The 72089-nt window shown below is 37.7% G+C and overlaps 2 protein-coding genes and 1 long non-coding RNA gene across 7 annotated transcripts; 1 reads left to right on the plus strand and 2 right to left on the minus strand.

The window, feature by feature from the left end:
* Positions 1 to 2833: 2833 nt before the first annotated feature.
* On the plus strand, positions 2834 to 9548 carry TPS5 (trehalose phosphatase/synthase 5). 4 transcript variants are annotated; one of them, XM_021948335.2, is made up of 4 exons: positions 2834 to 3080; positions 3710 to 5782; positions 7078 to 7351; positions 8797 to 9548. In XM_021948335.2, the coding sequence occupies exons 2-4, from the start codon at positions 3798 to 3800 to the stop codon at positions 9112 to 9114; spliced, it is 2577 nt and encodes an 858-aa protein (XP_021804027.1). In that variant the 5' UTR covers positions 2834 to 3080; positions 3710 to 3797; the 3' UTR covers positions 9115 to 9548. The 4 variants fall into 4 exon arrangements, with proteins under 4 accessions (XP_021804027.1, XP_021804007.1, XP_088109234.1 ...); XM_021948315.2 differs by having other exon boundaries at positions 3713 to 5782; XM_088253108.1 differs by lacking the exon at positions 2834 to 3080 and adding an exon at positions 3092 to 3360.
* Positions 9549 to 10081: 533 nt separating this feature from the next.
* Positions 10082 to 13320, minus strand: LOC110748223 (purine permease 21-like). The gene is made up of 2 exons (XM_021948237.2): positions 13002 to 13320; positions 10082 to 11446 (listed from the first exon to the last, which is right to left on the minus strand). The coding sequence occupies exons 1-2, from the start codon at positions 13039 to 13041 to the stop codon at positions 10317 to 10319; spliced, it is 1170 nt and encodes a 389-aa protein (XP_021803929.1). The 5' UTR covers positions 13042 to 13320; the 3' UTR covers positions 10082 to 10316.
* A 23196-nt stretch (positions 13321 to 36516) lies between these two features.
* On the minus strand, positions 36517 to 41015 carry LOC110755829 (uncharacterized). Of its 2 annotated transcripts, none has more exons than XR_015835814.1 (7): positions 40802 to 41015; positions 40471 to 40549; positions 37962 to 38028; positions 37616 to 37667; positions 37420 to 37509; positions 37020 to 37243; positions 36517 to 36718 (listed from the first exon to the last, which is right to left on the minus strand). It is a non-coding gene; the product is annotated as an uncharacterized LOC110755829 (long non-coding RNA). The 2 variants fall into 2 exon arrangements; XR_015835813.1 differs by having other exon boundaries at positions 37170 to 37243; positions 40802 to 41009.
* Between the last annotated feature and the right edge of the window lie 31074 nt (positions 41016 to 72089).

The raw sequence follows: 72089 nt of genomic DNA on the forward strand, positions 1-72089 counted from the left end.
TTGTCTCTCTTGCTTGGGAGCCCCCTACTATTGGCTGCTTCAAATTGAATGTGGATGGGTCTCGGAAAAGCTCTAATGGAAGTATTGGAGCTGGAGGTGTGATCCGAAACTCCGTTGGGGATTGGATCACAGGTTTCACAGTCAACCTGGGCAAGGGACAGATATTAGACGCAGAGCTATGGGGTTTGTTTTTTGGCCTCAAACTGGCAACAGAGAGAGGTATCCCTAACCTTGTGGTTGAAATGGACTCTGCTACTGCAGTTCAGCTCCTCCATAGATCTGGGTCACCTGACTTCCATCCTCTTGCTGGAGTAACCTCTGACTGCAGAAAGTTTATAAATCAACTTGGAAACTGTGGTGTGAACCATGTCTACCGTGAGCAAAATTGCGTGGCTGATAGGCTAGCCCAGGCAAGCTTCAACCGGGATCTGGGCATTTGGCCCCTTGACTCTGCTCCAGATTGGATCGGCACCTTACTAGCTGAGGATGCGATGGGGACCTCTAGGCCCCGCTGGCTTTGCTTGGATCTTAGTTAGTTTTGTTTCTTTTGCTGGGGCCCTGCCCCCCTTACTCACCAAAAAAAAAAAAGTACTGCAGGGTATATATACTGAGAAGTCCCACTGGGCGTGCCAAATTGTTAACCCGTTTCTGTTTGTTTCCTATGATGGTAGGGTAAAGTTCCCCATTAATTCGAAGACCATGGTTTGGTCAGCAAATTAACTTTCTTTATGTGTCGAGCGTGCCACTGTTAGCAATTTTTGATTCTAATAGACTTGGGAATAAGAATAGCTTGCGCCCCAAGCTATTGACTTTGATCAAACGATTGTGAATTTGGGTGAGGAATATCTCCCAAGTAAGTTCTTTTCTATGCCTTAGATTGGTAAGGACTTCATACTTTTTCTCAACATAAAACTGGTAGTTCTGGCCAGAATAAATGATAACGATTGAACTGATTTCAGGCAGAACTTCTTTTTACAAGACTCAAAAAGGGAAAACTGACTATACAAAGATAGGAAGAGGACTGTGTTTCCATTTCTGTCTGGGTAGTTGCCTTTGTCCTGGGCTGGACTGGGTGTGCCTGTGCTGGACTGGACTTCAAACAACTTCAACTGATGGGTTTTGGCTGCAAATCGATACCAAAGCTTGAGTTTGGCAGAGCTTCAATCTATTTCAAGCCCTGGAAGGCTTTTGGATGGGCAGAACTGGGATTTCTCCAGTCTAAAAGGGGCAGAAGTGGCTGGACTTGAGCTGGGGGTGTACTGTAGTACCTGTGCTGCTTAGTCAGGATTCTTCATAAATTTGTTGAGTTTTTCATATTTGAAAATACTCAAACTCTGCTAGTCTTGGCTTTTGCTGAACCAAATTTGTAACGAGAGAAATCTCGTTATTGTTGACTTATGAACTGGGATTCAACTCAGAAGTAGTGGTCTAATTGCCTCTGTTGGGAGAAAACAAGATGATTCTGCAAGCTTGTTGGAAAGCTTTTGGAGTACTTCAGACTCTGAGTCTGTTGGAACTTTGTTTTGGGATTCTGCGATCAAGTGACCATTTGAGTGTTTGTCTTTTGACTGAATTTTGGGTTGTTTTTGGTTGATTGTCTTTTTTCTATTCACCCCCTCTTATATATATGAAATGTTCTTTGAGAGTGGGCGGCAAGTAATCAAAAAATCTTTTTAATTTTTAATTAAAATAAACAGGGGTTCCATCCATTTTCTGGCAAGAAAACACTCAATGATTAGTTTTCTGAGGTGACTGCTTCTGCATTTTTGATGGGGCGCCATGCTTGTTCTTCCATTTTACCTGCTTCTGCAAGAATCTGGAATTTTGAGATAGCTAGTTCTCAGCTTTCGAACAGCTCCCTGTTTCCCGCTTATCTCTCTTTTCATAAAAGCAGAGTCTGTTTATCCTTGAAAATGGCGTTCCTAAAAAATATCCAGATTATCTTTAGATAAACTAAGCGGAATTTGATCTCCTGGCAGCAAAGCCACTTCTGCGTTGTTCTTCTTTTTGCCTGCTCCTGTTCAAACTTTATCTCGAGCCGATTTCATTGACTTTTCTAAGTCAGGGTCACGTGGGTATCTTTCTTTTTAATCCAAACCGTCAAGCCCATTTCTTCTTTCGGCTGTTTTGGCTTCTATTGCGGCCCAGTTTTCCTAACGTCTTTTGGGCCACGTGATATTGGCTTGTTTGCTTTGCTTAATGGACTGGACGTGCTGATGGGCTAAAATCGTTTCAAGCGGCCCAGGAAGTGATGTGGGCTCTTTGCTTTTGGTTTTGGCGTGTCAAATTTGGGCCCAAACAGAAATTAATAGTCCCGATCTCTTGGACCACAGGAGTTCAAGAGATTGTGGTCACCCACCGTTGGATATTAATCCAATGGTTCAAAAAAATTTCTTAAAATGAGTGCAAGAGAGAGTGAACCGTTGAATTTACATCCAATAGTGAATGACCACAACCCCTGTAGTTCAAAAGATCGGAACTGATGAAACTAAATACAAAAAAGTGGTTAGGTGCCGCCAAGGTTTGCAATACAAATAGAAAAAGAAAAAGAAAAAGAAAAAGAAAAAGAAAAAGAAAAAGAAAAAACTAATATAATACGACAAAACTTGAAATGGCCAATCTTATGTTCGTGAATACAAAGCTCAGAGTCTATTATACTCCCAAGTCTCCTGAGCTAACTTTCCTCTCCCTGAAGTTGAGTTAAAATCCTGACCAAAAAATAAAAGAAAAGAAAAGAAAAACTAACCATAGTTGAGCAATGCTAGAGAAAGACTGTTTTATGTTGATCATGTCATCACTCATCACTCACACAAAGCTAGTGAGAGAGAGAGAGGGAGAGAGTGAGGAGAGAGAGAGAGTGAGAATCCAATTCTTCGTATAAAGACATCTGATGTGTTTTGTTGTCGGACGTAAAAGGAAATGGTGGTCTGAATAAATTTCTTTTTTTAACATATTGAAAGTGAAAGAAGTGGCCTTTTTCTCCAAATGCAAATTGTCACAAGAGAGTTTAAAAGAGAGAATCTTTGGTGTCTCAGTTAGCACCGTCGGCTCTTCCTCTAATATCTGACTCCAAGGCAAAGGTGGGTTTTCTTACTCCACTCTGAAATGATTGTTTAAAGCCTCCTTTTTGGTACTTCTGTTCACTTTTCCATTTGGGTTTTGAGTGGTGCTGCTGTGCCTTTTCTTCACTTGCTTAGTTGACTCTTTCTCTGTCAAGATTATTTTTTTACTTTGATAAATGGAACATGGGTTGAATATGCATTTTGTTTTTTTACGCTACTTTGATGGATTTTGCCCGTGTAGATAAACTCTTTTGAAGATTCTTATTTTTCTGGGTTGCTGCTTTACTGGACTCTGAAGGTAAATTACTTGAAAGTGCTAGATGTAATTTCTTCGGATTTAGCTTCTGGGTGACTCCAAATCTGTTGGTAGATTCTTAATTTTTCTGCGTTTGTTCAGAGTAGCTTTTGAGTGTCCAGATTTTAGTATTTGGCTATTTGTTACATTTAAATGTTCTTGTTCTGCATCATCTGGATGTCTGTTGAGAGGAAAGCTAAAGTAGTTTTCTGCTAAATTTTCTTTGTTTGTAAAGCATCTCTCTGTGTTGTAAGGGCTTGTATGCAGCTTTAGTGGGTTTTTGTTAACAATTTCATTTTCAATGAGATTTCAACTATTTCTTGCTTTCTGTGTTCTGATTATATTTGTTCAGCAGGAATTCTTTGTAGAAGTTGACTGAGACAAATCAACATAATCCTCTTTCACCTCCAAGTTAACCAAAATTTCGCAATTCGTCCACAATGGTTTCAAGGTCGTATTCCAACTTACTTGACCTTACTTCTGGTGATTCCCCAACTTTTGGCCGTGAGAAAAAGAGGTTCCCCCGAGTGGCAACTGTTGCTGGAGTATTGTCTGAGCTTGATGATGATAACAGTAATAGTGTTGGATCTGATGCTCCATCGTCCATTGCTCAAGAACGGATGATCATAGTGGGAAATCAGCTTCCAATTCGAGCCCATCGAAGAGACGATGGGGAGTGGTACTTTAGCTGGGATGAGGATTCGCTTCTTTTGCAACTCAAAGATGGCCTTGGAGAAGATGTAGAAGTAGTCTATATTGGTTGTCTTAAAGAAGAAATTGACCCGAGTGAGCAAGATGATGTAGCCCAAACTTTGCTTGATACTTTCAAATGTGTCCCGGCATTTCTCCCTCCTGAACTTTTTAGTAAATTTTATCATGGTTTCTGTAAACAACATTTGTGGCCTTTATTTCATTACATGCTTCCTCTATCACCAGATCTTGGTGGCAGGTTTGATCGGTCTCTATGGCAAGCTTATGTTTCTGTGAACAAGATATTTGCAGATAAAGTAATGGAAGTGATTAGCCCCGATGATGATTTTGTGTGGGTTCATGATTACCATTTGATGGTTTTGCCAACATTTTTGAGGAAGAGGTTTAATAGGTTGAAGCTTGGATTCTTTCTCCACAGTCCATTCCCTTCATCTGAGATATACCGGACACTTCCTGTAAGAGATGAGCTTCTAAGAGCACTTTTGAATTCTGACCTTATTGGCTTCCATACTTTTGATTATGCTAGGCACTTCCTATCTTGTTGTAGTAGAATGCTTGGCCTCTCATATCAGTCTAAGCGAGGATACATTGGGCTTGAGTATTATGGTCGGACTGTAAGCATTAAGATTCTTCCTGTTGGGATACACATACGCCAGCTGCAATGTGTGTTGAATCTTCCAGAGACTGAATCAAAAGTTGCTGAGTTGAAAGATCAGTTTAGGGGGCAAACTGTTTTGCTTGGGGTTGATGACATGGACATCTTTAAGGGAATTAGTTTGAAACTTTTGGCCATGGAACAGTTACTTATACAGCATCCTGATAAGAGGGGTAGGGTTGTTTTGGTTCAAATTGCTAACCCTGCAAGAGGCCGGGGGAAAGATGTCCGGGAGGTCCAGGTAGAAACTGATGCCACAGTGAAGAGGATCAATGAGACTTTTGGAAGGGAAGGATACAATCCCGTGGTCTTGATTGATACCCCACTTCAGTTTTATGAGCGAATTGCTTATTATGTAATTGCTGAGTGTTGTCTTGTTACAGCAGTGAGGGATGGGATGAATCTTATACCCTATGAGTATATAATATGCCGCCAAGGAAATGAGAAGCTAGATGAGACTTTAGGACTAAACCCAACAGCCCCCAAGAAAAGCATGCTAGTGGTATCTGAGTTTATTGGGTGCTCTCCATCACTAAGCGGAGCAATTAGAGTTAACCCGTGGAACATTGATGCTGTTGCTGAAGCTATGGACTCTGCCCTTATGGTCCCTGAGGCAGAAAAACAGTTGCGGCACGAGAAGCATTATAGGTATGTTACTACACATGATGTTGCATATTGGGCGCGTAGCTTCTTGCAGGATCTTGAAAGGGCATGTAGGGACCATATGAGGAGGAGGTGCTGGGGAATTGGTTTTGGGTTAGGATTCAGGGTGATTGCTTTGGATCCAAATTTCAGAAAGCTCTCAGTTGAACATATTGTTTCAGCTTATAAGAGGACCAAAAATCGAGCAATTCTTTTGGATTATGATGGTGCTATGATGCTGCCGGGTTCGATTATTACCACTCCTAATACAGAGGCTGTTGGAATCTTGAACAATTTGTGCAATGATCCAAGGAACGTTGTCTTTCTTGTTAGTGGGAAAGACAGAAAGACTTTAACTGAATGGTTTTCTTCTTGTGCAAAGCTCGGGATCGCAGCAGAGCATGGTTATTTTGTGAGGTACGTTCCTCTTTGTTGTTGTTATTGCCCCTACTCCCCCCTTGCTTCCCCATTAAGGGGCTCTATGGCCTTGCACATGTTGTTCCTTTTGAGTACAAGCCATAGTCTAAACTAGAGGGGATAAACATGTTGTTCCTTGTTATAAATGAGACATAGACAAGGTACGAAAAGAAAGGGGAAGAAGAAAAAGAGCGTAAGATGGAAAAAAAGATGAAAAAGAGAAAAAAAGGCACTCACTTACTAATATAGCTCACCCTTTAGATATTTTTTCCTTTCTTTCTGGTTGACTGCCTATGCCAGTTGTTAGGGCTGTCCTGTACACTTATGCATGCAACCTTAGTTAGTCATCTTCTATCAGAAACTAAGTTCTGGTTGTTGACTTGGACAAGTTCAAAAAAGGTAAAGAAGTGGAGCAGAAAATATAAACTTGTTTATAGTGTACTCTCCATTTTGTTTGACTATTCTTAAAACATCAGTGAAACATTTTCCCAGTATGTAACCGTTGGTAGCTTTCTCCTTGCAAAATGGAATTATTAATTACTGTAAGCATATTGATATTGAACTAGGCTTGGATCTGGCTCATTTTTTTTTCCAAAAGGGACCGGCAAGTCCTGTTTCTAGTTGTACGAAGAACTGATGAACTGTGCAATCTCACTTGTTTAGTTTTCTAACAGCTTCTGTAGACAATTAAAATTTAGATTTCAAATGATAAATAAGTGTCTTGCACAAAATAGAAGGGTGAAAAAGGAACACGTTAAATTAGGATAGCTATTGCATGTGTTGAATTATTTACCTAAAATAGGAAAAGAACCCTAGTTCGACGGGTTCAATTTACATGATATCCAGATACCCCTTAAAACTGGAACATGAAAATTTCTAATTATTATATGACAGTTGATAAAACTATAATCTTTATGGTACAGAGATCGACAGTGGAGCCCAATTGATTCATTCTCACATGCTTTCTTGGCTTATCATGCTCTGCTCTCAATAATAGACTTGTGCTGCTTTCTATGCTGAATTTATTTATTTTTATTTTTTCGGAATGCAAATGGTAGTCAATTCGGCATTTCTTCTGCCTCCAGTACTAACTGTTAGGCCTTTCTTCTTGCTTTTGTGAAGAGTACTAAAGTGCAACCTTCAGAATCAGTAATTGACCCAAAAAAAAAAAATTGTCACAGTATCCAACATTGTGATGCAGTTTCTTTTTGTAGAGTTTTGAAAGGAGAAACATGTCTGAATATTCATTTGTCTATTTGGGGTGTGATTTAAGTTTAGTGCTATCTTCTTTTCAGGTCAAATCATAATGCCGAATGGGAAACTTGTGTCTCCATTCCAGATTTTGATTGGAAACAGATTGCTGAACCAGTAATGCAGTTATACACTGAAACAACTGATGGTTCTACGATAGAGACCAAAGAAAGTGCTCTTGTTTGGAATTACCAATATGCGGATCCGGATTTTGGCTTCTGTCAGGCTAAGGAGCTTCTGGATCACCTGGAAAGTGTTCTTGCCAACGAGCCAGTTTCTGTCAAGAGTGGCCAGCACATTGTCGAAGTTAAACCTCAGGTTAGTGGCTCTTTTTCTCCTTTCCACTGCCAACTTTAGAGACATTCCTAACTTTAGGAACAGATATAAATTAAATGAGTTCTTGCTATCCATTGCCATTGTCTTGGCTTCTGTGGCGTTTAACATGTTCTAAGTAATCCAGAACGTTTAGGGCTAGCTTTTTATGGCAAACACTAAGTACAAAAAAGTTAAGCCCTGTCACATATCTTATCCTAGAAGAAATCCCAATGTGCAAATAATTATGTTCTGTAGGGACCTGCATTACCTATAAGAAATTAAACATTTCAAGGAAAAGGCACCTATTTTTTTATATATCGTATATACGAGAGGTACCCAATCAATGTGTGACTATGCTAACACTCCCTCTCAGCGCCAGCACTGGAGACATTCCGCTCTCTTCCTCCAAACAGGGTAGGAGATACAAACCGTTGCTTGTAGTATACCTGTGCTTTGTTACCATGTTAAGCCTATGGTTACAATTCATCCTTAAAAACCGGCTTTCAAGGAAAGGCTGCTCATGTGTTTATACATGGCATATCCCAAAAGGTACTAAAGCGATGTGGGACTATGCTAACACTCTCCGCCAGTGTCATGATGGGAAACACTGGGTGTAACATAGTTTCATAGCAGGTGTACCATACGGATGGGTCAAGTTAGTATTTCTTGCCCTACGTGGGGTGGAGAACAATGTGTCTCCAACCCCGGTGCTGAAGGGGAGTGTTACTAAGGTCACACATCCCCTAGATATCTTTTGGGATATGTAATGTTTAAACACATGGCCGCCCTTTGGAAAGAAATGCATGGCCACCCTTTGCTTTCCCTTAGAACCAATTTTAAGGATGAGTTCTACCCCATTTAACATGTCGAACAAATTTGAGAGAGCATCAACTAACCTAAGCCAATTGAGTTGGTAGAATTCAAGAGGATTCAAATGGTATTATTGAGCATAACCTGAAGAAGGTGGCAATTTGAGAAATAAATGCTCTTAAACCTCCATAGTCGTCGAGCTTTATTTGACTGTTGAGGAGGAAAACCTATCTTTGGTTCTTCAGGTTTTCCCACATTAGGTTTTTCATTCATCTCAAGGAAGAAAATGTCTCATGGTGATTCTCATTTATTGGACTGTTTAGAATTGAAAAAACTTATTATTAGGCTCATCATGATTCATGACTGCTTAAATAATAAAATTTAAATAAGGTTGATTGTGCAGTTCAGTGATTGGTCTAGTATGGATATTGAATTTTCTGTTCACTCTTTATGATTCCCCTATATATTTTAGGGGTCACTATGTTGTTTGTGATATTTGCTTTTAAGATTTTGAAGCATGAAAAAAAAAAATTATGCAAACTCTTTCTGAGCTTGTGAATTTGTGATAATATTTATCTTTCACGCTGAAGCTTATCCCCAATATTAAAAGTTTCACTTGTTGTCTTACCATTCCATAGGGTGTCAACAAAGGCCTTGTAGCGGAACGTCTCCTCTTAACAAAGAAACAGAAAACAATGCTTCCAGATTTTGTTCTCTGTATTGGAGATGACAGGTCTGATGAAGACATGTTCGAGGTAATAATGAGTGCAAGGGACTCTCTCTCCCCGGTGGCTGAAGTGTTTGCTTGCACTGTCGGCCAGAAACCCAGTAAGGCCAAGTACTACTTGGAAGACACAACTGAGATTCTTAGAATGTTACAGGGCCTTGCCAATGCTTCGGAGAAGGCAGCCAAAAGTGCTCCACAACCTTCTCAAAGAGTGGTTATTTTAGAATAAATAGAGTATTCATTGAAACCTCCACCAGGCCTGGGGTTCTTTTCATGAGCATAGGCGATATTGGTTCGGTGTGGTTGGAATTATGGAGGGGTCTTTCTTAAGCATCAGATAAACTTAAGCAATAGATATACATAATCTTATTTGACTGTTTTTGCAAAGCTTATGCATTGAGCTGCTAAATTGTAACATTTGCTCATGTCTCGCTGTGGCCTTGTTTACTTGGTGTGTTTCTGACTCTTTCACAGTTGAATGTGCTGCCTTTTCGTCCAAAAAAAAATGTGCTGCCTTTTCGTATGCCACCCGAGATCTTTGCCAGGTAAATCAGCCACACCTCAATGAGTAATTTGGGAGGGCCCTTCTTACAGAGGGTAGGCTCACTTTTGGGGTTGTAAATGGAACTCTTTGGAAACATATATAAAATGGTTCCTTCCACAGCCCATGGTGTCATGCCTTACTAACCATGTAAAACAGATCAATGCTTGAAGATGCATATCAAAGTTTTCCAAATTTTTATAGTTTTATCTTAGAGGACCCAAAATCTAGATTGCTTGCCTTGGCCAGTAAGCATAAATGTCCCCTGTGCACCTATTTATGCATGCAAGGTTTTCAGCTCATGTATCTGGTGGATTGTTACTAGTCCAAAAAATACGTTCAATTATTTTTAAAAGGTAAGTTAATTAGGACAGACTAAATTTTGTATTTATTTGATTTGATTTCTCAATTCCATGACTCCTCAACCAACATGTTTTTCTTTTTGTATGAGAATTATTCGTATGTAAGGTCCTTATTTTGGAGAAATTATAGAATACTACAGTAGTACGACCACATGGTATATCTTGTACGAGTGTTATAATATGAGTGGACAACAAAGTTTATTTTCCCCCCTTTTAAGGAATAGTATCAATAAACATGCGCTGATATTATAATACGTGTATAAAATGTACCTTGTGGCCGTACTATCGTAGTATTATGAAATACCAAATTTCTCTTTTAGCATCAAATTTATCGACATGAATTCGTTCATTCATCAAGCAGAATGCAATGTCTGGTTTTGTCTCTAATCACCTAAAATATAAAAATCTGGTTACCTAAACAAGGGATTTAAAGGAAATTCATGCACATTAAAATTTTAAAAATAAGATAAGTAGCATGATATATTTTTCTTTCCCACCAGAAAGCACTAATGCAACTTTCTTCCTCAATTAAGCTCTTCCCAGCAGCACTGATTCTTTAGGAGCTTCACTTGCATTTGGATCTTCAGTCTCCGACTTACGACGATCGTCAAGGTAGTGCTGATAGACATAGGAAACGAAACCCCAAAGAGCCACGACTATTGCTATCACCTTCAAGCCATGCATCCTGTCATGGAAAACAATCACAGCCAAAACTTGAATGACAGGCAAACCCAGAGCACTTATGACATTGGAGAACAGAGATGACACCTCAAAAATCAACCCAACCGCACCAATCACAAAAACCTGCCAAGCAATACTTGTCCAAACCAAGATCATAACATAAGAAGCCTTCCCTATTTCAAACTCATCCATCTCTCTCTTTAGGCCCTTCCACTCTCCACTTGCAAAAAGTCCAACCAAGGCAGCACATGTTGCTACCAATGATTCATAGATTATCACGTCCATGACAACTATGTATGTTTTCTTTCTGATGACCTTGTTGAAGGCAAACTGTGTCAAGGCAAGCGATAATCCGGTCCCGGCAGAAGCACCAACAGTGCATATGAATCCAGCTGCATACTTCCCTTGAGAGACTCTTCCTGTATTAGAAGTACCTTCCGAGTTGTCATTAGCTTGAAAAACAAGAAGAGTGGAGGAGATGGTGACAAGAACTATAGAATTGATGATAAATGGAGTGAACTTTTGGGAGTTGAGAAAGAAGGAGAAGAGGGCTGTAAATCCCAATTGGGAGGCACAGATGAGTGAGAAAGTAGAAACAGGAAGATATAAAAGCCCAAATGAAGTCAAGAAACAGCTTCCTGTTATGAGTAGGCCAAGGGTCACACAGACCAGTGCAAGGATTAATACAGATGGTCCTTTTGTGGTGGGATTAATTTTCTTGGATTTTAAGAAAAAATAGAAAGGAAGGAGGATTGGAAACCCTACAAGTTGAACAAGTGCTCCTATCCATTTGCTCTTTCCACCTTTTTCAAAGTATAGTCTTCCCAAAAGTGTTCCTGCTGACTGGCCAGAGAGGGCAAAGAATATATAGGTGGCTATAAGAAACCACCACTTGAATTTTCTGCCTTGAGGGATTTTTGATTCATTGTTGACACTTGTGTGTTCATTTGAGTTTCCCCCTTTGTCATCTTCAACAGCTAGAAATTCAAATTGTACAATGATGATTGATGAGACCATTATGATTGGTGAAACATTTAAAATCCCAAAAAATACCCTTAATTATTCAATATTTTAACAAAGAAAGAAATGTATTAAATGAGGATGTCATATTAAATATAGAAGGCGGCTTTTTTTAAATATAGATATACCGTGAAACATTCCAAATCCCCACAAGCCTTTGGTTAATATAAATACTAAAATAGAAGACACTTTATTGAGTACATTCATAATTTATTTAAATTAAAATAAATTAAAATATAAATAAAATAACATATATTGCAATTATCTATAAAAACATTGGAAGTTATCCCTAAAAACTAGGGGTGGGCATGGGTTAGTTGGGTTGGTTGGGTTGGTTTTGATCTCAACTCTCAACCCAACTCAAACATAATTGGTTTATGATTTCTTGAATCCAAGACCTGCTCGTTATTAGGCGAACTCAAACCAGACCAACCCTCTTATGATCGGGTTGGACGGTTCGATCGGGTTCACTCAAAATTGTGTCCATACCTAGGTTTTGGTCCTAACCAGCAACCCAACCCATACATAGAGGTTTATGATTTATTGGACTCAAGACTTGCTTGTTATTAGGCCAGCTCAAATCAACCCAACCCTCTTGTGATCGGGTCAGTTAGTTCTCGAAATTGTGCCAAACCCTACTAAAAAGAGGAGACAGCTACCTTAAACACTTACCTTTTAAATTAAAAAAATATATAAAATCATTAAGAAAAACCCAAATGGTGTTAGTTTCTATTTTAAAAAAGTAACAAGTTTTCTGAGTTTCAGCAAATTACCATGAAAATAAAGAGAATTTCTCAATTAAAAAAAAAAAATTAGATCAATTGGCATGCACAAAGTGTGTGTAACCCCCCTCCTCTTTGTATTAAAAAAAAAAAGTGGTGTTGGAGGATGGTAAGGATATAAGAGAGGAATTGCACTTTGAGGAATGCATAATGATTTTTTTTTTTTGGTTGTCAATAACAATTCCTGAAAAAGAAAATTAAAGGTAAATTGAGACTAGCACCATAGTTCACGGTTTCGGAAATTGTTATTGGCACTCCAAATAAATATTTTGGTCAATAACACTTTGATGAATGCATGATGACTTTTTTAAAGCGCCTCTAATAATTTCTTTCTAGAATTGTGTAAACTGTACCAACCAAATGTAGTTTGCAACGTCTTTCGTTACATTCGAAGTTTTCTTTCATATGCTTCTCTCTCACTTTGGGTTATATTGTGGATTTTGGTTGTAGCTACTTAGAGTTTTCTCTCATATACTCTTAAAATTCAGGCCATGCCCAGAAGTGAAGAATTAGTATACACCTAAAATCCAATAATTTGTTGATATGCTTCATGAGAAACAATTGATTTCAAGGATTTGTGCAAGAATTAAAACTCCAAAAGTGATTGGAATTAATGCATATACTTGAGTAGAGAGCTGCATCTGTTGGTAAAGTATAGCATGATGATAAGTTCTAGACATAACTGATTTTAATACTCAAAGGGGGAAAACAGAGAAAGTGAGCTCCTTACCCATGATGTGAAGCTGCAGTTGTTGCTGACCTTGTGCCATGCCAAAGGTGAACAAGTTCCAGGGACATACGCAAAGGGGTTTTGGAGGGGTATGTAGAAAGCTTAATGCAAATGGAGATGAAATCTTGTAAATGGTTGTGTAGTTTTCCTTTTAGGTTTAACATGTATATATGATTATAAGATCCAACGAGCATCTTCTCATCTTCTTTGTAAGTTTTTTTTCTTTTCCAGGAGAGTTTTCCTTTAACAACAAAGCAAGAAAAGAAGGTTGCTCGAAGCTACCGAAGTTACTTAGATATTGGACACTCCCTTCTCTTTGGTTTAATGTGGATCTTCGGAACAGACAAGAACACCTGCTGCTTTGACTTTAGCTTGCTTATGTTTTTCTTTGCCTCTCAATAATTTTGGGCCCAAAACAGTAAGATTTTGATGTTTGAAAGGCATATCAGAAGAAGAAGACAAAAAAGAAAAATGCTTTGGAACTAAAAGGCCATATAATTTGGAGGACTAGAATTCTAAATTTCAAATGTATTGACGTGAATTAACCAACTAAATTAAGGAGATTTATTTCGTAAGTTAATTAGGTGATTTACTTCCTTATTTTATATAGTTGACACATCCTTGTATAATTATGAGTTATTCTTCTAATTAATTACCGTATCTATTTCCTTGTAAAGCACCCCTATAAACTCCTATAGAGTGCTGCTATTTAGACACACACCATTGACCACTTTAGCTGACCACCTTATGTAGAAATTGATGTGTCATGCCAACTCAATTAATGAATGTCACCATGTCAATTAAAAAACAAATTAAAAAACCTTAGCATTCCTAGTAAGTGGACTCATGGCAACACTCATTAATTGACATGGCATGACACATCAGTTGCCACATAAGGTGGTCAGCTAAGGTGGTCAATGTTGTGTGTCTAAATAGCATTACTCACTCCTATATATACCTCCTTATGAAAAAAATACAATTAAAAAAAATACAATTAATCTAAAGTATTCAAACCATATTCACATTTTAGCATGGTATCAGAGCAATCGATCATAGGTTATCTTTAAGCCCTCACATCATACCCTCAAATTCAAACACAAACCCTAAAACAAACTCCTTACCACTCAAATCAAATCATCTTATCAAACTCCTTAAACACATATCTCTCAAATCAAATTCATACATCAAATTCCTCAAATCAAAATTCCTCAAATCAAATTCCTCAAATTCTCAAATCAACTTATTACCCACAAACACGCACTCATATCAAATCTTACTTCCGCTGCGATGTCAGGACTCCTTACAATTCTCTTCCTCCTTCCGGACTCACAAAAGCATGTTGTCAATTATGCTGAATCGGCTACCCTGGTTCGTGTTTCTATCGCCACCACCAAAGGTTTTGCTTTCATACGTCCTCTCCAAAGCCCACATCGATTATTGACTTAGGTGCTACGGATCACATGACATTTGATCCTGGCCAACTTATTAGTCGCAAACCATCCACTCAGTCGATAGTGTTTGAGGGCTCTCTATCTCTCTCTAACTCCATACATCTGGATTTTGTATTGATTGTTCCAATCTTGGACCATAACTTGTTGTTTGTTGCACAACTTATTACTACTTTGGGGTGTTCTATAACATTTTGGTAGAATCATTGTGTTTTTTAGGACATTCTTATGGGGAAGACGATTGGTTGTGATACTAGGCGGGGCAACCTCTACTATTTGGACTGGGCACCGGATAGTGAGACCAAGGTTGGTCAAGCTTTCACAATAGGTGGAGCTAGTTCTGAGAGGTAGAGATACAAGGTTTGGTTATGGCATAAACGTCTTGGGCATGCCTCATTCGGTTATCTGAATAAGTTATTTCCATCATTATTTTCTAGTTTTGATGTTTCCAGCTTCCAATGTGATACGTGTGAATTGGCTAAGAGTCATCATGTTCTGTTCCCATTAAGTATAAATAAAAGTTTGGCTTCCTTCTCCCTTATTCATTCTGATGTTTGAGGGCCTGCTCAAATCGCTACTCCGGCTGGAGCTCGATGGTTTGTCACTTTCATTGATGACTGCACCTGAATGACCTGAGTTTCCCTTCTCAAAGCCAAAAGGGAAGTCAATTTAACGTTTCAATAGTTCCATAAAATGGTGGCAACTCAAATTCCTGCCCAAATCCAGGTTCTTCGTTGTGACAATGGCGACAATTTCTTAATCATGATCTCAAAAAATTCGTACAAGATCATGGCATTATACATCAACGCTCATGTCCATATACTCCCCAACAAAATGAGGTGGCTGAGAGAAAGAACCGACATTTGTTGGAAGTTGTTCGAACATCTCTATTTGGTGCCAACATGCCTCGTTCTTTTTTGGGCGAGGTCATCCTTTCTGCAGCTTATCTTATAAATAGGATTCTCTCAAGTATCTTGAATTTCCAAACTCCTCTTCAAACACTTCACCACCATCTCCAAATACCTCCCACCCTAAACCATGAACCAAGAACTTTCGGTTGTGTTGTAATCGTACACTTACATGATCACCAACGCAACAAATTGGATCCCCGCACAAAAAAGTGTGTTTTCCTTGGCTACGCCCCTCATCAGAAAGGCTACCGATATTATCACCCTACAAGTTAGAAGGTCTATACCTCCATTGATGTAGTTTTTCGGGAACATGACATATATTTTTCAAAAGTACATGAGTAGAATCTAGAGCCAAACACCATGTCTTATCTAGACTTTTTCACAACGGAAGAGACTCAGTATCGAAGCGACTGGTCGCCCCTCCAAAACGATTGGTCGCCTCCTTTTATCTGTGCACAAAAGGCGTCTCTGCCTCAAAGCGACCGGTCGCCTCTCCCACATGACTGGGCGCCCTCCTTTATTCTTTCACAAGCGGAGCTAGTGTGTCAAAACGACCAGTCGCTTTGTCCTCCTTTGTCAAACATTAAGCCTATGTGTCAAAATGACCGGTCACTAGTGGAAAATGATTGGTCGACTCCACGCTGCCAAAATCAGGAGGAGAAAGTTGAACTGTTTTATGAGATTTTGCGTGCTCCGAACCCACCTTTAGCTCTAGTACCACACCAATCACCTTCTGAGGAAGTCATTCAGGTAACATCTCCCCACCGAAACTGATAACACTAATGAAATATATCATGATGATTTGATTTTATAAAGCATGAAGGTACAAATACCTCTATATACCAACTTCCAGAAAGGAAGAACCAAGGTAAACCTCGAGTACAGTACGAAACAGATCTTAAAGCCAAAGAAAAATACCTCATCAATAATTATATATCTCTAAGCAAATGATCAGAGTTACATGTACACTTTGTGAAGCAGTTGGCTAATATATTTTTCCCCAATAGTGTGACTGAAGCACTAGAAGACTCGAAATGAAAAGAAGCCATGAATGAAGAAATGGGAGCTCTCCAGAAGAATGCCACATGGGAGCTCGTGCCTTTACCTCATGTAAAGACGACGATGGGATGCAGGTGGATCTATACTATGAAACTCAAAGTAGATGGATCCATTAAAAGATATAAAGCTAGAGTAGTGGCGCATGGGTACACATAGAGATATGGGGTGGACTTCCAGGAGACCTTTCCCCTAGTAGCCAAGATCAACATTATCAAAGTCCTACTATCTCTAGCAGCAAATCTTGATTGGACACTATTAGTTCAATGTTTAAAATGTCTTCTTATATGGAGACTTGGTATACATGGATTTACCACCATAATGTAATTTAGCTCATGACAAGAAAATCAAATTTGCAAGCTCAGAAAGTCATTATATGGGTTAAAACAAACTCTTAGGGCCTGGTTTGGCATATTTACTAAGTCCATGAAGAATTTTGGATACACTCAAAGTAATTCAGACCACACCCTGTTCTTGAAGCGTGATGAAGGAAAAATCACTACAGTAATTGTTTATGTGGATGACATGGTCGTAACTGGGAATGACATAGAAGAGCAACAGAAGCTACAAAAGTATTTGTCTCAGGAATTTGAGATGAAGGATTTAGGTGCTCTGAAATACTTCCTCGGAATTGAAGTAGCAAGGTCAAAAACTAGTATATTTCTGTTTCAAAGGAAGTATGTGATGGATCTACTCACTGAAATAGGAATGCTTGGATGTAAGCCTGCTGACACACCCATTGAGATGAATGACAAGTTATGTAAAGACATAGACCGGTTGCCAACCAATAAGGATACCAATGCCTTGTTGGAAGGTTGATATATTTGGCACACACAAGATCATATATTGCATGTGCTATGAGTGTGGTTAGTCAGTTTATACATTCACCCAGTGTTTCTCATAGGAATGCAGTTGATCGGATCTTAAGATACTTAAAGTTAGCCTTTGGAAATGGATTAATGTTCAGAAAGAATGGAAATCTTGAAGTTGTTGGATATATAGATGTTGATTGGGCTGGTTCCATTACAAATAGACGCTCTACATCAGGGTACTTTACATTCGTTGGAGGAGTCATCGGAGTAAAAAATGAAATGTGGTTTCTTGGTCCAGTGTAGAAGCAGAGTATCAAGGAATGGCTCAAGGAGTTTGTGAATTATTATGGATCAGAGGACTCTTGATAGAATTGGGTTTTAAACCAGAGAAGCAATGGAGTTACATTGTGATAACAAGTCAGCTATCGATATTGCTCATAATCCAGTTCAACATACTAAACATGTTGAGGTGGATAAACATTTCATCAAAGAAAAAATTGAGAACAAGATCATTTGTCTACCTTTTGTAAAATCAGAAGATCAATTAGCGAATGTCTTAACAAAAGCTGTCTGTGGACGAGTGTTTTATGACTCACTTACCAAGTTGGGCATTGGTGACATGTATGCACCAACTTGAGGAGGAGTGTTGACGTGAGTTAACCTACTAAATCAAGGAGATTTATTTCCTAAATTAATTAGGTGATTTACTTCCTTGTTTTATATAGTTGACACATCCTTGTATAATTAGGAGATATTCTCCTAATTAATTATTGTATCTATTTCCTTGTAAACTCCTATATATATACCTCCTTATGGAGAAGAATACAATTAACCTAAAGTATTCAAACCATATTCATATTTTAGCAAAATGAACAGTGTAGATCTTGAGCCTATAAAACGAGAGAACAATGGACTTGATTTGTAAGCAATCAGATACTCCAATTAGGGAGTTTAAATCTAACGTGGTGCAAATTAGGGTGTGTGTGAGAAACTCCCTTCCCATGTAGTTTAGACTATCTTTAGTACTAAAAAAAAAATAGTATGTACCTAATCATAGTCATTCAACTCTACTTTTTCCCTTGCTCATTTTGTGGACGGCCTCTTATCATGCTACTTCTTTCTTTGATAATGTTGTTTTCCATGTTACTTCTACATTTTTGTTCCAATTCTGGTGAGTTTAGCTATGTTCCAATTCATTGTTATATGTAAATCTTACATGGACATCATGTTCTTGACTCAAGAACTATATGAATTTTTTTATTGCTTTCAAGGAAGAAGCATGAACTTGATTGCTTAGTTTCTTTTCACACGTTTTTATTTCATAGATGTTTTATGTTGGATTCAACCAATCCAATTCAATTATAGAATTGAATTGGATTTGCATACTTAATTAGATATGATTGAATTCTAATATGGCAAATCCAATTATAGTCGGACGGATTGGATGCATGCGCATCAAAATAGTATGGATTGGATCCAATGCACCCCCTAGCACGAATAAGGTAAACTTGAAGCTTAAGCCTAAAAGAAACCCTAGAGCACACATGAAAGAAAAGAGCTTCACTAAGTTAATACGATATTCTGACAAGCAGGCCAAATCAAGAAACTAAAGTTCCAATTTGGTTGAGGTTACTTTGAGACTATGACAAGGTTAGGATTTACCAATCTCACATATTTCTGTTGGTCCCTTTTTTCGGGTCAACACCAATGGCCCGATTGGATTTCTGGCTCTTGAGAAGACTCCTTCAACCTTGGGTAAAATTGAAAGTTGGATCAAGTTGAGAAGAGCGGGCGAGCTCGAGCTGGGCCCTGATGACTTCCTTCTTCTGACCTAATTGTAAGTTGTGTAGGCATGGCGCTATTAGAGATGAGAACAGCCCAATAGACCTGGTATGTGTAATGTAGGGTCCTGTTTGATGGATTTGAGCTTGTTCTAGACTTCTGATAAGCCATTGTGCTCCAAGAGGGGGGGGGGGGGTATTGACTTGGATGAGTTCTTTTCTATGCCTCAATCAAGAGGACTTCAATATTCTTTCACTCGTGTGTTGTTGGTTTGATAGATACGGGCAATACCTAATCAAACAAGAAGAAAACCAATGTTGTGGTTAATGCTCCCTCGATTGGGTTCAAAAACCTAGTTTGGAGCCGAGATGACCCTAGATTGGGTCAAGATTTAGCCAATTCAGGCCCAATAGTGTTGACCAAAGCTGGAACCTTTCATACTATGGGCTTTTAAAAGGGTTTTGCCCATTGCTGGCCCAAATCCAAAAAAGCCATTTTCGTTATTTCTGAAAGCAAGAGGTTAAGCTTGGGTTTAATGTAATCTTATTTGAGAAATAAAACCTTCTTTGGCATTTGGCCCATTTTCCAAATATGGTACAAACATTGCCCCCTAGTTTCAATGTGCTCGAGTAAAGTTTATTGAAACTAAACCCTTCATATCCTTTGCGGTGTCAAATCATACTCAAAAAGAATATTTTTGAAAGTAACGCGCCAAACTGACAAAAGCAACTGTCATATCCACGTGTGACATTAATTTCAGCCTACTGGACAAAACCCCTCAACTTCTCCTTTTTCGAACTACTTCTTCTTTTTCTGAGAAAACTGTTGCGAAAACTTCATCTAAAGAACTTAATGTAATTTCTGAATTTTTTCAAGCTTCCTTATGACGTTTTTTGAAGAAAAAAAATGGCACCGAAGAAATCGAAAGCTTCTAAGGTTTCTGCTGACGCAACCCACTGGATTTCGGGACGAGGCGTTGCAGAACACGCTAAGGAATTCCAAATGGCCTTAGCACAAGAACAAACAGGGAGCTGGGTAAGACTTTACTCTCCCTTTCCCTTAAATATGAGAGATCCTCTTTACTCTCCCTTTCCCTTAAATATGAGAGATCCTCTTAGGACTCCTTTTCTAAGCCCACACTATCATCAAGCCAAGCCGGAGAAGTTATAGGCTTTGGATACATAGTTGGTCCGAGCCCCATTTCCTTACAGTCTGGAGGATATAAACTGGGGTTTCTGGAAAACGAATTTTGAGAGGCTAGGTCAGAACCCTAAAGTGCCCCTCATTGAGAATTATCTCCCTTGGAATAGTTGGGTGGACGAGATGGTTCCCAAGTATAAGGATAAATGGATGCATAATGGGATATTCTATGCCATTATGTTAGCAAAGCATCAAATCCACTTGAATGCATCTTTATTGGGTGCCACTTTGTGCTATTGGGATATCACCTCTAACACCTTTGCCTTTGGGCCTGGTCCAATGACCCCTACCCTCTTGGATATGGCTGCCCTTTTTGGTTTTAGGCCTTGGAGGATGAGCGTAGATGTCCTGGGGGACTATGAGTTGAAGAATCATAGGATCGAGACTCCAATGAAGACTACCAGAACAGAGATTGTGCATCTGCGAACCTATTCTGGATTCGTGATGACTTACCAAGGGATGGCTGCCACGCCCCGGAAACCTCACGTGCCAGTGCATCATACTCCCAAGTATTCCCGAAACACGTTAAGCCCTTTTTTATGTAGTTAAAATGAGTTGGATTAGAGTTTTATTGGCAGTGGGAAAATAAAATATTTAAGTTGAAACACTTTATTTAAAGAGATATTTAGTCATATACCCATTCTTAACACTAAAACTATAAATAAACCCTACACCATTTAATTTTTATAAACAAACCCAAAAAATGATAGCTGACTCTATTGAATTTAATTTTGATTATTAAATTGTCAAACTAAAAAAATTATTTAAATATTTATAATTTATTAAAATAAATAAATAAAACTAAATAAATGCTGCAAAGAAACCAACTAAAAATGTATAATTTATTAAATAAAAAAATTCTAATATTTTTTAAAGGCTAAAATTATCTTTATCTTATATCTTATTTATTTTTTCTCATTTTTCTTTCTTTCTTCCTTTTCTCTCCTTTTTCTTTTCTTCTTCCTTCCCATTCCCCGTTTCTTTTTTCTTTTTTGTCTCTCCCTCTCGATCTCACTCTCTAATTCTATCTCTTCTTTATTTTTTCTCATTTTTCTTTCTTTCTTCCTTTTCTCTCCTTTCTCTTTTCTTCTTCCTTCCCATTCCCCGTTTCTTTTTTCTTTTTTGTCTCTCCCTCTCGATCTCACTCTCTGGTTCTATCTCTTCTTTATTTTTTATCCAATATTGATACAATGATATCCTTCTTCTTCTCTCTCCTTTTCTATCTCCCCCTTCCAACCTTTCTCTAATTCCCCCTCATTTTCTCTCTCTTATTCCCCTTTGAATTCACAGATCTCTATCTCCTTCGAAGTCACAAATCTCCATTTGGTTTCACTGAGCCATAGTTGATGGTTTATGATTTTTCGGAAGGTTCAATTGGGTAGTCAAACAATATAGGTAGAATATTTTCAGATATATTTCATTCTCCAAAAGGAGGTATTTATAATACAGGATGTAAACCCTAGTAGGATTAAACTAGGAAAATAAGTGGTATCCTAATTATATAATATCTATACAAAGAGAAATAAATAAAACAATATCCTAATAGAATAGGGATATCTCGCTAACACTCCCCCTCAAGTTGGAGCAAAGACGTCACGCATGCCCAACTTGTCAAGCGAGTTGAGGAAGATACTTGTAGAAACAGCTTTCGTAAGAACATCAGCTAACTGATACTCTGAACGGATGAAGGGGAAGGACACAATCTCCGCATCCAACTTTTCTTTAATGAAATTTCGATCAACCTCCACATGCTTTGTACGGTCATGTTGTACAGGATTATGAGCAATTGCAATCGCAGCCGTATTGTCACAATATAAATCCATGGGTTTTTTAGGCCCAAAACCAAGGTCTTTCAACAATCTCCTCAACCATAGTAACTCAGATACACCATGGGCCATTCCCCGATACTCGGCCTCAGCACTAGATCTAGACACCACCTTTTGTTTCTTGCTCCTCCACGTAACAAGATTGCCACCTACAAACATAAAATACCCAGATGTCGAACGCCTATCTGTGGCTGAACCTGCCCAATCAGCATCTGTATACCCTTCTACATCCGTATGGCCATACTTGGAGAAAATTAACCCCTTGCCAGGAGTTACTTTCAGATACCTTAAAATACGAGTCACAGCCCCCATATGATCTACACTAGGAGAGTGCATAAACTGACTCACTATATTTACAGCATAGGCAATGTCCGAACGGGTATGAGCTAAATAAATCAACTTCCCCACAAGTCGTTGATAACGTTCTTTATCAGTCGGAACTTGATCGGGATATATCCCCAACTTATGATTCTACTCACTAGGGGTATCAATTGGTTTACAATCCAACATTCCAGTTTCTGCAAGTAAATCCAAAACATACTTTCTTTGGGATAGAAAAATACCATGTTTAGATCTGGCAACTTCAATCCCAAGAAAATACTTTAAATCACCTAATGATTTCATCTCGAACTCGGAAGCCAAATACTTCTGAAGACTCTGTATTTCTACATGATCATCTCCAGTCACAATCATATCATCAACATAAATAATTAAAGCCGTCAATTTACCTTTATGACACTTCAGAAACAAAGTATGATCAGAGTTACTTTGCACATACCCAAACTTCTTCATGGATGCAGCAAATCTTCCAAACCACGCTCTTGGAGACTGCTTTAATCCATACAAGGATTTCCGTAGCTTGCACACCACACCCTCCTTAGAGGTCACAGGGATACCCGGCGGAGGATCCATATATATTTCTTCCTTGAGGTCACCATGGAGGAATGCATTTTTGACATCAAATTGTAGCAGCGGCCAGTCATGGTTAGCAGCTAAGGATAAGAGTACGCGTACAGTGTTGAGCTTAGCTACTGGAGCAAAAGTCTCTGTGTAATCCACTCCATATGTCTGAGTATACCCTTTTGCTACCAATCTTGCCTTGTAACGGTCAATGGAACCATCAGCCTTGTGCTTCAAAGTAAACACCCATCTGCACCCAACTGCCTTTTTTCCTTTTGGTAAAGGAACTAACTCCCAAGTAGCATTCTTGTTCAAGGCTTCCATCTCAACATGCATTGCATCTACCCAGTTTTGATCAGAAAGAGCATCCTGCAACTTAGTTGGCACACATACACTAGATAATTGACACAAATATGATGCATGACTTAGATAAACGATGAGTTGACATATAATGGTTAATGGGATATTTAGACTTGGCATGTATATCAGGAGAATATTGCACTTTAGGTTTCCCACGGGTAGTACGTGGGGGCAAAGAATAGGTAGGCACATCACTAGAAAGTACCTCATTATCACAACTTGATTGAGGCAATGGCAGGGTAGAGGGGGGTCTATTATCAATTTCATCTGTACGAGTGTCTCCAATATCACTGTTATGTCCTTCTGAGAGAGGCTCGAAAACACCAAAAATATCGTCTAGCGACCGATCGTGACTTTCCTCGCGACCGGTCGCGTCACTCGTATCGGTACTGTCGTCGCTCGTCGAGGTGAGCGACCGGTCGCTTCCTATGTGCGACCGGTCGTTTCCTGGGCAGATTCGTTGGCGACCGGTCGTGAGATCACTGCGACCGATCGCTTCGCTCGTATCGGTACTGTACTGTTTCGTCGAGGCAGGCGACCAGTCGCTTCCTATGTGCGACCGGTCATTTTCATCACAGATTCGTTGGTGATCGGTCGCGTCTTCCCTACGACCGGTCGCTTCCTGTTCGCCAGAAATTCCTTCTTCAGTTCCAAAAACTTCCATATTTTCCACTCCGAAACTCTTCAATTCACTCCCCCTCTCCCCCTGAATTGGAGAGGAGGGAGAAACATAATAGGGTACTTCTTCATGAAATGTGACATCCAAAGTGATATGTACCTTCTGAGTAGGCGGGTGATAACACTTATAACCCTTCTGAGTAGTAGAATAACCAATGAAGACGCAGCGGAGAGCACAAGGATCAAGTTTACTCCGTTGATGGGAGTAGACATAAACATACGCAACACACCCAAACACCTTCGGAGGTAACTTAGAGACCGAAACCGGAGGAGTAAGAGCACACAACACATCAAGTGGAGTCTTGAAATCAAGAACCCGACTAGGAGTACGGTTAATCAAGTAGGCAGCGGCCAAGACACCATGTCCCCAAAGATGATGGGGAACAGACATATCCAACATCAGAGAGCGAGCAACTTCAAGTAACTGACGATTCTTCCTTTCAGACACACCATTCTGTTGAGGTGTGAATGGAGTGGTAGTTTGGTGAATGATACCTTGATCACGAAAGAACTGGGCCAAGGTATGATTCACATATTCACCGCCATTATCAGTGCGAAAAACTTTAACACGAGCATAGAACTGAGTAGACACCATGGCACAAAAGTCAGGAAGAATAGAGGCAACATCATGTTTATTCTTCATCAAATACACCCATGTTAAGCGAGTGCAGTCATCAATAAACGTAACAAACCAACGGAAACCATGAGAAGTCACACGAGCAGGACCCCAGACATCAGAATGTACTAACTCAAAAGGCACAGCAGCTTTATTATTACTTAAGGGAAAAACAGTACGGTGGCTCTTGGCCATTACACAAGTCTCACATTTGAAACTAGACTCATCACACGAACTAAATAACGAAGGAAACAAATGTCTAAGTTAACCAAACGACGGATGTCCTAAGCGACGATGCCATAACCAAAGTTGTTGCTTGTCTTTGACACTGCCACTCAGAGCTTTATTAGCGACACAATCACGAACTGCTGCAGCCGGCAACTGTAAGTAATATAACCCCCCTATCCGTTTACCATGCCCAATCTTCTCGTGAGTCCTGAGATCCTGGAAAAAACAATGGGTAGAATAGAAGGTAGCAGAAGCGTTAAGTGTATCAAGTAAACGCCCAACAGATAATAAATTGTAATGAATATTGGGAACCAAGAGGGCATGAGATAGAGGTAGAGAAGGGGTGAGATGGATGGTACCTTCACCGGTAACTGGGGAAGGTAAACCATTAGCACTAGTAATATAGGGGTCACGGGGGTTATGCGACAACTCATCAAACATATTATCATTATAAGTCATATGATCAGAAGCACCAGTGTCAATTATCCATGTAGTAGAACCCATACCTGGCATAGTATCGGAAGCACATAGATTTGCAGATGGAGCCGGAGGACGGGCCTCATCAGGAGTCACAGTGTAAGTGGCCTTGGGGCCATACATACGAACTTTGTAGTCAGCAAACCAATCAGGATAACCATGCTCCTTAAAACACTTCTCGGAGTAATGATTCCCATTACAATGGCGGCACTTAAGCGGACCTTCAAGAGAGGTAGAGGTAGGGGCGGAAGGACGAGATCCAGCAGAAGATCCAAACTTCCTAGACGGAGAGCGACCGGTCGCGTCGTGCTGGGCGACCGGTCGTTGACGTGCTGGGTCAACCTTGAGAGCCAGCGATCCCCCTCCAAGCATAGCGGACTGACGAGTATCTTCCTCCATGACCATGGCATAGGCTTCGAGAGGAGGTGGAACAGGACTAAGAGCAAGAATACGGCTACGAACACCATCATACGGTGGATCAAGCCCGCCAAGAAAATCATAAACTCGATCGGCTTCAATTTCTTTCAGACGACGAGCCCCATCAGTAGAACAACTATATTCATGCGGACGTACACAATCAATCTCTTGCCAGATAGCATGAAGTTTTTCATAGAACACTTTCACGGATTCACCATTCTGACCTATAAGGATGGATTGCCGTCGGAGTTGAAACAAACGAGAACTATTCTGAGTCACAGTATAGGTCTTCCGAGCAGCCTCCCATATATCATAGGCAGTATCACCATGTTCGAACAAGGCACGAACTGGTTTAGTCATGGAATTAAGAAGCCATGACTGCACCAGACAATTATCTTCCTCCCATTCAGCATAGGCAGCGGAATCTTGAGACGGAGCAGGCTTCTTCCCATTGATCCAACTTGCCATACGATGACTAGTAATCGTAATACGCGCACCACGAGACCAAGAGGCATAATTGGAGCCATCCAATTTGTCAGACGCAATCGGGGTAGAGTAATCACGCGAGGGACGTGACTCCGTAGATGTAGACGCACTAGTACCAATCACAACCTTGGAATCATCACCCATGATAGCAGCGGAAACAAACACAACACAAAGCAGATACGATAAACACAACACAGGCACGGGCACAAGAACCCTAAAAGGAAATTAGGGCACAGAGTAGAACACGGCACAAGAACCCTAAAAAAGAAATTAGGGCACAGAGTAGAACACGGGTGGGCACAACACACACAGGTCACCAGAAAGTCGGCTCTGATGCCAAGTCAAACAATATGGGTAGAATATTTTCAGATATATTTCATTCTCCAAAAGGAGGTATTTATAATACAGGATGTAAACCCTAGTAGGATTAAACTAGGAAAATAAGTGGTATCCTAATTACATAATATCTATACAAAGAGAAATAAATAAAACAATATCCTAATAGAATAGGGATATCTTGCTAACAGGTTTGACAGTGGTGATTGAATTGGGTTGTGGTTTCACTAGGTTTGAATTGGTGGTGGTTGATTTAAGTGGCTGGGTTTGAATTGGTGGTGGTTGGTTCGAGTGATTGGGTTTGATGACGATCTGTGGTGATTCTGGTTGTTCGGCTGGGTTTATGGTGGTGACAGTTTTGGGTGAAGAAGAAGAAGAAACTGGTTATCGTCAAACTCACGTGTTCTGTTTAGCGAGCCAGCTATTTTGCGAACCATGTTTCAAGCTCGCTATAATGGACGAGCGAGTGAGGCAATTTTTTTTATACTGTTGGACTATATAATCTCATTTAAGTTAGTCCCCCTTCTTACTAAACATGGGTTTCGAGTGCTGTTTAACCCAGTCCAGTCCAATGAGGCCTCCCAAACATGCCCCTAGTAGCTAGTCTCAAAAAATTAAGTTGTTGGGGAATGAATTAACAATGCATATCGAGCTTACACGCTCCCTTACATGCATAGTCATCATGCGCGTAGAGAGACAAATAGAGAGACAAATAGATAGAGGGGAAGATACAATCATATATAAATGCAACCCCTGCAAACCAACAAAGATGTTGAGTAAGGGAATTGACTTACGATATTTTGTAAAGAATGCTCTGATGATGTCAGACAATCGTAACTCCAAAAACTTAAGTTGTCTGACAAGGGAGGAATCAAGAATTTTCGGTGGGTGGGCTACTAAAATTTTTAGCTTAAAATCTAATGCTCTTTTTAAATTTAAAAAAATAAAAAATCTTTCCTCTGTAGTTTGAATCCGTTAATTTTTTTTGACATCAACCTAATAAGCTTCTAAGATGCAAAGTGCAAAAATATAAATAATTATGTTTCACACATATATATTAGTTGTAAACAGAAGATCAATATAATTAGGTTAACGTACTGTTCTGTTCTTGAAAGAGAACACAAAACAAAACAAAAGGCAGCAGATTTTGCAAAGGAAAAAACCAAAAGGCAACAGATTTTGCAAAGGAAAAAACCAAAAGGCAGCAAACTTGTTGTGGTTTATTATAAGTTTTTCTTCAAAATTTACGGGCTACAATCCACCACAGCCTTAGTTGTGGTTCCATCCCTGTTGTCAGAGAATGCGTCAACAATGTGCATATGAAACTTAAGAAAAAAATGCCTAATTGCCAACCTGGAATCATGTATTTTGGTTGGAGTGAGGCATGAGCAAAGCATGTTTCTGTGAGAGTAACATCTCAGCATTTGTATTGGGATCAAAATATACAGAAGCTTGTCTGGTTGCATCCCAAACCCATGTGCTATTCATGTGTGATCCCCTCCCACCTCCAAAAGAAAAAAAAAAAAAAAAACTTAAATTACATTGTCTTCATCGCCAGCATAATTTGCCATCATAAAATAGAATAAACATTTTCGTAATTAGAAAATAAAAATGGAAAATTTAAACCAAACCCCACATTCCCACATGTTCTCCGTTTTGAGTGCATGGTGGTGGGCCTCATGTAACTTTTAAATATGACATCCTTCAATGTACACTTTTGTTAATAATATATCAAAACCCCTTGTTATTATGCCTAAGATTTTGGACGTCCCTAATTAAATAATTAAATAATGCTAAATCACTATTATTGAGATACCAATGGGTGAGGTTGTGGGGAAATTATAGAATACTATGGTAGTATGGTTATATGGTACATCTTATACACGTGTTATAATATGGATGGATGACAGAGTTTATTTCCCCCCCCTTTTAGGGAATAGTATCTATAAATATCCACTTATAATATAACACATGTACAATATATATCACGTAACTGTACTATCGTAGTATTCTATAATCTCTCAAGCTTGTGGGATGGCAACCATGTTATTATATGGATACTACTTCCTTACCTGTAAGGAAATACTCTTCTTTTCTGCGAATCATAATTTGACATATATATAAAAATAATTCATCAAAAACACAAAAAATGAAAACTTATATGCATACATGTCACACTACTATTGGTAGAAATATAGGAACTTCTATTTACTTGATAAGAAGGGAAGTATTTTCTTTATTATATTATGCATGTCTCTTTTTTCCTTGCGTGGTTTTTAGTTTCTACACCAATGTTTGAGTACTTTTATTTTATTTTTTTATTATCCAAATAGATAATTTTTGTTTTCTTTTAAAAGGTGTTGATTTAGAAATTTACTTCCCATGCATGCAATGCGTTTCAAGTCAATATTTCAATGACACAATATTTAGATAAGTTGATATACATATTTCAATGACACAATATTTAGCATGCAAAATATGGACTACATGCAAGTTGTCTTTCCACTTCAATTAGAACAACTCTGAGATTGACCTAACGTCATTTTAAAAATTGAAGAAAGCTATTTGTGCTACCCAATTACCCTTATGCATTTTAGTGCGGAAGCGCAAATGTACAATCAGTCGTGCTCGCTAGAGGATCTAAAAATGAGGAACTGTGAACAACTTTATTTTATTTTATAACAACCCTTTAATTGTGTTAATTCCCTGTCTAACAACGGAAAATAGATGACCTCTCAAAAGACCCGATTTATATCCACTTTAGATCCTGACTCATTTGACTAATTCAAATTGAAAAACGCCATTTGCTTCACTTTCCACCTTGACTTGTTTCTATCCTGAGCCGAGCTCAAATGGTACAAAACCAATCCAAACTCGATACGAACTCGAGTTGCATGTTGTGAATTTTAGATACCTACAAAATAGAGGTTAATTTGAACACAAATTATACACGCAAGTGCACAAGGTCAATCGTAATTTAGTAAGGCAAGCACGAGGTCATTACCATAAGGGTTGATTTCTTAACTTTGAAGTAATTAAACCTAATTTAACTTAACAAACACTTAGACAAATTAAAATGGAATTCAAACATATAACTTACACACATAAACATAAACGAGATTTTAAAATAAATGATTTGAAGGCAAATAAGAAAACAATTAATTAAACACACAAACAAAGGACAATATAACTGGTTTTCAATAAGATATGACGGCACTAGGACAATGAATCCACTCCTAATACTCTTCTCTAATCTCTTATTCCCTTCCTCTTCGTTACTCAAATTATATTGTTGACTAATTCCCTTTAGCGAGAATTATCTGTATGGTATTTAGGCTAACTCACATACCCTAACATGCAATTCGACTATGGTATTTAGTCAAATCTGATCATGCAAGAATTCATTAAGCCTAATGGAATCCAATATAAGCCATGCAACTCCCTAGGAATATGATATTAATTACCCTAAGCAAATCACAATTCTTAATCACGAGAAGCAAGTCTCAAACTCCGTATGGTATTTATGCAAGTTTGCATCAAATAACTCAATCAAAAACCTAGATGGTAGCTAAGCATCCAAGCAATCAATCATGGATAAAATAGTGATTAAAAATCCAATGCTAACAAGAAAGTGTTTAGTTACACATGGTTATAGGTAACATTAAAATAAAAAATAAATAAAAAGACATGGAAAAAGAATAGTTATGGGCAGCAACCCAAAACCTCCTGTAATTTTATTGATTCCCAAACCCCTTGTGTTGCCGCTCCCTCCCATCATTTCAAGTTTCAAGTTAGTAGAATTTGTATTTTTTATGAAATTGATACATGTTCTTCATGGATTAGAATTTAGTGATATGATTTTGTTATTTGAATTGGAGATCATTGAGAGTTGTGGTCAGCTATTAAAGCTTGGTTGCTGGTCACTGCTCTAGATTTATTTCTCAATAACTTGCTCTACCAAATGATTATAAGCCCAAAAAGTCAGATAATTGATCTTTGCTAAAGAGGATAGAGAGAAAATTGTACAAGATGTGTGTGAGAGATATATTTGAAATAGACATTGCTGCATCTGAGATCTTCAAAAACCCTTCTTTTTCCGGGTATTGGACAAAGGGTTTCTAGGGTAGGTTGGGGTTGATGGTAGAGTATTAGTGTGTGTGTCAGTTTTTATTTATTTATTATTATTTTTAAATTTTTTTTATAAAATAATTGGATAGAAAATGACTCATTTGTCCTAAAAAAAGCCACAACCGTTTAGCAGAAAGAAATTTCGACACTTTTACATTATGACCCTATATGACCCGAGAATCCTAGATCTCCCACTCTTGTGTTTATGACTATTAAAAAAACATAAGCATTTCCATATGTTCTATATCCACAATATAGTTCAAATTCATGGCTGCTAGTTGGGATTTTTTTCGAAATAACGGTTTTGGTTTTCTTGTGTCGAAACGATTTTGGTCCTTGTTAGTTTAGGTGATAAATTTCACTTTCATACATGTAGTTTCGATTTCCGCAATCTTAACACTTACGTTTAATAACTGCCGCAATAATCACTTGATTCCGTCAGTTTAAGTTACATGTACTTGTCATGTGCTCATTTTGTCAAAATAATAAAAATGGACAAAACTAAATGATCATTGTAATAGCCAGTACCACATGTGTTAAAATGCAAAAATTTAAACTATAAAGACCAAAGTAACTTCTCCCGAGGGAGTTAAAATCTAGATTTTGCCTTGAATCTTATGCCAGTTATTACATAATATGGTATAATAAGATAAAACAATGATCTTGATCCCTAGGACTTCATGCAGAAAACAATGATCTTGATCTAATTAACCTAAGTAAATCGAAGATAGATCCAAAGCTAGGTTTCTTGGAAATTGATAGATTAATGCATGAATGACTATCAGTGAGATCCTTGTAAGTTCACTGACGCATACTTCAAGAGATGATAGTTTTAGGTCGGCATTTTGTATGTGAACATTTTTATCATGGTCAGAGTTAAAATTTACCATATCAAGCTTATTGGACACTTTTTTTACGTCAAAGTTTCTTAAATAAAAAAGTTAAAAATGCTTTCTGACAACTAAAAGCATTTTTAATAGTGTGTGACAGAAAAATTTAAAGGTGCTTATAGATTATAAAACCTACTAGTGGTTTTATAAGAATCACTTCTAAGTGCGCTTTTTCATAAAGCAATTTAATTTTTATTAAATTTTTTGACATTCTTCTATAAGAAGAAGTTCTTAAAATAACACTTGTAAACATAAGTGCTGAAGGAGTCCTAAACAGATTCTTTCCTAATAGACATTAGAAAAGTTAGCAAACCCAGTTTATACGTGACTGATTTAATTACTTCTCTTGCTGTCGTCAAAAAGTACTGCTCGCATATCAGAAAATTCAAAAGAATTAATTAAATTACATATTAGATAAAGATTAATGTATGAGAATTAGGATGTAAGGAAACATGCATATTGCTTTTGACCAATTGGCCTATAACCCATATTTTTGCTTAATAGATTTTATAGTTGACTTGCATCATTTTATGGATTTGGTTAATAATCACGTGGATATATGAATATAGCTTAGTTGGTTGAGCTCTTCTACTTTTATCTGTATGTGGGCAAAGGTTTGAAAACCCTAAGCACCCAATGAATACTTGTAAACAGGGACGAATCCAGGATTTCAAAATACACTGGGCTGGATTTCCCTTATAAACAAACTCGACAGTACGAGTGAATTTCATTGATAACAAAAATTATACACCTAATCAAGGGGATATATTGGGCCGTACCCTCAAAATACATCTAGTACATAAGATATAAACTAGTAAAAAAAGATAATAATAAATAAACATGAAATGCAAATACATAATACAACTATTTGAGTTGTACCCTTCTAGGCTTCAAAGAGTTGAAATCAGTAATTATTGATTCGTTATCAATACTACCAGCAAATTCTTTTTCTATGTGAAGTATCATACAATCAGCAAGAAACTCATCATCTATCTTGTTTTGAAGTCGATTTTTGATAAGTCTCATAGAAGAAAATTCACATTCTATTGTTGCTATAGAAACCGGAAGAGTTAACACTAAGTGAATCAATCTATCAATCAAGTGGTAGGTGTGTATTAACCCTATTTCAAGTAAGTTTTGATTCTGTTTGCTGTGAATGCAGGTACGAAGTGGGCTATTCCTTCTATTTAGCTATAGATATTTTTTTTTTTGGGCTAAGACTACATCACATATAAAAATCTTCTTTTTTTTTTTGGCATGGGCTATAGCCCATACAGCCCATTAGCTGCATTCGTCCCTGCTTGTAAACCCCCCTCCCACAATCGATTGAACTAGAAAAAAAAAAAAAAAAACCCAAATCCCTCCAATCAATTATCAAATTGAAATCCTAATAAGTGGCTCCATACTATTAAATTTCATACAAATCAATCATGTATATTAAATATTATAGTAAATTTGGTTTACATCCTTCAAATTCAATTCGCCGTAACTACAACCCTTCACTTTTTGTTCCTATAAATAATACCCAATTTGTATAAGTAAAACCCATGACTAGGATCCAACTCAGCAAGTTACCTAATTAAGCATAAAATCTGATGAGTGCTTCTATTTCCACCCACCTATTCTATTTCCCCACCCACCTTATCTTCAAAATTTAAAAACAAATTTATCCATTTGTAAAATGACTTTTAAGGACTTTAGATTAAAAAAAACACATATTCTCCTTCATCCTTGTCAAACCCCAACCCCTCCCTCTCTTCCTCATCCCGACCAAACCCAAATCAAAATTCCAATAAAGCTTCAAAATTTCTAGATGGGTCCAATCCAATTCCATCATATTTCTCCTCAGTTTCTGAACCCAAGGGCACAGGCTTTCTATTCCATTTGCTCAGTTTACTCTTCATCTTCTTTCTAATTTTGGCATTTCTCTCCGTTATTGTTTTCGTTCGGTGGAGTGACGATGAACATTGAGAGCGATTTTCTTTATTTTTAAAAAAATTTAATAATACTTTACAGAGGATCCCAAGCGTTTTGATTGACAGGGGTTGAAGGTTTGAAGCATGCTTTGAATGAAAGTAAAAAGAATCTGCTTGAATTAATAATTAAAGGGTATTTTAGGAATAATGGCGGGTGTAAAAATAGGATAATGTTTGTTCAAATTTACATGGTGGGTGGGAAGATAAGGTGGTGGGGAATAGGACTGGGGGGTGGAAATAGCAGCACTCAATCTAATTTATTGTACTTTTCAGATTCCAAAAATACCCCCAACTAAGCCATTATTGCATTTTGTATATTAATGTAGGAATCAATATGGAAACAGTTTTTAATTGGATTGTATATAATGACAGACATCTCCAAATGGTTGTAATGGATGTAGAAATTAATTTGGAAATATTTTTTAAAATTTAACAATAAATACAGATTTAGGTAATCGGTTTGTTTAATAAAAATGTTTATGTTATTTTCTTTTTATGAATTATACATGACTAATAATCTACTTTATAATTGTTTATGAATAATACTGTACATACTAATTATGTTGAAAAAATAATGTACCTATTACTTGTTCTATGAAAAATAACTAATAATCTTTTTATTGTTTGTTTTATGAAAAATATAATTTACCTAGTATGAATAGTGTACCTGTTTTTAATTTATAAAAAGTGTACATAATTATCTATTCCAATATACCTACATTATACGACATCCAATATACCTACATTAATTTTAATGTACTTACGATTAGGATTTAGGTATTATATGTCATCCAATATACCTACCATTTGAATAATATACCTACTAAGAAAATATGTGTAGGTAAATTACCTACATTATACGACATCCAATATACCTACATTAATTTTAATATACCTACATTATATGTAATTATGGTTTATATGTATAGCTATATATACATATTATTTATGAACGAACATATATTATATATATTATGAGAATGTTTTGATTTGTTGAGTCCAGCAACACCATAATAATGGAAAGGCTAGATATTAAGGATTGTTTAGGAAAAATCGCTGGATAATAAAAATGGCAGGGTTTTGTAAATAAGTAATAAGAAATGGGAAACTTTTATCCTTCATGGCATCCGTTTTCAAAATTGGGTTTTGGTTGGAAGTAAATATGTAGATGAATTTTTGTATAGACTATTAGAGTTACAAACAATGGAATAAATTGTGTGTCGTATAAGATTTTCTTTAAATGTAGGGAAAAAGAAAACAATTGAATACCACCTTATTTTAAACAAACAAGCCTTTGTTGTCGTCGAGAGAAACCCTAGTCCCCTCTGTCCCAAAAAACATTCTTAGAATCGTTTTCACTTTGAGGAGGAAGCCACTGTTCTTCCTCCCCTCTCCCCTCTTATCTTCCTCCTTTCTCCTCTTCCCCCATTTTCAAAGATAGAAGGTTTCCCCTATTTGTCTTCGTTTTGTTATGATTTTCCTTGAACCATTACAGGCGGCTGCATCTTGACGTCGGATCTCCACCTGCGTTTTGGTGTCAGATCTCCACCACCATTTTTTTTTTGTTGCTGTTTTTTTATATTTGGAATAAGTTGTAGAGATTCTTTGAGTTCTGTGTAGTTTTTACCTCTCCTTTTGTGAGAGCTTTACACCTCTCCTTTGTGAGAGCTTTTCATCTCTTCTTTGTAAGAGTTTTATTTGTATTGTTATGGCTTGATTTTTTCAAGCTTTATCCTTTTGATTATTCTGAGTTTGCAATCTTAGTTGGGATGCCTATACCAGAGTTTCTTTGATCCTATGTGATCGTTAGTGGAGGCATACCAAATTGTTTTAATTTTGATATTAGATCGCTTCGTTTAACGGCCCTTTGTGACTAGTGATTTTTTTTGGCTGAATTATGAATGCAATTCCAGAATTTCTCAAAAAAAAAAATATATACCTCCTTATCCTTATCTTTGACACTCCAAAAACCCCTCCTTATGACTCACCAAAAATATGCTAAGTGACTTTTCATGTGGAGATATATACCATTGAGTGAGAGAGAAGAGAGATGGAGGGAGGAGAAGATAAATCCCATGCACAAGAAGAAGAAACTCACGCCTAAAGAAGAAGAAACCAAATGAATTGTAAACAAATCAGAAATAATAAACATCAAATGCCACCAGTTTGGCAATAATAAAATTTCACCAAATCGGGTTGAAAAATAAAGTCCCAAGTATAACAAAGGTATTTTAGGAAGAGAAAATCCAGAATCTGACTCATCTAGCAAGTTGTGTAAACCTTACTTAGTCGAAACCTAGTCAATGGATTTAACCCACGAACAAATGAACTTCAAATAGAAAAAAATGAACCGTACGAGGAAAGCTTAATTTTCTACAACAACAATATCCAGTAAAGAGGATATGTATGCTTTGGGCGGTTGGGTTCATTTCAGTTAGTCCTTTTGCAGGCTTTATAATTTGGTGATGATTGTTGAATCTAGCAGTTGCTCACCTGATCTGTTCAATTCATCAAGGAAGAAAAGCATATTTGCTGTGTGTCATGCATGAACTACACTACAAGAAAAACAGGTATTAGTGGCCACCCACTTGGTCACAGAAACTACCCTTTTTGGTCACTGAATGCAATCAATGTCCAAATATTGGTGGTCACTGGGTGGTCACTAGAAGCTCGTCACAAATTCTACTTAGTGGCCAATGTCAACTATTGGTCACTACAACACAAAGAATCAGTGGCTATTCCTGTCTGGTCACTAATAAAAACGCTATTAGGTACCACAACTTTGGTCACTAAAGGGCTTACAATTTGGTCACGAAAACATGCCTTTTGGTCACTGAAACTGGGTCACGTGCCCACATTAGTGACCTACTTGCTTGGTCACTAATGTATTTCAAAAAATTGGTAACTAATTAGGTTTACCTCTTCATGTTCTTTATTTATTGTATTACAATATGAAATCACAATTAATTTCATTTAAACAGTGCTGTAGATAAAATTTATAGCATCAAATAATTCATTGTATTCAAAAGCAATCCATATATCTAACATTCTTCCAACAAATTCACAAGATATCTCAAAAACAAAATGCTACATATTTAAGTTATTCAACCTAAATGTCAAGTGCTTCGCAAAAACAAATAAAATAAGATTCATCACTAGTAGATTGTCTTCTGCCCTTTATCCATCAGACCTGCATCAAAAAAAGAATAATGTTAGTTCTTACTTGGGATGCACTAAACCGGGAATTAACTAAATGCAAGAATAATTAAACTCAAGAGCCAGCTAGCGCATCTTTTACAAATTAGTTGCTTAAAGTTTATCTAAATATGCTCAGTCAGGTTTATATAGTGCCTTGGACAAAACTGTCTAACCAGGGAAGAGAGCACTGAGACAGAAAAATATCAATTACCAAGACTTTTCTCAAAATGGAATCACTAAATGAATGAAGGCATGAGCATAATGCCAAGAAGAGGAACTAGATAGTGTCTCACCTTCCACTCATCTTTTTGCATAATTGAAGTAGATAGTTCCAATCATCCTCTCCCACTGTTTGAGGTCAATGCTCAAGTGCCTCCTGCTCAGATCCATATGCTAGAAATTTCTGATGCAAACAAAATTGTTAAGGCAATAATGTGCATTACCCTTTTTTTCCTTGACAGCTCGTTCCCATTTCCTTTTTGAACACCTTCATTTTGTTGTACGATTCTCTCCTCACCTACACACAAATACACAACAAACAATTTTAATCCAAGTAAAATCCTAATAAACTGAACAAATTACATGTCAAGACTTACATCAACTCTGGTCCTGCAAAATACTAATAACACATTAACTAGTCAGCCTCAAACAAACTGGGAATTTGCACCACAAAGATAGCAAACATTTTCTCACCTCATTTTCATCTGAGCCTCCCAATGTAGGGCGACCATAATGGATTATGTACTCAACATCCACAACACCAACATTTTTAGTTCGATCGCCCTATTTAAATATCAAAACCAGAAAGTCCTCTTTAGGAAGCGTTAAGGAAATCCTTAGAAAAGAAAGCATAAAAAAAATGACATAACCAGTAAACTGAGAAGCTTGCCTGTGCACAATAGCCAAGCTGCATATCCACCCCATGCATGAATCAAGTCATTCTGCAAAGATCAAATCACAATTAACACCATTTCAATGTAATTTAGATTTGTTGTTTCTGTGATCCTATACATGAAAGGGAGAGTGAATGTGTGATGAATCAAGCTTGATTTACAGAGTATTAGGTATATCTTCTAACAACTTAAAAAATTTATAATCAATTACATTGACAACTTAACACCATACACCTGACTAAAATATGAGATTCATATTAGTTCGGCTAATTTGTTGTGCTTTATGTTCTAAGGCCAATAGAAAAGCTATCTTGAAGTTTCAGGACAGTAGAAATAACAAACTTGGATCATATGCCATACACAGCGCCAGGCAGCTCTCGAGAAAATAGGAGCCATCACTTCTATCCACCTGCAAAAATGCAGATTTTCATTTTAGTTTCCTTCCTCGAGTAAGATTACTTCTGCAGCTACAATAGTAACTGAACAGAATTTTCTTAAAATAGCTCACACAGAGAAAACCATCCTTCACAAAATTTCATACAACACAAATTTCTAAGCTTTATTAATTCCTATAGGCACAATCGAAACGAGGACTTTAACTCAAAAGAATGGAGGCTCTTTGTTTTGGTTCATTTTATGATCATCAATTGGTCATTTTTGATGCATTGTGTATGTGATGTTACTACCATTGTATGACTATGGCTTTCTGCTCATATCAGGTGGAGACAAGGAACAAACAACCAAACCCTCTAAGCTTCTGGATGGATCCTCTGAGTTTGTACTCACTTATGAAGATAAAGAAGGAGATTGGATGCTTGTAGGAGATGTTCCTTGGGGGTATGCTTCCACCTCTAATTATGAGTTTTTTTAAAAAGAAAATGGGATGGTGAACCTAAAAAAATAACGAGAGCAATGTGCTTAGTAACATCTAATTTGACATTCCCGGAGTTTCCTTTTTCTGTTACTTTCTAGTAAATAATGCTGACAGTATGTTCACTATTTCTATGGTATATAGGATGTTCATCAGCTCAGTGAAAAGGCTTCATATCATGAGGACCTTTGAGGCTAATGGACTTGGTATGCATTTAAAATCTACAAACCCCAATAGCATTTCAGATTACAATCAAGTAGAACACAAAACAATAGGAATAAGAATAAAGAAAAAGCAAGAACGAAGATGAAAACTGTTGTGTAGATTCAGCTGCACCAAAATGGATTAAGCTGCATCCTTAACTTGTGATACTCGCAAGTGCACGAACCGTTGGTAGTTTAGCGTATGTAAGTGCGAGGTCGATTCCATAGGGATTGGTGATTGAATGATCCAATTTAGTTTCCCTACACAAAACAGAAATGAAAAAGAAAGGAAATAAATAAAACAAGGAAGAAAGAAATAACTAACTCAAGCAGATAAGTTCCCAAGTTCAATTAGATTAATGGATTGATTCTAGCTAAAGTATGATTAAGCCATGGTGTTTGGTCATAACCTTGTGTTCCTAATTCCCTAATTTGATCATTTGTTGTCTAACCTAAAATTAAGCATTAGGAACCCATTAAGCTTAGAAGAACAATTTAAACAACCAAGCATGTATCTAATCCCTGTTGTCGAATGTCCATACATACTCTTCCTATTCATAGTTCAATTCGAATTAAAGCATGGTGTCTACTCTTAATTCAAACCAAGATAGCTAACATGCAAGCCTAAATGGTGATCAATCATTCAAACTAGCATATTAACTTATAAGCATAATGAATAAGAACAAAAATCATAATTGAAACTTGGAAACTAATCAAACTTGAAACTAAAGAAAAGAATTTACATAACAATGAAAATTAAGTAGAACTTGGAAAAACTTAAGGAGAATTTCAGCACAAAGATCTCATTATAACAATTGAAAACTAGAAAGAGAAACTAAGAGAATTTGAGGGAGAGAAGGGAAGGGAGCTCTAGAGAAGTGTTTGAGAGCTCCCCCCCTTGGGGTGTGTTTACAAGCTTAGAGAACTTCCCTATTTATAGGCCTAAGGGAAGTGAAAATCTGAATTATACAATTGAATTATCTAAACACACTAACTTCACCTAACACACAACACTTAATTCACCAACTTAACCTAACACACAATTGCATTTGAAAACAATTCTTCTTGTCATTAAGCTTAGTGTTGCATCATCCACTTCAACTTCAATTAATTCATTTGGCTGCTGCAAAATTCCACTCAAGAATAGGTATTGAATATGCTTCACCAAACTTTCCCACAATCAACAACACTTCATCATGCATATGTCATGCATGACAATGCATTGCAGCCAGCTTGTGGGCTCGTTTTGGGCTTGTGGCTTCAATCTGAAAAATCTGGAAAAATATGGATCTTGAAGCTCTTTGTCTTATCTTTCCAAGCATATGCAGCCCAGCGCAAGGAAAAATCGGAAAGGCCTTCAAATGTGATTTTTGGCCCAGTAACGCAGATGCTGCCGAATTTGACCTTAAGTTGCCAAAACATGTATAACTTTCTCTAGAAGACTCGGAATCATGAACCGTAAAATTATACAGAAACTAGACTTCCGTATCTTTCCAATGATGTATGGCTCATCATCTGGTTCTTCTTGAGCAAGTACAGTCCAATCCGTGAAGTTGACTGATCTGTAGACACCGTTTTGAGCTAACTTGTCTCCAAAATGCAATTAGTGAGTCCTTAAGTTTATTACACTGAAACAAATACAAAACTTATTAAAAGCACAAGTTTAACTCAAAAACATAACCAAATCATAAATTAGAAGGGTACAAAATGATATGTAAATATGCACCGATCAAAAACCAATTAGGAATCAAATAGCTAGAGATCGAAGATTTCTTACCAGAGAAGCTGATAGTCTCAAAAGTTGATTTCAGAAAAGATCTCACTAGCCTCAAGGTCGTTTCTCAAAATCAAAACTTCTGCAACACAGATTAGGAAGTTAGGGCATCAAGCTTTTTGGAAACACACCTCAGAATCGAAATTCAAAGAGAAATCAAAATCATAGTTAGGAAAATTGATATCACAGTGGAACTCAAAATCACAGTGAATAGAGAATTAGGGAATTAGGGAATAGAGAATAGAGAATCAGAATCAGAGTCACAATCGCACTCAAATCAAACTCAAATGAAATCAAAACTTACATTGAAACCAAAGAGAAATAGAAAGCTCACATGATATTGGGAGAAAACCTAGAAATCGAAACCACAGAGATGAAAAGGACCACAAAGAGGACGCTCGCTCGATGAAGAAGATGGTCTCGCTCGCGCTGGTCTCTCGCTCGCGTCTCTCTCACTCTGAGCTCGCGCTGGTCTCGTTCGGATTTCGCTCGACTTGTTTCGTCTTTTTTGTTTTCCTTTTGATGCGGTACACCCCACGCGAGCGCGTTTTGAAAAAATAAAAATAAAAAAATTTTAAAAAAAGTTAATTGGCCACTGATGTATTAAATGAGAGAAGTAAGGCTATCTTGGTATATGCGTTCGTCACTAACTATATAACTTAAGTTGTTTTCAGTGACTAATTTAAATAATGGTCAGAAAATTTGGTCATTAAAAATTAAAAAATAGGGGTAAATTATTTTAGTGACCATGTATTATTATTAGTCATTAAATTCACAATATTTGTGATCATTATTCATGTGGTCACAAGGAAATTGGTCACTACTGACCTTTTTTCTTGTAGTGTAATTTAACGATGTCAATCTTTTCAAGAAACAGAAACTTATTAAATATTGGGACCAAGTTATGATTTCAATAGATACTGGTTTATATATATAGCGTAAAATGTAGAGAATGATAAAATATTTAAAAATCTAAAAAATATATTTGATAAACCAAAGTGCTAAAGGATTGTAAATTAATATAATAGGGGTGAAATGGTAAATATTAATGTACTCAATCATAAAATAAAAAATAAATTCCACTCAAGTAATTATATAGAGGAAGTTACTCCCCACTCCACTCCACCCGCATCATTTTTCAGTTTTTTTTATAAGAAATTGATACAAAAGTCATTCACACGAGATAAAATGGTCGAGCCCCTCCAAAATTGAACAAACCAATCGAACATTGACATGAAATAACTCTTATGTCACTGTCAGACCTGGACCCAAGAGTTGTTCAATGTAACTCTCAGTGAGTGACATAAGAGTTATTTCATGTCACTGTTGGACAGTAACTGGACCGGTTTGTCCAATTTATGCAACCTTGCAACATAAATGGAAAGAAAGAAGTTACTTGTATATACTTGGGTTGATTGACTAAAATAGTGTAATCAGGGTCAAGTTTTAAGCTCCTGTTTTCCTATTGTTGGTTAATAAAATTTCCCTCGTACTATCAGGTTTCTCAAGAGAAAAAAGGTTGACAATCACAAGAAGCTAGAATAAATCATAACAAAATAAGTTAAGAAGAAACTATTGAAGATGAATTAATTGTACATTTTGGCAACAACAAAAAAATTGTACAGGATTTGAATTTCTATAACAGTGCGTTTCTTCGTGTCCCTTTTGGACAATACTTTCCCAAAATAAGTTTCCATATGAGCATATAGGAAGATTTTTCCTGGTTTCCTTTCGTAAATTGTATTTCCTTTTTTCTAATAAAATTTCCTTGTTGAATTAGGGATCCATGGTATATAAACAGCTGCTTACTGAGCTTTTGATCGAATCAGTGGGCTGTTCTCCAAATTTTTCAAGGGGTATAGAATATATCTAAGTTCCTAGCTTTCTTCTTGATACTCCAGTGCTAGAAATACTCTCCAATTTTGATACGTAAAAGTGGGTTGTGAAGAAAAGAAAATATGAGTAAAATCATGCGTACTTAGTTACCTTTCAAGGGTGTTAATATTATCTTGGATGTTGACAATGGCCGCAGCACAAAACTCTGGTTCGCATAACTACGCTGATGCTGTCAAAGTGCCTTATGTTCTTTGAAGGCCAAAGGTCAGGCAAGTTACCATCTTCACAACGAATTACTTGGAGGAAAGATTCTGGTCTAAAGGATGGCTCTGATGTTGGTGTAAGTTCCTCTCTCTCACTCTCGGTCTCTCTCTTAAGAACACTGTTGAGAAAAACTTCCCTATCTACTGTTGTATATAACCATGTCTCTATATCTCTCATCACTTGACTAACCATGTCACGAGAGAGATAGACATATAATTGTATACAACTGGTTACACCTAAAAATTACAGGAACCGATTACTTTCAAATCATATACAAAATTACTCATTAATAATATATTAAATACAAAGTTTCTCCACACATGTTCAAACCCTAATTTAGCCAACATGGACCTAAATGCATGACATGCTCTTGTTCCACCCTCTCAGATGGATCTTGTAGGAGGTTACTATGATGCCGGGGACAATGTGAAGTTCAACTTTCCCATGGCCTTCACAACAACAATGTTGTCCTGGAGTGTTCTAGAATTCGGACAATTGATGGGCTCAGAACTTCCACATGCTCTGGAAGCCATCAGATGGGGGTCGTCTGATTATTTGCTTAAATCCACAAGTGTTCCTGATTCTGTTGTTGGTGTGGTTGGCGACCCCAATCACTACTACAAAAAACACTTTGCGCGACGAAATAAGTTTGTTGCGCAAAATACAATTTCGTCGTGCAAACTTTGCGCGACAAAATATTGGTCGTGCAAGATCTGTGGCGCAAAGCTCGTGAAGAAGGTTTGCGCGACGAAAACAATTCTTCGTCGCGCAGAGATACTTTGCGCAATGAATCTTAACTACTTTGCGCGACGAATCCTAACGTCGCTCAAAGCTACTTCAAGAGACGAACCTTAACTACTTTGCGCGACGAATCATAACTACTTTGCGCGATGAAACTTATACTTTGCGCGACGAACGATAACGTCGCGCAAAGTATAAGTTTTTGACATTTTGTTTTTTTAATTTTTTTAATTTTTGTTTTTTAATTTTTTTTAATTATAATTAACTAATTTAATAGTTTGCGCGACGAAATATTTTGTCGCGCAAGGTTTTGACATTTTGTTTTATTATTTCTCTTATATCAATTTAATTATATTAACTTTTTCGAATTTTTACTTTTTAAATTTAATTATATGATTTTATTTTTTTTAATTACTTTAATTTAAATTGACATATTCAAAATAAAATTACATATGAAAAATAGTGGTCAAATTATCCAATATATATAATATTCAAAATGTACACAAATTAACAAAGTACAATAATAAAATCCTAATACAAGCCTATTGTGGCGGTAGTGGCGGAGGATATATTTCGATAGCGTCCTAATCCTCAACTTTAGCCATCAAAGTCTCAACGATTCCTTACAAAAAAACAAATATGGTCAAATAACATAAAATAATAACAAAAAATTGGCATAATCTCCCCTAAAATTGTTATACCCCAAATCAAACCCAAACTCCAATCCTCACCCTATACTCAACCCCAAACCCGGCACAAACTCAAAACAAACTCCAAAAACATATATTAATGAAAAAAATTTAAAATTTGGAGAGAATATACTTTTTACCAAGATTTTGAGTGAGTGAGAATGAGAGGGAGAAGTGAGTGTGAGAGAATTAGAGAAGATAGTGAGAGAGAGATGAGAGTGTGAGTGAGAGTGAGAGATAGAGAAAAGAGAGATGAGAGAGTAAGTGAGAGTCAGGTAGTGGAGAGAGATGAGAGATTAAGTGAGAGGAGTGAGTGTGAGAGAAATGGTCGGATTTGGGGAGAGGGAAAGAGAGAGGAGAGGTAAGAGTAGAAGACATTGAGAAAATGGTGGAGGAGTTATTTTGGTTTAAAAAATCGTATCACTTTGCGCGACGATGAATTATATTGGTCGCACAAAGTCTTAAAAAAATTCCCATTTTTGTGCCCGCCCAAATTTTTAGGGTTTTGCGTGACGAATTGTTGGTCGCTCAACGTTTTGCGCGACGAAAATATTCTCACGTCGCATTTTTGGTACCCGCCCAAATTTTTAGAGTATACTTTGCGCGACGAAATCTTATATATTGGTCGTGCAAAGTCTTTAAAAAAATTTAAAGAAAAGTTCTCATTTTTGGTACCCGCCAAATTTTTAGAGTATACTTTGCGCGACGAAACATTATATTGGTTGCGCAAAGTATTAAATTTTTTTATTAAAAAAATTCCTATTTTTGATACCCGCCCGAATTTTTAGAGTTTTGCGCGACGAATTATTGGTCTTGCAAAGTTTTGTGCGACCAAAAATATCCCGCGTCTTGTTTTTGGTACCCGCCCGAATTTTTAGAGTATACTTTGCGTGACGAATTATTATATTAGTCGCGCAAAGTCTTTTAAAAAAATAATTAAAAAAAATTCCAATTTTTGGTGCCCCCTCAAATTTTTAGAGTTTTGCGCAACCAAAAAAATCCCGCACACCAATTTTTTAGAGTTTTGCACGACAAATTGTTGGTCGCACAAAGTTTTGAGAGACGAAAAATTGGTTCGTAGCGCAATATTTATAAAAATAATTGTTATGAATAATAAAAAATAAAATAATTTTATTTTACGATTGAAAATATTAAAAAATAAAGAAATAATTTAGTTTAACAATATAAAATATAAAAATAAGTAAATAAGGGTTAGGCGATGAAATATTGATATTCGTTGAGCAAAGTTTTCAAAAAATAATAAAAACTTATGAAAACAACTATACCTTAAAATTTATAATGTATAATTAAATAAAAATAATAATTGGTTTGCCCGACACATGTTTACATTATGACATCGTGCTATTGGTTTTTGCACAACGACCCCATTGTTATATTTAAAAAAAATATATATTATTATAAAGTTTACTGAAAATGTGACTTTACTCCCTTCAAATTCAAATATTTTTTTTTTTACATAAAACCCACAATAATATATTTTTCTAACAAAAGCCCAATCCAAACTACAATAATAAATTTAAAGCTACTAATAAATATATATACTATTCAATTTATTAAGTGTTATACGTACAAAATAAATAAATTTAAAGCAACTTAATAAATAAATAAATATATATATATATATACACACACACACACCATTCAACGATCCAACCGTCAAACTTGTTTGTATATACTTCGAGATCGTATACCCCAAAAATCGCAAAAAACAAACATTCAGAGATCTAGTAATGGGACAAAACTTTTTGACGGTTATAAATGAAAAATCACGATTTAACGGTTATTTTAACTCAAATTTTGATGATTTTTTACAGCTACACTCCTTGACCATATATGAATACAATGATTGAATTTGATCTTTAAGTTAAAATATGTACACTAGTGGATACCACAAAATCTTATGTTATATTTAAGAAAAGTATAACTAAACTCTTAATTGTTAGTGAATATATTGTTTTGATGGCATACGCATTCTACGAAACTAGTTTCAACGATCCAACCATCAAACTTGTTTGTTTATACTTCGAGATCATATACGCCAAAAATCGCAAAAACATGATGATTTACTTCAGTTTCTTTCTACATACACATCACTATTGCAGCCTGCTTAGTTGGTTTCCATTCCAAGGGCCTTTTAAATGGAAAATGTATCTCATCAAATACACTCAATAGTATTAGTAAAATATGACAAATTGATATTGCCTATAATTTAGTGTGACAGATTGGATGCATGGGGTTATCTGTTAAATGTTAGTTTTGAGAGGCTCAATTGGCAATTCCAACAAATTGAATCCAAGTCTATCTTAGGTTCCACTATGTTGCCTAAAACTAGATCTGTCTTGAGGGTTTTCATTGCAGTGTTTGATTTACTTATTTCCGGGACATCTTCAACCTTCAACTTGGGTTGAAGGTCGTGGTTGTTTCTTCTTGTCCGTGTATATATACGTACTAGCATCACCTTTGGCAGAATTTCAGTACATGCCCGCCACAGCAGCATCTTAATTTTGTTGGGGACAGCTAGCTTCCAAATTCGCTTCCAGAAGCCTTCTTGAGCACTCTGATCCGATCCCCCCACTCCAAAATCCTCATCGTACTGCCTTACCGCCACACGATACCCAGTTTTAACGGAATATTTCCCGTTCTTTGAGAAAAACCAATATTTGCTATCACCCAGTTGTGAAACTGATCCCAAAGCGATGCCAGAAATGATATCCCGATCTTCCAAGCTAAAATGTTGCTCTAACAGTGGCAAATTCCAAGAGCCAGAAGCCGTTAGAAGGTCAGAGACCATAGACGTCCGCTCCAGCCCTCTAGTCATCAACGGTTTAAACGTAAATGGTTTTGGAATCCACCTATCTTGGAGAACACGGATAGAAGCTCCATTGCCCACCCTCCAAAGCAAGCCATCCTCAATAACCTCACGTCCCCACAGAATAGATCTCCATATCAGTGACGGCGAACTCCCCAAACTAGCCTGCATAAAATCATCCTCTGGAAAATATCGGGCTTTAAGCATCTTAGCCACCAGAGAGGTGGGGTTCCCTAAAATACGCCAAGCCTGTTTTGCGACCATGGCTTTATTAAAAGCTTCAAAGTGTCTGAAACCAAGGCCTCCCAGCCATTTTGGTTTACACAATTTTCTCCAACCCAACCAATGAATTCCTTTCCTACCACTCTTCCCCCACCAGTACCTTGCAATCATAGCAGATAATTCCTGACACAAAGATTTTGGCAGCTGAAATACTCCCATTGTATAAGTAGGTAGTGCCTGATGTTGCGTAGATTTAGCTCCACCAAAATGGATTAAGCTGCATCCTCAACTTGTGATACTCGCAAGTGCACGAACCGTTGGTAGTATAGCATATGTAAGTGCGAGGTCGATTCCACAGGGATTGGTGATTGAATGATCCAATTTAGTTTCCCTACACAAAATAGAAACAAAAACAAAGAACATAAAACAAGGAAGAAAGAAATAAGTAACTCAAGCAAATAAGTTCCCAAGTTCAATTTAGATTAATGGATTGATTCTAGCTAAAGTATGATTAAGCCATGGTGTGTGGTCATAACCTTGTGTTCCTAATTCCCTAATTTGATCATTTGTTGTCTAACCTAAAATTAAGCATTAGGAACCCATTAAGCATAGAAGAACATTTTAAACAACCAAGTATGTATCTAATCCCTGTTGTCGAATGTCCATACATACTCTTCCTATTCATAGTTCAATTCGAATTAAAGCATGGTGTATACTCTTAATTCAAACCAAGATAGCTAACATGCAAGCCTAAATGGTGATCAATCATTCAAACTAGCATATTAACTTATAAGCATAATGAATAAGAACAAAAACCATAATTGAAACTTGGAAACTAATTCAACTTGAAAACTTAAGAAAAGAATTTACATAACAAAGAAAAATAAATTACAACTAAGAAAACATTAAGGAAACTAAGAGAACTTTGAGGAAGAAAGGAAGTGTTTGAGAACTTTGAGGAGGGAGAAGAAAGTGTTTGGGAACTTTAGAGAATTTTGGAAGAACATGTGTTTGAGAGCTTTGAGGATTTTGGAAGGGAATGTGTTTAAGACATGGGGAATTTGGAAGAGAGTGTTTGAGAACTTGGAGGATTTGGAGAAGAAAGTAGAGAGGTGTTTTGAGAGCTTTGTGGATTTTGGAAGAGAGTGTTTAGGAACTTTGAGAATTTGGAAGAGAGTGGTTGAGAACTTGGAGGATGTTTGTGAACTTGGAGAATTTGAGAACTTAGGGAAGGAAGAGAAATGTGTTTGTGAAGTGTTTGAGACATGGAGACTTTTGGAAGAGAAGGGAAGTAGAGAGATGTTTGAGAACTTTGAGGATTTTGGAAGAACATGTGTTTGGAAGCTTTAGAGAATTAGAAGAAGAGAAAGGAAAAGTGTTTGATATTTAGTACAAAGAAAATTTAATAGAATGATCTTATTACAACAATTGAGAACTACAAAGGGAAACTAAGAGAATTTGAGGGAGAGAAGGGAAGGGAGCTCTAGAGAAGTGTTTGAGAGCTCCCCCCCCCTTGGGGTGTTATTACAAGCTTAGAGAACTTCCCTATTTATAGGCCTAGGGGAAGTGAAAATCAGAATTCAATAAGACTAATGCATACAACACTTGAATTATAAAATCTGAAATGGTTGATGCACTTGTATTAGAAAATCTGAAATGGGTGATGCACTTGTATTAGAAAATCTTGAATTGGTTGATGCACTTCACCACTAAATCCCACCAGCAGCCCTAGCTCATCTTCATGTCACCATGACCAAGCTTCCAACCAGAAATGATAGCTCATACCTAGCTCACCATGACCAAGCATCCAACCAGCACATGCTGAGGTCAGCATGACCAGCAACTTCAAGGGCTTACAACTTGGGCTTCTCTTAATCAAATTAGGACTTTAAGCACTCTAAATTGAAGTTCAGAATGTCTTCTTTCCAGCCATATGTTATTTGGGCCAATCCAAGGTTGGAGGAAGAAGTTAAGGCCGAAACAAATTGCTAACTCATTTTCCGCGCTGATAAGATCCATCCTGAGCATGGTTCTGTGTTTGCTAGGTAACGGACTCCAGATTTATCCAATGGGGCTGAATTTTGGATATGTTATAGTACACACCAATTGGAGCAACTTTCATGAAGAATGTGGCCTCATCCGAGCTATGTAGGTTGCTGAAACAAAGCTTGCAATATGACCTACGGAACTGGACTGGCAGGGGACTGTAGCCATAATGAATTTGTCTTTAAGCTCTTCATCAATTCATCCAAATTAGGCCTTAACATGCTTGAATTGCATGAATTATGTTCTCCAAAGCCATCATTGTTACCTAAAGCTCAATTAACTGAAAGATAAACACAAAAAGGATTAAAAGCACAAGTTTAACTAAAAAACATAACCAAATCATAAGCTAGAAGGGTAAGAAATAATATACAATTATGAACCGATCAAATACCCCCAAACCTAGATTTTGCTAGTCCTCGAGCAAAACAACACAAAACAAAGTTAAAAACAAAACTAGAAGTTAACTAAACCACTTTCGTAGGTAACTCGATTGCATTTAGCATATGCAACAAGCCTTTAAACCTCTAGGCATCCCTAGTAGGAGGAGTTGTGTCTCCTGAGGGTTTAACAGATACGATACCCACAAACGTTTTACTGACTCTGTAAAACAAAGTAATTAGAAAACTTAAAGATTGTTAGTCCTTAAGCAAAACCAAAAACAAAAACAAACACAAAAACACAAAGAACTTAAAACAATTTTTCCGAACATTTTCTGAAGAGAAATGACTCATGCATATGACTTAAACGTTTTAACAATAAAAGCTCAATTTTTAGACATTATTTACAAAGCGGCAAAGTTCTAAACACAATATGCTCAAAGTGTAGTAGTGTGATAGCCAAATGCAACAAATTCCCCAATCTTAGTTTTCACACAATTTCAAAAATCATACAAAGCATAAGTTCAACTTCAAATCTCACCAAAGTTGTCCTCTCACAAATGAATCACTCAGAAGAGGGCTAAAATGCACACTCAGTTATAAACATGAGAATAGAGTTAAACCATAAGGGACTTAACTCGCAATAGAAATATGAAGAACTTGCATTAATATGATCTCAAGAAGGATGTCAAACACTTAAAAGTAGAAAAATGAATGCAATTCAACCACATGACATTTAAGATCAATTTAGGTCTTTAACATGGGTTGTAATGGGGCCAAGGGTGTAAGGTGAGTAAGAAATGAAGGATATGGATAATACAAAGTCCAAGGAACTCGCAATGCAAGAGCATAAAATAATTGTTTACAAGACTTCGAATCATCACGATTAGATTTTTTTCTTTTACCTGATCAAAACTCCTTATACCCTTCATTTACATTGATTCACTCCTTTCCTGAACAACCACCAATTTATTTTGAAGGCCCAAAAATGAAATTTCATTCAACCACCACTTAATCACAACTTTTCTCTTTTCTTTCACCAATTGTGTGATTTTTTTTTTCTTCGAAATTCCCAAACTTAGTATGAAAAACACATCCCAATTAAAGCTCATGAGTTCCTTAGAAAGGTAAATATTTGTTTTTCAAGCTAAGGCGAGGAAATATAATTGGTTAAATGAAAGAAAAGGTTTACATGTAGGCTCAAAATGGTTAACAATGGAAAATCATGCTTAAGCATGCATAAGGTTAGCTTGAAAGGCACAAACGATCCAAAGAGGGCCTTAATATCACTTCTTAAATGTCGTGAAGTCAAATTGCATAAGAATGAATGACTTTTAAGTGTTCAACCAAATCAATAAATAATGAGATCAAACAACAACTTTGATGACAAGAAAATAAGAGTATGTATATAACACTCATGAATTGAAGTACAAGGCTCAAAAGCTCACTTTATATGGTTATATAAGTCTAATTTGTGCTTGATACAATTCTTTGGGTCATGCAAATCCTTTAATTGGAAAATTATGAAACAAATGGCAAGTGTAAAGAAGGTTTCAAACATATCATGCTAGAACAATGCCAAATTTTTTTTATTTTTTAATAAAGAAAAAAAAACACTAAAATAAAATGAAATCCAATTTTTATTTAAGTCATGCAAACATTTATCACTATCTCATCATAAGTGTTCAGAAAGTGACTCAAAACAAAAACAAAACAAAACAATACTTAAAATAAAAACAAGCAAAAAAATAAATAATTTTTTTTTTCAATTATTATTTTTTTTAATTTTAAGAAAAACCAAATTTACTTGCTAAACTCCAATACCCCCAAACCTAGAAATGAACATTGTCCTCAATGTTTAAAAATTAGCCACAACCAATGTCATAACAACAAATGAAGGGTATTAAAGCAAATAAAAATCACAAAACATACAAAAATAAAATAAAACAATTACAAAATAAAAATTACAAAACAAACAATCAAATAAAATAAAATAAAATAAATAAATAAAAAAACACGAAACAGTAAAACACTCAAAACAGTAAGCCCTAACAGATAGTCTTACACAAACTGAAACCCAAACAATTGAAAGCCCAACCCAAAATGAAATTAACCCAACAACGGTAAAACCCGACCCAACATGAAATCTGAAGCCCACACGTTTAAATTTAATTTTTTTCTTAAAAAGATAAAACGTGAATTATGAGCGCAAAGCGGGATTTCTAAAAAGAGGGAATGTGGTCCCTGATGTCGTTTCATGGATAGTCACGGGCAGAAAGCAGGAGCCACGTGTCGACGCATAGAGGCGCCGCAGATCCACAAGCGAAAATTACGGGCTCATGGAAAGGCGTGACAACTTTGCTGAACGCGTCCGTTCAGACAAAGCAAGTCGTGACAAATGTGTTGGAAACGGTTGGAAAGTGAGAAGGTTGTGGGACTCGAGGAACGCTGGATATTCAGAAAACGCTTAGACGCTGCAACGGCTAGGGTTTGTTTGTCAAAGACTACATCTATAAGAAGGAAAAAGAAGGGAAAAAAACAAAAAACAAAAAACACACAAACTCAGAAACACAAAAGAGAAAAGAAGCAAGAAAAAGAAAAAAAAAAGTGAGAAATCAAATGGCTTCTTCCTACCCCTTTTCGTTAGATCTCAACCTAGCTCCACCGACTCAGACACGAGGCCAAGCAGTAGCACCAGTATGGATGCCCTACTTTGCCTCCGCACGGGGGCCTGTGACTGTCAATGACTCAATACTCCTGGACAACGATGTTGCCATTGGAGTTTGCAGAAATTTAGTGACTCCCAAAGATATACGTGTGTTCGGGACAAGGGATGACAACCGGGTCACGAGTGATGCCCTGGCACTGAGCATGCAGAGTACAGCATGTGTCGCAAGTTTGGGTCATCGCCTACTTGCGAAGTCCCATGAGGTAGAGGTGCTTAAAGCTCAGTTGGCGGCGGAGCGAAGTTTGGTTGAAGACTGTCAGAGTGCTATAAAAAGCTTGAAAAGGGAGAGGTCAAGGATTGTGGAGGTGAATCGGCACCAGCTAGAAGTATTGCGAGACGAGAATAAAAATCTATCAAAGATGGTAGAGTTGTACTCTCGCGACATGAGAAAGCAACTGGAGGACCTAGACCGACCGGGTAAACGCAAGCAAGCGGATCGCGAGAGTAGTTACGCTCAAGCTAAGATTGCGATCTTTGGGAGCTCAAGTGATGAGCCCCAAGAGGCTGTGCGTGAAGCCCCGGAAGAGGACAGCCAGAGGGCCAAACTCAAAGCTCCTATGGTCGAGACACCGAGCGCCAAGAAGAAATGATTTCAGTTTTTATTTATTATTTAATTTTAAAGTGTATGTGTGTTTTTTTTTTCTTTAATTGGGAAATAAAAACGTTAGCTATCTCAAAGAAACGATTGACCCTAAATGTAAAGAACGACAATCAAACAAAAACACGAAGACCCAAACAAGATTTTTTTTTTTTTTTTTTTTTAATTTTTAGTTAAGTAAATACACAAATAACTGCTTCTTCTTTTAAGAGAAAAACTTAAGGATGACCAGTTAAGGGCCTCAGAAAACACAGCCAGGGGTTCCGGGAAGGTTGGAGGGGTCACAATGGTCCCGCTTAAAACCCTAACTTCTTAGACACCGAAGGTGTCGCCTTAAAGAACTCCTAGACACTGTATAGACTGCGGTTGCTCACTGGAGTTACCAAAAATTTAGCTCCTTCAAAGAATATCCTATGAGTTTTAAATTATACTACCTAATTAAATAAAAAACAAAATAAATAAATAAATAAATAAATTGAAATAAACACGCAATTCAAACAATAATTTAAAAGAAGAGTTGGGATTCTTGCACCAGGTGTCCAAGACGCATCTTTAATTTTGTCTCTTCTTCCAACTACATTATTAAGAAACCAGTCAAACAAGAAGAAAATAATTGAAAATAAAATAAAATAAAATAAAAACTGAAAAAGCAAAAACACAAACATCAGAAAACAGGGAGGCAAAAGTAAGTGAAAGTGTAGACATGCTCCCTTTTAAAAAAAAAACGTGCTCGCAATTTGCGCCAGAAATGAAGGGATCCGAGAGAAAAGAGCACAGGATAGCACCCTCGAGATCCGAAGTGCTTTCGGCTCCCTCATCTGCATAAGTCTATTTAAACTCATCTCGGTGAAGTAGAAGAGCACCCCGCATTTCTTCCTGCAAATTTAGAGAAAACATCAAAAAATCCAAAAACAAAACAATGGCATCCTCATGCACTCACCTTGATGATCTTAGCCTTGAACTGTCCCTTGCACCACCGAATGCGCAGATAAGGGCTCCTCAAAACCATGTCTTCCCAAACTCCACATATCATCACGGTACGGCCTCAAACTTTGCTGAGGTAATACCGAACTTTTCTGAGGCAATGCCGAACAGAGCAGCGCTGCTTGGAGGCATGATTGGCAGCAAGCTCACACCGACAGATCATCTGCATGTGGCACAGAGGTCTGACAAAGCAGCGGTGGAGGAGTCCAATAATTTAACTGTTCTCCATGCGGTCTCGGCTACCAATTTGGGTATGCGATTGCTGGCGAGAACACGGGAGTGTGCCGCGATGAGCGAGGAAATAACTTCCTTGAAGGCTATGGTGGCGGACTTGCAGAAGCGGCTCTACTGTGCCAATCAGCACGTGGAAGCACTGCAGAGAAAAAATGAGGACCATGTGGAGCTGCTGCAGATTCTGCAAGTAAGAGACAATAGAGGCATGCCATAAAGATGAAGATGAAGATGAAGAAGTTGTTTTTATTTTTAATTTACTTGAATGTTTTTTTTTTGTTTTTTGTTTTTTTGTTTTACTTTTTTTTTTCTTTGTTTGTAATGTTTGAAATGAAATAAAAAATGTGTTTTTAACACTCAGAAATAAACTAACTAACCACACCACGTAAATAAATAAACTAACCTAACAAAACAAAAAAAAGAACATAAAAGAAAACAAAGAACTTCCAAATTGATTTTTTTTTTTTTAATTTATTATTATTTACAACTAACTGACCACACAAAGAAAAAAAAAAAACAACAAAGAAGTTCCAAATTGCAATTTACAAGGAAAATTAAATAAAAACTCAAATTTCCATTTTTTTTAAACTTTTTTATTTTTTATTTTATTTTATAATTTTTTTTAAATTTTTGTTTTGTTTTGTTTTTTTTTTTTGAAAAAAAACACACAAATATACAAGCAACTCATGGATGACCAGTTAAGGGCCTCAGAAAACACAGCCAGGGGTTCCGGGAAGGTTGGAGGGGTCACAAAGGTCCCACTTAAAACCCAAACTTCTTAGACACCGAAGGTGTCGCCTAAAGAACTCCTAGACACTGTATTGACGGAGACGCTCACTGGAGTTACCACGAGTCAGCTAATATAAAAAATCTTTTTTAATTTTTTTTTAATAAAAGAAATAGAAAATTAAAATTACTGAAGTAATAACAAAACAACTAAAGAGAAAGGATTGGAATACTCCCCCTTGAAGCGATTAGGTCGAGCATGATGCATTTGGAGGTCGCGACTTCTCCCACTACTCCACACTCCCTATCTTTATGATTGAAGTTACCATCTCTCTCCATTTTTATTAAGCTGACATTACTTGCTAAAACAAACACAGAAAACTTGAAACAGAATTAAAGGATTAGGAAATAAAAACTAAAATTGAAAGGAAAATCAACACACGTCCAATTTCATGCTTCAAAGTAACAAGCACCAATGGGTTGTGTAAGCTGGGACTTAAACCCAGTTCTCTTGCTTGTTGGGCAATTGTCCTTTTCTGTTGGACTACAAACACAACTTGTCCATTAATGTCATTAACTTAAAAACTTGAAATTGTCCAGTTAAGAAAAAAAAAATAAAGTAGGAAAGCCAAATAGAATCAAACAATGTTACCGATCCCCGGCAACGGCGCCAAAAACTTGTTGCGTAGATTTAGCTCCACCAAAATGGATTAAGCTGCATCCTCAACTTGTGATACTCGCAAGTGCACGAACCGTTGGTAGTATAGCATATGTAAGTGCGAGGTCGATTCCACAGGGATTGGTGATTGAATGATCCAATTTAGTTTCCCTACACAAAATAGAAACAAAAACAAAGAACATAAAACAAGGAAGAAAGAAATAAGTAACTCAAGCAAATAAGTTCCCAAGTTCAATTTAGATTAATGGATTGATTCTAGCTAAAGTATGATTAAGCCATGGTGTGTGGTCATAACCTTGTGTTCCTAATTCCCTAATTTGATCATTTGTTGTCTAACCTAAAATTAAGCATTAGGAACCCATTAAGCATAGAAGAACATTTTAAACAACCAAGTATGTATCTAATCCCTGTTGTCGAATGTCCATACATACTCTTCCTATTCATAGTTCAATTCGAATTAAAGCATGGTGTATACTCTTAATTCAAACCAAGATAGCTAACATGCAAGCCTAAATGGTGATCAATCATTCAAACTAGCATATTAACTTATAAGCATAATGAATAAGAACAAAAACCATAATTGAAACTTGGAAACTAATTCAACTTGAAAACTTAAGAAAAGAATTTACATAACAAAGAAAAATAAATTACAACTAAGAAAACATTAAGGAAACTAAGAGAACTTTGAGGAAGAAAGGAAGTGTTTGAGAACTTTGAGGAGGGAGAAGAAAGTGTTTGGGAACTTTAGAGAATTTTGGAAGAACATGTGTTTGAGAGCTTTGAGGATTTTGGAAGGGAATGTGTTTAAGACATGGGGAATTTGGAAGAGAGTGTTTGAGAACTTGGAGGATTTGGAGAAGAAAGTAGAGAGGTGTTTTGAGAGCTTTGTGGATTTTGGAAGAGAGTGTTTAGGAACTTTGAGAATTTGGAAGAGAGTGGTTGAGAACTTGGAGGATGTTTGTGAACTTGGAGAATTTGAGAACTTAGGGAAGGAAGAGAAATGTGTTTGTGAAGTGTTTGAGACATGGAGACTTTTGGAAGAGAAGGGAAGTAGAGAGATGTTTGAGAACTTTGAGGATTTTGGAAGAACATGTGTTTGGATGCTTTAGAGAATTAGAAGAAGAGAAAGGAAAAGTGTTTGATATTTAGTACAAAGAAAATTTAATAGAATGATCTTATTACAACAATTGAGAACTACAAAGGGAAACTAAGAGAATTTGAGGGAGAGAAGGGAAGGGAGCTCTAGAGAAGTGTTTGAGAGCTCCCCCCCCCTTGGGGTGTTATTACAAGCTTAGAGAACTTCCCTATTTATAGGCCTAGGGGAAGTGAAAATCAGAATTCAATAAGACTAATGCATACAACACTTGAATTATAAAATCTGAAATGGTTGATGCACTTGTATTAGAAAATCTGAAATGGGTGATGCACTTGTATTAGAAAATCTTGAATTGGTTGATGCACTTCACCACTAAATCCCACCAGCAGCCCTAGCTCATCTTCATGTCACCATGACCAAGCTTCCAACCAGAAATGATAGCTCATACCTAGCTCACCATGACCAAGCATCCAACCAGCACATGCTGAGGTCAGCATGACCAGCAACTTCAAGGGCTTACAACTTGGGCTTCTCTTAATCAAATTAGGACTTTAAGCACTCTAAATTGAAGTTCAGAATGTCTTCTTTCCAGCCATATGTTATTTGGGCCAATCCAAGGTCGGAGGAAGAAGTTAAGGCCGAAACAAATTGCTAACTCATTTTCCGCGCTGATAAGATCCATCCTGAGCATGGTTCTGTGTTTGCTAGGTAACGGACTCCAGATTTATCCAATGGGGCTGAAATTTGGATATGTTATAGTACACACCAATTGGAGCAACTTTCATGAAGAATGTGGCCTCATCCGAGCTATGTAGGTTGCTGAAACAAAGCTTGCAATATGACCTACGGAACTGGACTGGCAGGGGGCTGTAGCCATAATGAATTTGTCTTTAAGCTCTTCATCAATTCATCCAAATTAGGCCTTAACATGCTTGAATTGCATGAATTATGTTCTCCAAAGCCATCATTGTTACCTAAAGCTCAATTAACTGAAAGATAAACACAAAAAGGATTAAAAGCACAAGTTTAACTCAAAAACATAACCAAATCATAAGCTAGAAGGGTAAGAAATAATATACAATTATGAACCGATCACCTGACCAACCGCCTTAATTAAGACTTCCTTGCCCGCCGCTGACAGCAACTTCGTATCCCAAGTATTAAGCTTGCGCCACACTTGTTCTCACACATGATTAAACATCCGGGATTTGCTGCGTTGAGCTAAGGTGGGCAGCCCAAGGTAGCATTCATGACATGTAACAATCGGCACTCCAAGCATTTCAGCAATCAGTTGCTTCATCACCGGATCAGTGTTGGGGCTAAAACAAACTGCAGACTTATCAAAATTAATTTTTTGACCAGATGCTCTCTCATACATGCTGAGAATCTGAAGCAAATAAGCACAATTAGCAAGATGGGCATTACAAAAAAAAATAGGATATCATCTGCAAAAAATAAATGAGAAATAGTAGGTGCTCCCTGAGCCACGGAAATGCCGCTAATACGCTTGATTCTGAGTGCGTTAGAAAGCAAAGCAGACAGTCCCTCCGCACAAATTAAAAACAGATAAGGAGAGAGAGGATCTCCCTGACGCAGCCCCCTTGATGGCACAATCAGTCCCGACGCCACCCCCCGAACTTGAACAGAGTATGTAACAGTGGATATACAATCCATGATTAGCTCCACCCACCTATCGGTAAAGCCCAAATGCTTAAGCATAGCCTCAATAAATGTCCATTCCACCCTGTCATAAGCTTTAGACATATCCAGCTTTAGTACCATTTTCTTCAGCTTACTCCCACCACGCCGTTTAATAGCATGGATGCTTTTAAAAGCAGCAAGAATGTTGTCCGTAATCAGCCGTGTAGGGACAAACGCGCTCTAAAACTCGGAGATGATAAGCGGCATAATAGGCTTCAACCTGTTAACTATAGTCTTGGAAATCATCTTATAGATTACCGTACACAAACTAATCGGCTGAAACTCCGTAACTTTTACCGGATTGTCAACCGTAGGAATGAGCGTCAAAAGTGTGTGATTAATTGCTTTCACACTGGCACCCCTATTCAATACATTAAGGCAGTACCCTACCACATCATTGCCTATCACCCCCCAATACTTCTGATAAAACAGTGCCGACATACTATCCACTCCTGGAGACTTAGTAGGAAACATTTGACCCAAAGAAGTTTCGATCTCCTCCCTTAAGAAAACTTGGTTGAGGCGCAAATTTTGAGATGGAGTGAGTATCGGTTTGACCACCTCAGTGACTTCCCCTGCCTCATGAAGTCCATTGGAAGCAAACAAGCCTTGAAAATAATCACAAAAAACAATGCCAATACTTTCCGTAGATGTACGCCATATCCCCTGATCATCTACAATAGTCTTATTTAGATTCCGTCGTCCCCGCATTTTTGCATGTTCATGGAAAAATCTAGTATTTTTGTCCCCATATTTCATCCATGAGACCCGCGATCTCTGCCTCCACAACATTTCTTCTCGTTCCAGTAACACATCCATTTCCCTACAAATATTTCTCTGTTGAACCTCAACTACTGGAGAAGACCTTCTGCTTTGGGTGTCATCTAACTTCCGCTGCAGACTTCGGAGCTTTGTGGGTATTCCGCCTACATGGTCATTATTCCACGTCCGCAGAGGCCCTTGACATGCCTTCAATTTCTCTATGACAGTTCCAGTCTCAGACTCCCAAGCATGCGTAATGACGTCTTGGCAACCCTCAACAGTAGTCCACATTTCCTCGAACAAAAACCGCTTATGCTTCCGTGCCCAAGTACTTGGTCTCAAATATGACAACAAAGGGAGATGGTCAGACACCATAGAATTCAGATGATGCGTTGTGACCTCAGGAAAGGTCCTAACAAAGTCACCATTAGCCACCATTCTATCCAGCCGAAGCTTTACATTCCCATCACCTTGCCACCGGTTAGACCATGTAAACTTATACCCCTGAAACCAAATAGTTGTCAAACCACACTCCTCCAAAGCTTCCCGAAAGGCCCTCATTTGTGACATGGGTCGGAAACGGCGACCCAAGTACTCATGAGCCTCAAGTATTTCATTGAAATCCCCACCTACAAGCCATGGCCCTTGAACAGTCCCTGCAATTCATCGTAGCAAATCCCAAGAGTGTCGTTGTAACCTCGTTTCAGGATTACCATAAAACCCAGTAAAGCGGAAAGTCTCCATATCCACACCCTTTAAAATAGCGTCAATATGCCCTGGAGAAGAAGAAAGAATAGATACTTCCACTCCGTGTTGCCATAACAAAGCTAAACCCCCCGCCATTCCTTCTCTTCCCACACTGAAGCACCCCATCATACCCAACTGCCGTTGCACACACTCCATCTGGCCCACCGTCTTTTTGGTCTCCGACAAAAAGATGATACGAGGCTTTTTATCTTTGAGAAGGAATCTCAGAGCTCGGAATGTTCGTGGGTTGCCCAGACCCCGAACATTCCAGCATAAGATTGTCATTGCTCGTGATGGGCCCTACCCCCGGGACCCATCACGGGTGTGCGCTTAGCACCAGATGTATTATCAGTCATCACCGGACTCCCCCGAGGCCTGGCACGGCCCCGTTGAAAGCCACGTCGTATACTACCTTTGCAGAATGAGGTTGGCGGCCCCAAGATAGCAGAAGCCGCAGTGATATCTTCCCCCAAAACTGTTTTGCCCTTGTCCGAACGCCTTGGAGCAGTAGGAAGGATCTGTGAGATATCCCCATCCAGCCGCAGGGGACCCATATCCGACCTCGCAGCCTCAACGACCCCTTGGTTCAGATGCACCCTACCTTTCCTGTGGCCAACCACATCACCATCGACCCCTTGTGAGGAGACCGTGACCTACTTTTCCTTGTGCACTCGATGCCTTTTAAAGACTTGCGCCAGGGGGCAATCCATCCCACTATCCATCTCCATCATTCCTTGCTCGTCAAAGGCCTCGTCGAAGGATCGAACCACTCCTGTACGCTTGGACGGTATCGAAGCCGTGTCATCCTTTTGAGGTTCGTCATCAAACAAACCTAGCCGCTGGCCTGTTGAATGATTCTCTGCCCAGATACTATACACATCCTTCATTATCGTTTTCCACCGTCTGTATTGTTCAACTTCAATAGCCCCTGAGGCCTTGACACTGCATGCAGCACCCACGTGGTCCAGTCTCCCACAATATAAACAGAAATACGAGAGCCGCTCATATTCGATTTCGTACTGTTTAGCCGGTTCATCTGCCGACAAACGCAGTGTGACACATCGTTTCAGCGGCTCATTGATTTTCAAACCCACCCTAATATGTAGAAAGCTCCCCAAGCAGTCTCCATTTAAGCCACGATCCACCATGTAGAACGTACCCAAAAAATTACCTAGTTTTTCTCCCATGGCCGAGGTCAGAAAAATCGGCGGAATACGGCGCACACGCACCCAAAAACTTTGCGAATCCACCGAAATGGACATAGGATCCACTTCACCATCAGTGCTCGCCAGTAGCAACAGCGCCCTATCAAAAGTCCAAGGGGAGCCCCTCATCACCTTCTTCCTATCGAAATCTGTTTTGAAAGAGAACAGGAACCTCTTGGGGTCGTCCTGAGACACCGCAGTGAACTCCTCCCTGGTATGCCAAATCCTCTTCAACGTGCCAACTAAAGCCTCCTTATGAAACGCCTTTGAAGTGAGCAATTTCCCAACAAGCAAGAACCGTTCAGCCTTCAAGTTTCCCAGATCCTCTAACCCGACAACCTCCACTTATTCAGATTCTGAAATTGCCAAGGAAGAGGTGAGACCTGATACCAGTTCATCAACAGCCGCCATCATCCACTCGATGCTTCCCTCTGTAAGCCGAAGGCAACACCCAAAACCCGCTTGAACAATAGTGCCGCCGTATTCCACACTGTACGTGTGATGAAACAGACACCGTTGAAAGCAGCCGTAAACCACAAGCAATCACCTAGAAACCCTAACCAACCTGTACTGGAGACTGGCGGCGCTAAAACCCTAACCTTGGAGGAAGGGACTGGTTCTCAAGTGTTTTGAATTTCTTTGTTGGTGCTTAGTGCTTATGTTGGTCTATATATAGATTGGTTAGGAATTAGTGTCTTAGTATTTTTTTTGTTTTTGGTTTTTTGGTTAAAGAAAGGAGGGAGCATGAGAGATGATAGAGGCCAAAGAAGAGAAAGGTAAATGTATAAAACTAAAAAATATTTTTTTCTCTCTTTTTCTTTTTATTACAACTATAATAAAACAGAAAACAAAAACAGGCAAAAAAAACAAGGAACTTATTCATTATTACCAAAATAGCCTCAACAATTTGAATTAGGACTTTACATATCCTCATTGGTTTAGTGGGTTTGTGACACGTCTCATTTTTAATTTAAAAAGATTGCATTTTTGAGTTGGGCAATGATTTTTTTTTTTCCCTTTAATTTCAAACCTTTTAAGAGGGAAGAAAGATGGATTAATGGTGGATTAAATAGTGTCATTTTCTTGAAATGAACGTGGGATATTTTTTTCTGGCGATTTGCTGTGACAATTGTGATGGCATGCCATACCCATCATGTGATTACATGTGGGAAAAATTTGTGATTGTAATGTGGGGCCCCCACGTTCTAAGAGATCTTGCATCTTTGTATGTGTTGTGATTTGCTATGTTTAGTCCACGGCTTGTAAGCTGCTTTTGTTGCAAGCAATTAGTACACTCAAAATTTGCACAATTTAGGAATGGTGGGTTGGGGTTCAAGATTGGGTCATGCGATTTGTATCTTGCTTAACTTAATATAATTACAATAATGCTAATATTGTACTCATTGTTTTCGATAAAAATAAATGAGGTTTAGAGTGTGTTTGTGCAAATAATCTCACGGGAGAATATTCGCTTCTAGATCCTCGAACCTTCGATCTTCCTTCTCTCTCCTTCTCGATTCCTGTAAAACAGATTGGAGTAAATAGACCACACCCGGGGGGTGTTGGCCAAAGGCCCTCCGATGCCTAAGTTAGTTCAAGTGTTTGTAGGAAAACAATAGCTAAGCGAAGGGTACAGAGTTTGTATGGTGTGAACCGGGTGGCCGGAGCCGTGTGTGGTGGCCGGAGCCGTGTGGAGAAAATATGGAGAGTGGAGAGTGGAGAGTGGAGAGTGGAGAGGGAGAGAGAGCTTCGGGTATTTTCTCGGGTTCTGGAGCTAGGTTTAGAAGTAGGGTTTCTGAAGTCGGGTTTCTGACGTCAGTTTAGATGTACCTTGAATGATGACTGAAGTCATCTATTTATAGGAGCCTCGGGGCTAGGGTTTCGTAGCCTCGGGGCTAAGGTTTCGTAGAGATTAAGTCGGACTCGATTACATCTCTTTATTATGATAATATCTGATAATTAATTATCAGATAATATCCCCTTATTGTGATAATATCCGAATTAATGATATTATCTCTTTTAAATAAAGATAATATCTGATTTAATGATATTATCTTTATTAATTATAAGATAATACCCTATAATTAAGATATTATCCCAATTAATTAATTAACCAAATAAATTGGTTTAATTAATCAATTTACAGGATAATCTTCTTTTCCACGTGGCGTGCTCTGATTGGAGACGAAAATATTTGCTCCCACTGAGTGAATTCGAATTTAAAACACTATTACATTATTGGGGAACGATTTTAATAAGCGCACTTATAATTAAAGTGACAAATTTATTAAAACACCGCTTAGATGGTGACCAAAAGGTCACGAGATTGGAAAGGGATTGTTGTCTGTGAATCAAATAGCAAAGCAAACAAAATGTCAAAATCTGTGGGAAGGGCAAGTTTTGGACGTATCAATCCAGCATAGATTGAGTTTCATATATGGTTATATAGCAATTTGGTCCCAAAAGAGAATATTTATAAAGTAATATGTGATATTTTATGTGCACACAATTTTTTTTTTAATCTTAATCATTTTACTTATTAAACCGATTGATTTTTTCTTTCATTTCTTTTTCGAATTTATGTGGATTATTTTATATGCACACTATATCATTGCATAACAACGACGACGGTAGAGTTTAATATGAGAATGTCACACAAAATTGGAAAAGAAAAGGCTTTATATGACATGTCTTATTAATCTTTACTGTAAAGATTTTGTTTATTTTATTACTAGCCTCTTCGCACGCGCTTCCGTGCCTGTGAGAGACATTTTTTAAAAATTTTTAAATTTATTTTAGAATTAAAAAAGATAATGGGTAGTTGTGTTCCATAAAAAGAGGATCCATTATCTAATTTTTCTTTTAATTTTTAATTTTTTAATATGAAAAAGTGTGAATTTACCATATTATTCTCATTTAATTAATAATTTTAATTCCTAATATTTGCATTAACTAAGGGTATTTTCTGGTATTTTGAATGTTTCACAAATCTCTGTCTTTTGCTTTATGTTATGGCAATGTTATTTCTTTGTCACCATATATATATATTTGTCTCCTAAGGAAGCATATATCTTCAAATCCTGCAACATGACCTTGTAATTCTAACCCTTTTTAGGTTCAAAATTACTTTGGTGGCAGATGTGTCAAAATATTAAATGTATGAGCGAATATTGTTCGTGGAAATTTCTTATGTATTCTTCTCTTCGTAGGAAGTTGTATTTATAATACAATAAACCCTTGTAGGTCAAAGAAAGTAATAACTCCAAATTCTATTTACAGTAGGAAATTAGAAATTAAAGCAAATCAATTACATTGAATATAGGAAACCTTGGCATGTAAGGAAAGTACCTGCGGGTCCACAAGTCATGCCAACACTCCTCCTCACATTGGTGCATAGATGTCGCCAATGCCCAACTAGTCCAGTGAATTGTGGAACACTCTACTAGAAATTGTCTTTATCAAAATATTCACCAATTGATCCTCAAACTTTACGAACGGAAACCGAATCGCTTTAGTTTCAAGCTTCTCTTTGATATAGTGTCGATCTACCTCAACATGTTTGGTGCGATCATGTTGAACTGGAATATGTGCAATAGCTATTGCAGCCTTGTTGTCACAAAGAGATTCATTGCAGACATAGGTTGATACCTAAGTTCAGTAAGCAACTTACGTAGCCAAATGAGTTCGCAAATTCCTTTAGTCATACCTCTAAACTCGGCTTCTGCACTAGATAGAGCTACTACTTTCTGTTTCTTGCTCCTCCACGTCACTAAATTACCTCTGACAAATGTAAAGTAACCTGACGTAGATCTTCTATTTGTTACACTTTCTGCCACATTTGCATCTGTGTAACCATCAATATTCATATGACCATGTTTTGAAAACATAAGTCCTTTGCCAGGTGCAGACTTTAAATATCAAAGTACTTGGAAAACTGCATTCATGTGATCTTCACTTGGAGAATACATGAATTGAGTAACTATGCTCATTGCATAAGCGATGTCTGGTCGAATATGTGACAAATAGATCAATCTTCCTACTAACCTTTGGTATCTTTCCTTGTTAGTTAGAACTTGATCCAGATATTCTCCAATATGGTGATTCTGAACAATAGACAGTCTACAGGTTTGCAATCTAGCATTCATGTGTTTGTTAACAAGTCCAAGACATATCTCCTTTGAGACAGAAATATGCCTTGCTTTGAACGGGCCACCTCAATCCCCAAGAAATACTTGAGTCCACCTAGATTCTTCATCTCAAATTCAGTAGCTAAATAGTCTTACAACTACGATATTTCTTGTTCATCATTCCCAGTAATAATCATATCATCAACATAGATTATTGGCTTATTTACTGCAGTGCCCCTTGAAACTTCGGTCAAATCTCACTTTGCCCCCCCAAACTTAAAATGACCCACTTTCATCCCTTAACCGAGGTTTGGTGACCCACTTTGCCCCCTACTGTCAACTCCATCTAAAAATCCATTAACTTTGATGACGTGGCAGGGGTTTTTTGTAATTTCGTACACATGGATCATCATCCACCAATTAGATAAGTGACGTGGCAAGTGGAACCCACCTCCACATAGATAAAAAATATAATTAAATATTCTAATAATTAAAAATAACTATAAATTAAATTAAATAAAAAAAATATTCAAATAATTAAAAACCCCTCCCACCCAGATCCCACCATCTCTCTCTCTCTCTCTCCCCCTCTTCATTTATTATTGTCCTAACACGCACATTGATGGATAAATTAGTTATAAATCAATTAGAAGGCTCGACAGAAGGAACTAATCATCATCAAATGTCATAAAAAAAATATATTAAAAAAACTCTATCTGTGGGGCTGATGGATGGTGATGGTGATGATCGTGAAGGAGGTGATAGGTGGGTTGCTTGATTTTCAAGGCTCCTATGGGCTTGAAGGTGCTAATCTGAGAGAGAGAGAGAGAGAGGACGGGGGGTGTTGTTGTGATTGGGAAAGGGGGCTGGGTTTCAAACAACCCAGATTTGAAGTTGAAGTTGGGTGTTAAGGTTGGTCGGAGATCGAGAGAGGGGAGGGTTGTGATGGTGGTAGGGTTCGGATCTAGGGTGGGATGTTGTGACGAGTTTGATGTTCTTTATCACTGAATTTGCAACCAACAAAAAAAATGAACTAAAAAATTTAATTTAAAAAAAATAGAGAGATGAAGTTAAATAATTTATGAAGATAATATTGGATGCTGGGTGGAAGATCAATGAGAGGATGGCTAAGATGGTTGTTGGGTTGTATATTGAACTTGGGATGGTGGAGAAATTGGAGGAACTACTTGTAGATTTAATGGAGACCAATCAAGTCTCAGAAGTTTTGTTGCTAGGGGTGGCTGTGGGTAAGGATTAATGGTGGATGGGGGGTAGGGGAGGATGGCCGTGGGTGGGGGGGAGGATGGCCGTGGGTGGGTGGGAGGATTGGGGCGGCTGGGGTGATGGGTAGAGTTTTTAATTATGTGAAATATATTTTTCTTTTTTTTTTTAAACTTTTAATTATTAGAATATTTAATTATATTTTTATCCAGAGAAGGTGGGCTCCACTTGCCACGTCACTCACCTAATTGGTGGATGATGTTCATGTATACGAAATTACAAAAATATCTCTGCCACGTCATCAAAGTTAACAGACTTTTAAATGGAGTTGAGGGTAAGGGGCAAAGTGGGTCATCAAACCTCGGTCAAGGGATGAAAGTAGGTCATTTTAAGTTTGAGGGGGCAAAGTGAGATTTGACCGAAGTTTCAGAGGGCACTACAGTAAATAAGCCTGTTACCTTTCCTTTATGACGTTTCAAGAAAGCAATTTTTAACATCAAACTGATGGAGTGACCAATCCAGGTTAGTTGCGAGAGATATGAGCTCTCTAACTGTGTTAAACTTTGCTATGGGGAAAATGTTTATGAATAATCAATGTCGTAGGTCTGCGTGTACCCTTTTGCCACAAGTCTGCTTTGTATCGTTCAATGGAACCATCGACATTATGTTTGACAGTAAACACCCATATGCATCCAACTATTCTTTTTCCTGGGGGTAATGTGTCACGCCCCGGACTCGGGGGTAGGTGGAAACCCCGTGCCCGGTGCGTGAGAAAATAAAAAGTAAAAGAACACCGAAACAAGGTTTAAAATAAACTTTTCTTATAAAAGTAGATCCAAAATCTTACAACTTTACAATAAATAAACAAATCTCTATCACTCTCATCTAATCAGCCTCAACTGGTTTAGTCCTTGTCTTGCCCACTAATTCATCTGAAAAATTAAACATGGTGAGGGATGAGCAACCACCGCTCAGTAGGGACATGAGACCTTACCACAATAGATTGATATAACTAAATTAAGTGACATGCAATCACACAGCCAAATATCACATTATTAATAATAATGCATGAATAAATGCTCTTCTCATCTAATCCCGTTAATTCATATAACTGGACAAGCAGACCTGCACGTCCCATACCATACTTATACCACTTGGTCCCGAATGCCCATTTATATGAACTAACACCCATTTCAATCATCCCATGATTCCTCCTTTTGTTAGTCATCTTGTCTAACTCCCTGTCGCCAGTCCCGAATCACCCAATAAAAACCATGTGCACTGTGGGATCCCTGAGACCTGGTACCTGCCAAGAGTTAGACTCAACTACACAAAAAGATCATTCCCATTTCCATACTTTCTTTATCAACCCAAGAATTCCAGCCAATTTCCATGACATGATATAATTATGCCTTTCAAATAATAATATCATGCATAATATAGTGCTCACGAAATTTAATTAGATCAATCCCCGTAAAGGCTCCCAAGAAATCCCTACCTCGATTCCAAAGCATTGCTCCAAGTTAAGAAAATACAAGCTAAGCCCCAAATCTCCTCCAAGAATCACCTCTCTCTCTCTCTCTCTCTCTCTCTCTCTCTCAATTTCTTTTCTAATTTCTCAAGTTTTGAAACTATAAGGTTATGCTCCTATTTATAGTGGTTATAGGGATAGGATAAACTTCAATATTAAAAGGATAAGAACATCCAAGTTTATCCAAAAGATAAATATCTTAAAAAGATAATATCATCCAAGTTTATCCAAAAGATAAATAACCTAACAAGATAAGATCATCCAAGTTTATCCAAAAGATAAATATCTTAAAAAGATAATAACATCCAAGTTTATCCTTTTAAAATACAGGTCTTCACATAATGCCTCGAGTGTCCATGTTTGAATTTTCTCCAGAGCCTTCATTTCTTCCTTAATTGCTTGATTCCACTTCAAATCTTTCAATGCTTCAATCACCTTAGTGGGAGTGTCAATAACAGAAAACTGATGCATAAACGCCTTTAGTGGTTCAACCAATCCTTGAGTGGACACATGGTTGGCAATTGAATACTTTGAAGATTTCCTAATATTAGGAGAATACCGGTTTGGTGGTTTGCCACGATTCTGCTTGAAAGGTAATTGGAATCCAACAAAATCATCAACTAAATTCACAGGAGTTTTAGGGCTATTTACCTCAGGGATATTCTCAGGAGATTGGTCATTTGGTACTATAAAATGAGAGGGGGGTCATCATCTTCGTCTTCTTTCTCGATAGAATCGGAAGTAGTTAAATCATGAGACTTTTCAAACGTAGGCGACAGGTAGCATTTTTCAAGGCAACCAGTCGTTTTAGTTCGAGCCCAACTATTGAGTTCTACTGTTCGTGGTGACTTGTCGTTTTCTTCAGAGCGACTGGTCATTTTGTCCAGGGAGCTCACTATTCTAAGCGACCGGTTGTTTTTTTGTCAAAGCGACCGGTCGTTTCCATGTTCATGTTGATTTTTCCATCTTCCAACGGGCTCCAAGTCTGCACTTCACTCCATGTCTCCCTCTGAAGTGGAGAATTGGATATCGGGTCATGAAAGAATGTCTCAGACTCCAAAAAAACTAAAATACCCCAGAAGAAAACAACGAAGCACATAAGGGTCAAATTTGCTTCGTTGGTTTTTATGGAAATGAAAATACGCTACACATCCAAATACTCGTGGTCGGAGCATCAAGACAAAGGGTAGGGGCCCATGTTGAGCAAGCACTTGGCCCGGAGTGCAGAAGTCCAAGACAAAAGAAGACATACGGTTGAGCAAATAAATAGCCATGACGATGACATCATCTCAGTGGTGGCGAGGAACAAGTGCCCCAATCAAGAGTGCACGGGCTGTTTCAAGAAGATGATGATTTTTCCGTTCTGCCACCCCATTCTGTTGTGGGGTTTGAGGACAAGTCGTGACAGGACCCGCCCCGAATTCCTCGGAACCCGAGACGAGTCCTGTGGAAATTCCGACATCACACCGATGCCGGGCCCACTTACTAAGAACCGAGACTTTCTGCCGAAAATTTCGGCAGAGTCTCCCCTGTAAATTTGACTTTTCCCCAAATTTTCAACCTATTAAAATCACAGTTTATATCCCAACAGGCAGCACACACAATGCAATACACACAGTTTACGGAATAGGCTTCCAACCTCCAATAAACCAACTCTAAAATCAATCGTTTACTTCAAAAAGGTCCTCAGACCTGTCAGAGCCACATACACTATTTAATAGAATTCATTCAAGTGATAACTGAGGAATAAACCAGCATTTAATCTCGCTCAAGTTTAAATCAAGCTTCAAGCATACCCACCTATTCAAACCGAACCAAACAGTAGTAAAAATAAGGTTCAATTCCAATAACCACATCAAAATCCATTCACAAACACAGAATCGATCAAACCTTTTAAACATAGTATATTTCGCGGCTGCACCTAGGTGAGACTCCAGGCTACCTATGTACCCTTGGGCAAGGGATCAAGCCACACGTAGTTCTTAACTCGACAAATCACGATTCTAGATGATATGCGATTATTTAAAGCAGAACCAACGATACATTTCAGATTCATCTACAACTTCAAATCCGACAAAACACATTGAACACATTATCAATTTCTTTCCTTATATCAGTTCAACCCGCAACCATACCCCATCCAAGGCGTATGTACAGCGGACACATTATCAATTTCTTCCCTTATATCAGTTTAACCCCGCAACCATACCCTATCTAAGGCATATGTTGCCGAACAATACTTTCCAATCCACGACATAAATATTCATACATATACAGGGTATTTATAAAGCACAATCTCACGAATCTCAGCCCAGAATCGGATCCACATATACATATATGTAATTGGTATGCCTATAAATGAATGAATATATATAAATACACCCACTTCTCACCATCATCATGTACCAGGGGACAATAATCCAATCTGGGGATCGTTTAACTAGACCACATGGAGGAATCCTCAACACCCATGTGGCCCGAGAACGAGCTGTCCAACCAGGGGACTAACTCTCAGCCAGCACGTATAGCCGAATCCTCAAGACTCGTACGCCTGTAATCAGTCCTACGCACGCAGACTACCCAATCAAGGGTCTACAGCGACACCCCGTTAAGGATGCCCCGGGTTCCGTCATATCCACGTATCATTTCCATGTATCCAAGTATCCATATCCACTGATTTCAAGTATCAGTATCCAAGGGAGGTACATATGATGATGCACATCATGTACTGGGAAAACAATCCAACTGGGGATCGTTTGACTAGTCCACATGGAAGAATCCTCAATTGACCATGTGGCTAGGGAACAAGCCATCCAACTGGGGGACCAACTCTTAGCCAGAACGTACGGACGAATGCTCAAGACCAGGGGCGGATCCACAGAGGAGCAAGGGTGCTCAATTGACCCCTGTAACCTCTGAAATCCTCCATTAGAGCGGCCAAAGTTGACCCTCGCAAAGTGTTCGACGAAATGCCCCAAAGAAGAAGCACAGCGCGAGCAGTGCAGATGGAGGAGAAGAAGCACAGAGCGCAGCGCGCGCCTTCTTTTTTTGGTTAGCTCGACGTCAAAACGACGCCGTCCCATTAAACCACAGCCAAAACGCGCGCGCCTTCATATTTGTTTTGTTCGCTGGACGCCAAAACGACGTCGTTCTACTAAAGGCTTTTTTTTTTTTTGGTTGTTGTTGGTTTTTTTAAAACCTGGCCAAAATGACTTTGTACAAATTGCCTTATTTCCATTTTCAACATTTAAGTAAATGTCTTTGTCCTTTTACTTTCATTTATTTTTATATTACTCCATTTACTTAAGTTTAAAATGTAAATAAGGAAGTACCCCCTATTTGGATTCAAATAAAAATACTAGAAAATCAAATTCCCACCAAATCAAAATATAAAAAATTGGTTTTAGTTCAATATGCGATTTGAAATAAAAATGAAGGCTTATTAAGTCAATATATACTTCATATAAAAATCTCATAAAATCAGGCTTTCTTATTTGATATGTAGGAAATGAAAGCCGCCAAAAATTATCTTCAGAAAATGATAATTCTGAAAAAGCATTTTTCATACTTAGCCAAAATTATCTTTGTCCTTCAATACTGACAAAACTGCTGTGGACGAGACAAATTATTTTAGTGCTCATTGTGTTGCTTCGGCAGCAAATGTAGGATTGCATCTGCTAGCGAGGAACCAAGAGTGTGTCTCATTGACTGCTTTAGTCACAACCTTGAAGGCAGAGATTGCTAACTTGCAAGGGAAACTCAAGCAATCGAACCAACATATACAAGCACTAGAGAGGAGAAATCGAGACTATGCTGAGCTGGTGAAGGTCTTACAAACTCGTGTATCAAGAAGAGAAGGATGAGGATTTGAGATGAAGAAGTTGTTGTAGTTTGTTTTTTTTTTTTTGGTTTAGTAGAGATGTTTCTGGTTTATTGCAATGTGTATCTATTTTTTGAAGTTGATGCAGTTCTAATGAACATGAGTGTTTTGTATGGTTTTATCTATTAACTATGAATTCGAATATTATCGTTTCATTTCGATGAGTTTATTTTGTATAGAATTTTTTTTACAACCTTTTATACGTTGACCCCCGGAATGAAAATTCCTGGATCCGCCACTGCTCAAGACCCGTACGCCTATAACCAGTCCTACGCGCCCAGACTACCCAATCAAGGGTCTACAACGACACCTCGTTGAGGATGCCCCGGGTTCCGTCATATCCAAACCATATCCACCATTTCCATATCCATATATCTATTTCCATTGTTTCCAAGTATCAT

This window comes from Prunus avium, chromosome 5, assembly GCF_965620075.1.
Source record: "Prunus avium chromosome 5, drPruAviu1.hap1.1, whole genome shotgun sequence".
Taxonomy (NCBI): domain Eukaryota; kingdom Viridiplantae; phylum Streptophyta; class Magnoliopsida; order Rosales; family Rosaceae; genus Prunus; species Prunus avium.

What these genes read in the sequence shown, in the direction of transcription:
- LOC110748223 (XM_021948237.2), bottom strand. Translation starts at nt 13,041, where the DNA reads ATGGCACAAGGTCAGCAACAACTGCAGCTTCACATCATGG. An exon ending in ACTGCAGCTTCACATCATGG is followed by an intron (nt 11,447 to 13,001) that starts GTAAGGAGCTCA and finishes TTGAATTTCTAG; the next exon opens with CTGTTGAAGATGACAAAGGG.
- TPS5 (XM_021948335.2), top strand. Translation starts at nt 3,798, where the DNA reads ATGGTTTCAAGGTCGTATTCCAACTTACTTGACCTTACTTCTGGTGAT. An exon ending in GAGCATGGTTATTTTGTGAG is followed by an intron (nt 5,783 to 7,077) that starts GTACGTTCCTCT and finishes TCTTCTTTTCAG; the next exon opens with GTCAAATCATAATGCCGAAT. An exon ending in TTGTCGAAGTTAAACCTCAG is followed by an intron (nt 7,352 to 8,796) that starts GTTAGTGGCTCT and finishes ACCATTCCATAG; the next exon opens with GGTGTCAACAAAGGCCTTGT.